Here is a 72,089-nt window from a genome sequence, read left to right on the forward strand (position 1 = left end):
CGGGAATCTACCCCCGAAGCCAAGAGCACCTTGTATACACTGTATATTAGCCAACTTGACAACAAATTATATAAACAAACAAACAAACAAGCATAAAAAAGTGAGATTATCCTAGGTGATCCCAATCTAATCAGAGGGGCCCTAAAAGTGACTGGACCTTTCCTGAAGGGAGACAACATGTAAATTCAATCAACACGAGAGAGATTGGAAATGTGAGAGAAACAATAGAGGTAGCCATGTCCCAAGGACCTGTAATTAGCCTCTAGAAGCTGAGAGCTGTGCCTGGCCAGCAGCCAACAAGAAAACAGGAAACTCTTACTTAAAAATAAAAATCTTAAAAAATGGGGCACCTGACTGCCTCAGTTGGTAGAGCATGTGACTCTTGATCTTGGGATTGTAAATTTGATCCCCACATTGGGTGTAGAGATTACTTAAACATAAAAATCTTAAAACAAAAACAAAAACAAAAACAGGGACCTCAAGCATGCAGTCATAAAGAGATATATTCTGCCAACAGGCGGAGAGAACTTGGAAATGGCCTTAGTTGAGTCTCCAGATGAGGATATATTCAGCTGACACCTTGATTTCAACCTACTGAGAACCCAACCATACTATGCTAGATTCCTGATTCACAGAAAATCGGTAATACATTTGTGTTTTTTAAAGCTACTCAATTGTGGTAGCTTCTCACACATCCATAGAAAACTAATACAATCTATTTAATCTGTTTCATGGAACCTACAGTTTCCTAGAAAATAGGAAGAGAAGAAGAGCAGATAAATAATATCTTTTTTTTTTTTAAGAAAGCTCTCTATCAGTATGAGATTGGGGTTGAACATGGCATGGAAATGGGATCTTTTATGTCAGAAGAGATTGGTAGTGGTTGGCTACTGAAGACCAAGTAACAGACCTGAGATTAGTGTGGTGGTAGCAGAGATTGAGCAAAGAGGACCTATTAAGAGACATTATGAGGCAATATTGAGGGACCAGAAAAATATGATATGACAGGAGATATTAAAAGAAAAGATGAGCATCCATATGAGGCCAGTCATAGTCTACAATGTTGGATATTCCCTTAAATCTAAGTCACACTGAGGCATCGGCTTCCAGCTTTAGCAAGAGGAAAATTGGGACACTGATCACTTAACATATTACCAACTTTTGTTACATTATTTGTGCCACACTCAAATTTAATATTATCACCATTATTCTACATTTTTATTCAATGTTAAGAATTAGCACATGTTAAGGCATAAATATGAGTTACAAAGCCTGAGAACTTCTCTAAGTAATTTAAATATACTGCTATATTATTGCTAGACTCTAATGATGCCCAACTAGCTAAATGACCCATTTGAATTGTAACACAACTTTTGGAATTAACTTTCTCTATACTCATATCACAGATTATCAGTTTTGAATTTGTGATTTATTTAATCTCTTGATCCACTAGATTATGCATTCAAGCAATTAAAAAAAATTTACATACACTGTGTATAATATTATTTGTCTTATAAGTGAGATTCTCTTTCCCAGATCCCGACATGTGAAAGTTAATTTAGCTACCTAAAAGTTGTGGCATAGAGTTTTTCTCTGAAATATTTATAAATGGTACTTTTTGTCTTCTGGCATTTAGTGTTGCAGAGATAGCTGAGGTCAGGTTGATTTTAGTTCTTACTACAAAAAGTATGACATTTCATTTTGCTTTGCCTTTACTGTTTTGACTTTTTTTTTACTAAATGAGAGAAAAATATTTTTATCATTTATATTCATTTGCCTGTTTTTAAATTTTTGTTGCTGTTGTTGAGTTTATGGTTTGTGTTGATGTTTCCCATAACATGGTACTTTCAATGGACATATTTGAGACTGTTTCAGCTCTGCAAAGTTGTCTTCATTTGTCTTTCTTATTCTCATTCCAATCATTATGTCAGCTAATTTTGATGTTTTCCTCTATTTCCTTTTTATTCTTTGAGAGATTTATTACAGGATTTTTCTCAAAATCTGACTTGATTTTCCTTGGTGCCAATTCTGTTTCTCATTGGATGGCACAAAATGTTTTATATTCCATTTTTTTTAGATGACTTAAATTTTGTTTCCTTTACATATTTACTTATTATTTCTGTTTCCACAGAAACTTGCTATATGTTCCAGTTTCTCAGTTGTAATGTTTTCTATTCTTTTGACACTTTTCTTCTGATTCCTGCAATAAATTGTTTATGAGATCTGTTCATTCTTTAAATACCAAAGCAATATTGCCTTCCACTTTATCTGTTGAATTTTTTTTAATTGGGTGCCTACAAATACGGAAAGTGGTTATAATAAAAAAGAAAAAAAAATGTTCCAGGAAAAGTGACATCAGTAAAAACTTAACATTAAAGAAACTCTTTGGAGATATTTCATGACACTGAAAATGCAAAGGATAAAAAGTTGGGAGCTGACCCAAACTTAGAAAGGAGTATGACAATTTGCCAAGATGTAGAAAAAATTCTCACTCTGTACTGTAAGTTATATGATGAAATGAAAAGGCCAGCATTATTAAAAAAAAAACTTTTGATTTTTTTCAAAGAAATAAAACATTTCAATTTTCAATATTTCTAATGTTTTACAGTATACCAAGTATTAGTTTCACTATTTTTTCACTTCCCTGTACATTTATAACTGCCAGGAATTTTTTTTAATTTTTGACAAGGTTTTAAAAGTCACAGAACAATTGTAACTTTTCCCATTGATTATTAAGATTGCTTTGTGCAATTTCAGTTTGTATGGTTATTATTGCTGTCCTATATTACCCCACAAAGTGAAGACTTTCTGTATTAGGTCTGTATAATCATATTTATACAAAGTCTATATGCTATCATCTATAGTCACTCATTCTATTGATTTTTGAGGATGGGGAAAAGATTGACAAGAAAAGAACAATAATTATTTTAAATAAGAAAGTAATTTCTCATTGAATTAGTGCTTTCCTATGATTTTTGAATTTCTAAAATAAATAAGTAAATATAAACATTATCCTATTTATACTTTAAATCATATGTGTTGTTGGAGAGGGGGTATTGTTCTTTAGCTGACATAGATGTTTATTGAGTTGATTTATCAATATTATGTTAGAAGAGATATGAAATAAATATTCATGCTACCTAGCATCATAGTCCTAAAAATGATGCTGTTATTTGCATATGCACAAGTGAGGCTCATAACCTGGGAAGCTTCCCTCAGAGCCTTTACGTGACAGTAGGATACAGTACTCTTCAGTCTCTGCCACCAATAATTCAATCTGATTTCTTTCCTTCAGGAGCAACTGTCATCTAGGAAATTTGCTTAAATAACAGCAACAGCATAGATTGTCATTTATTTTATTATTCTATTCCTGTTCTAGCTAGATAAGAGCAGAAAGATAATTAATTCAGTGATGAGTTACAGGTAAAATGCCATTTCAGCTATTATGAAATAAATGGAGGATTACAGTAGAGAGACATGGTGGCATACCTGTGAGGGACAATGCTTTCACTTCTTTTCAGGCTCTTTCTGTCCTCAATGATAAATATTCCTCATTTAGCACTGCAGTCTAGGCAATTGTATGTTAGATGGATAGATAGATAAATACATAGATAGATGTTGCACAGATGTATATTAGAACCAAAATATTTTAAAATTTTAAACTACTTTTTTATCACATTTTTAAATAACTCAGATGGACATAGTTATCTTTTAAGTATAAAAATATTCATCATTGGACGGTAAATGCTATTACATCATAATTTAAAAAAAAAATTTTTAAGTTTATTTACTTTTGAGAGAGAGAGAGAGAGTGAGTGGGGGAGAGAGAGAGAGAGAGAGGGAGACACAGAATCCAAAGCATGCTCCAGTCTCTGAGCCATCAATACACAGCCTGATGCAGGGCTTGAACCCACAAACTGCAAGATCATGACCTGATCCGAAGTCAGATGCTTAACCAACTGAGCCATGCAGGTGTCCCTAAAACACATTTTTTAAATGTTTATTTATTTATTTTTGAGAAAGAGAGAGAGATAGCACAAGTAGGGGAGGAACAGAGAGAAAGAGGGAGACACAGAATCTGAAGCAGTCAAGCTGTCAGCTCAGATCCCAATGCGGGGCTCGATCCCACAAACCATGAGATCATGACCTGAACTGAAGTTAAATACTTAACCGACTGAGCCACCCAGGTGCCCCTAAAACACATTTTTATAATCTAATCTATCCTACTGATACAAGAATTATGAGCATCTGGTAAATATTTTTAATATTATATAATGTTAAAACTTGAAAGTAGCATGCTTATGTTATAAACGACAGAAATGTAGCTAAATGCCAAAAGAAGGCAAACTAAATGACCCACAAGAGATAAAAAATTCATATTAGGATATTGTTTTGATATGTATGACAAAATATTCACATAAACAGGTGTGTTATCTTTAATTAAAGTCCATAATCCTGCTTTCCCCATCTTTATTAACATCACATATCTGAAGTCTATATTCTTAAAGTATTGTGAAGGTTGGAGAAGGTAATGGATCAGGTCCTGTTTACATTTTCCTTATATTTTCCTAACATTATACAAATAAGGAATGATTGTGATCATTTTCTTATTTTACATGAATATTTTTTAAAAATACACTTTTGTTTATAGCATAAAGAGTTCAGGAATTTCTCTTCATTACTTTCTCCCTTCTATAAATATAATTGAGTGTCTACTGTATGCCAGGGACTGTACTATGCAATTATATCAAATAAGATTTCACTCCTTCCCTAAAGGAGATTACAACCTAAAAAAAAAAAAAAAAGAAAAAAAATCATTCAGGGTTCTGATAGAGTCTGACAGAAGAAGGAGTAAAAATGAAACTACTGGATGTTCAGGAAAACTTCTGAAAAAAAAGAATATACTTGACCTGAGTATTGGAAGATAAATAATAATTAGCAAGTAAATAAGAAAAAGGGTATATACGTGTGTCAAGAGAACATGAACCTGAAAGTTCAGTATGTAAAATAAATAGAGATATAAAACATATACAGTACTTATTCAGTGGTCTATTCTTGTAAGGATGTTGGAAAGAAAAATAAGATACTGCTTCCTTTCTCATAAAGTTTATAAACTAATAAAGGAAAAAAAATCAGATATACGTGCAGTTGTAATGCAAGGTAGAATGTACCACAAACAAAATACCAAAAATATTCTGAAGTTCAGCAATGGGAGAAAACATGTCTGGTTCTAGGGATAATGAAATATGTGGCCTTGAAATAGTAGTTAAAGAATAGGTAGGACTTCTGTAGATCTATTTTGAGGGATAATTCAGTCATGAGTAACAAAAATAGTCATGGAAAACACTGAATATCCTGGGAAAACTGACCAATTTGATTGAAGAGACTCAGTTTGCTTTAAAGCCAAGTAGTAAGAATCAAAGAAAGAGAAAAAGTGACTTTGACTGGAATGCTAAGGAAAAAAAAAAAAACATATGTTTATACAGTTACTTTTATAGTAAGTAATAAGGAAGAATTTTAAATGCTTAAACATCTCACCTGATTATATTCTGTTATGACACTAAGGTAGAATATGTAAATGAGTTTTATGCATATAAATACACAAATACACACCAACACAAACATTTTAACAATAGATTATATTGTGTACCCTATTTTTAATCTATATTTTAATGTAATATAATTGTGGATGTTTTCCATACCACTAATGATTTTATACTAATGATTTAAAATAAAAATGACTGTTAAAGGAATAAGGGACATTTTATATATATATATACACACACACAGACATATATATGCAAATATAGATCTAGACTTACATTTAGGTTGTTTTGTATAATTATATTATTTTATGAGTTATTATTATTATTTTTTTTAATTAATTAATTTATTTTGAGTTTATTTATATTTGAGAGAGAGAGAGAGAGAAGAAGCAGGGGAAGGGCAGAGAGAGAGAGAGAGAGAGAGGGAAACATAGAATCCGAAGCAGGCTCCAGGCTCTGAGCTATCAGTGCACAGCCCAATACAGGGCTTGAACCTCCTAATCGTGAGATTGTGACCTGAGCTGAAGTCAGACACTTAACCAACTGAGCAACTAAGGCACCCAATTTTATGAAATTAAAAAAAATATATAATAATTCTTGTGAATAAACCTGAGCAGGTCTTGTCATGAAAATTTCCAGATATTCCCCACATATATTTCCTAGAAGATTACTGTATTGATAGGTGTAAACATTTTAAGAATGAATTTCTTTGTCCTTATTTGTAGTCAAGACAAAGTAATTTGTATCTGGCTATAAGAATAGACAAAATATATAAAGAATATATAGTATATATATAGTATAGTATATATATACTATATATATATATATAGTATATATATATATAGTATATATATATATATATAGTATATATATATATATATATATATATATATATATATATACACACACAGGCACTGAATAACAGAAATAGGTGGGATCCTGGAGAGAAGGGCAGTGGGTGAGGCCACAACTATCACAGGTTTTCATTTGCAAGCACTTTCCAGATCATCATGTATTGGGAAATGGTGCCTAAATGAAGAACAGTCTTTTCTGGGCTGAAGAGGAAGAGATAAGTTTCAGAAGACTGTAATGGATGGAATTTCCAGGGAAGGACATTAGACAGAAAGAAGATTTATTTATGTGGGTGGGTTGAAATAGGCCAGAAGCCTATGTGGAGAATCTCTAAGCCCTTAGCCTAAGGTGGGGTCCTGAGTTTGTACAGGAGAACTTTGTAAAGGCTCACAAGGAGGAATTACTGGGAACAAACAGATGAACAGATTCCAGAGGCTGTCTAGGATGCGAGTGGAGGCTCAGTGCACTCACTGAGCATCTCATTCAGCTGAGACCAGAGAGGAAAGCAAGATTTTAGGATTGATCAGGTTTTAGGGGCCATGACCTAAAACTCAAGACAAAACCAAAATGAAGTCATTACAAAAAGCCAATAAACACAACAAAAACAAAAAAAGCAAACCTGACCGGACCAAGAGAATTTTCTCTACTACAAACCCCTGCCAAAACAAAGCCCAAAACAAGGGATCATCCATAATGTTTAATATATAATTTAAAGTCCCAAGCAAAAACTGATAGAATCCAATTTCGTCAGAACTCTGAAAAACAGTCGAAGGTTTACAACACCAAGCAAATGTTGAATCAAGGAAAAGCAACTAAAAAATAGTGAGAAAGCCTTGTAATATTTTTATTTGCCCTTGCCTCACCCCCTCCCTAATGCTGCAGATATTGTGAAGAGGGTAGCAACCCCACCCCCTTCCAGTGTGGAACCCTGGTCCCAGGCTTTGGAGGAGGCAGAGCAAACCTTATTACAGATAATTGGGTTTGCCTCTTCTAACCTATTTGGGGCCTACCAGAAGGACTGACTGATGCCAGGTGCTCCTCTTTGTTTTGTCTAACTAGGAATGTACTCAAAGTAAGTAGATTTGCATTCCTCAAAAACATTTTAAAGTAAATGAGCAGCCTACAGCAGCCTGAGGCAAAAGATTACATCCTTGAGGCATTCTCAAGAGCACTAAAAGCCTGGGAGAAAAAGGTGGGGAAAGTTTCTGTGGGAGATTAGAACATTAAAAAGTATAGGGGCCACCTGAGTGGCTCAGTTGGTTAAGCATCTGGTTCTTGGTTTCGGCTCAGGTCATGATCTCACTGTTCTGACAGTGCGGAGCCTGCTTGAGATTCTCTCTCTGTTCTTCTTCTCTCTCTGCCCTTCCCCTGCTCTCTTTCAAAAATAAATAAATAAAAACTTAAAAAGTGTCATGTATTCATGCATGCACAAGACTCAGGACACCTCCTTAGAAAAGACCAGAGAAGATCCTGCACTTTCACTGAAAATTCCTGTAGGCTCTGTGCAGGCAAGAAGTGAAGCCAGTGGCAGGGGCATGAATGGCCTGGCAAAGTAATGAAAAGGAGCCTCGGCACAGAGCCAGTGTGCAAAGAAGTAGGGAAAGGGTGGCTTTTTTTTTTTTCTTGTCTTAGCCATTTCCCCTCATTGTCTTTCTAAATATTTGGCAATTTAATAGGAATAGGTATAATATCTCATTTTCTAAAGTGACTTCATTTTGTTTCTAGTATAGTTGAATCTCTTCCGTGAATTTTCACGGATATTTATATTTTTACCGTTTGAACTAGTATTTTTATCCCTATTGCACCATGAAGAGCAATGATTCAATACTGTTTGATGATATCGGTAAACTGCTAATGGATTTGATTTAATAAAAATTAAACTGTCTTCAGTAAGTCTTAGTTTTGAGAAATGTAGAGTTTAAAACAACTGCGAAAACTGAGTCAAATTTGGAAATAATCATGTGAAAGAATTTCTTAAAAAGAATAAATGGTATCGTGTCAGGAAAAAAAAACAATAAATTCCTTATTTTTTAAAAAACTGCCTCTTTATAACACCTATACTTTTGGCTTTCAGGGAAATTTTATGTCTGTAGGAGAACTTCAGGGACATCTGTTCTAGGCAGATGTTAATGGTCTCAACTTAGCATTTTGGTAATGAGAGGGGAAAAAAATGTTCGTGAGGGAAAAGTGTTGAACCTTGTGAGGTCAAAAGGGTTGTTACAAACAGTGCAGTCTAAAGAAAGAATGAGAATGATTGCAAAGCTCTTGTAACTGCATCCCTATTGCTACCATATTAACATATTTCTAAAACATGTCCCATCCTTTTAAATAGAAAATGTTAACGTTATATAGAATATTCAGTAAAAAATGAAATGCAAGACAGAGAACTGACTTAATAAGAAATTAGGTCAAACTAAGAAAATGGATGATTAAAATTTTCTTTTAATCGTCTCTAGATGTGATTAAACTTGCTGAATCTAAATCGTTGCATATAATTTGACAGCCTTCTGAGTTAGATGCAAATGCATGAGATCCAATTGGAAGCAACAGGAAAAAGGAGGCATGTTGTTTAGTATATTAAATTTCCATAGCAGGTGTATGCAATGAGGACAATGGCAAAATCAGACATGATTGGCCTACTAAGAGAAAGATTCTGATGCTGTAATTCACTCTCTGGCATTGATAGGAAATGTAAGACTCACTGCAGCTAAGGAAACATCGATGCCTCCGTCCACTGGGTCTGAAATAATTATGGGGTGAACTAGTCACATTTTCTGACTTATTCAAATTCACCATATTTCGTTTCATTTTTGAATTACTGATTGCATGCTAATTCTAAATAGTTTTGCAGCATACTTTCCCTGGTACTGTAATGCTTAAATAAGCATATGAATTGCCATTAAAAGGCCATTAATAAATAAACTATAGATGAATCTGAACAATCTGTTAACTACTCGGCTACAATAATACTGTTGTTAGGTCATTTGCAAATACATAGACACACAAATAGCTTCTACTTTATACTGTCCCTCTGTCCTCTACTCATCTTTCTTCCATTCAAATAAATGTGATCTTGTAGCTCTTGGGACAGATTTTGGAGAAAATCTGTGAATTCAAAATTAGAGGACAGAATAAACCCTAAAATTATGGAGCATTATGGAAGCAGATTCTCAGGTAGGATTCTTATGCTGTGCTAGATTCTCTACAGGTGGCCTCTCTTCCCAAAATATTATCTTCTTTCATTTTCTGGAAAATTGTTTTTTGTTCTGTAGTCCTCCTTTTATTTGACACAGGCAATTTTGAGTTAGAAAGTCACTTTTAAATAAGTGAGTCAATCCCCTAAAAACCCCAAGGGTCAAGGAACCATAATTGCATGTTTGCACACATTAGTTTGATAAAATTGCTAAATTCCTAATGCCTAAATAGCTCAGTTGAAATTACAGTTGACTGTAAATTTAATATAAAGCAATTAAACAAATAAGAAAAAAAGATAGAACAGAAACTAATTTAGTTAAATTTGAATAGTCAAATTTCTGAATGTATGAGTACTTTTTAACTTATTAGAGATTTTAGAAATATTAAATTTAAAAATTGATTGTGTGCATTAAATGTAAAATTATCTATATGCCAGCATACAATTAAATGCAAATCCTAAACTACAAAATTATAAAACAAATATGACAAATGTTATTCTATCCTTACATTTCTAAACATCATTTAAATTATTACAAAAAAGTTAAGAAATGGATGGATAAAATGACAATGAAAACAGACTACCCATGAACATATGGAAACTACCACAGTTTTAGAAGTGATTGCTTAAACATTGATTAAGATATTATGAGATGGTTATTTCACCAAATTAGTAATTACAAAAATGAGAATGCTCAAGGCTGTGAGATTTGTAGGTAAGACATTTTCATAGTTGGATCGGGAGAATAGAAAGTTGTAAATATTGTGTAAAGCATTGCAATAATATACTTCAAGATATTTTCATTGTTTTGTCTTTTTTACCAATAGTTCTACTTCTTGGTGTCTATGTTAATAAAATAACCAAAATGTTAAAAAAAATATATGTCCATGGTAATAAATAGTAAAAGAGTGGATGTAACTGAATATCTAGCAACAAGGAAATATTTGATGTACAGAACATCCATAAATGAATTATAATGTAATCATTAAAATTATGTTCAGCAAATATTTCTAGGAAAGAAGAAATATTTAGGCTATAATGTTAAGTGATAATAAAAGGTATTAAGATATATCCAGTAACTGCATAGAAAAATAATGGAATGAAATTTGGAATATTGAGAGTAATCTCCATGTTGCAAAATTCAGGTATTTAAAAAAAATTCTCCTTTGTACTTTTCAGTATTATCTTCATAAGCATGAATTATTTTATATCAAATGTTAATATTATTTAATGGAGATGTAAAAGAGAGAGACTATTTAATTTTGGTTAAAACAGCCTCAGTTCAGGGGCACCTGGGTGGCTCCATCGGTTAAGCATCTGAATCTAGATTTTGGCTCAGGTCATGAGATCTGACAGTTCATGAGATCAAGCCCTGTGTGTGGCTCTGCACTGACAGCGTGGAACAATAAACTTAAAAACAAAAACCGGTCTTAGTGCGTGCACTTATTCATGCATTCAACTGACAAATAACAAACAACAAAGGGAAGTGATATATGAAGCAGCACATTACATGTGGACACTCCTAGTATTTCTGTAGAGCTACTCTGAGTAGTCTGTATAGGAGAAAAATTAGGCCTGATATTGAAAATTTTGGGAAGGTCTACGAAGCTACTGACTGAAATGAAATGCAAAAATAAATCCATCTTTGTACTTTAGAGAGACAACTCTGAAAGAACTATAGAGGATGATGGAATGAAAGAAGGCTGGAGGCAGAGTTGGGGTTGGTGAGTACCACAAGAGTCCTATGGAATACTATGAACACCTGAACTAGAGCACTGGCAGTAAGTGTGGAGAAGAATGTAAGGCATCCTCAGGATGGAGAGCCAATAGGACCTGATAAGCAATTGTATATGGTGGTGAAGGAAGGGAGGTATCAAGATGTCCATTTGTTGTCTCAGGCAACTGAGTGGGCAGTGACATCATGCACTGAGATACACAAAAGCGATAGATTTTGGCTTAAAAAAAATACTAGGAATTTTAGAAGAGGAACCACATTAACTCTTATTTTGTATCTTGCATGTAATCAGTTCCACAGATACTATGAGCAAGACCCTGCACAGGACCCAGAACAAGCACCAACTTCAAGATTTTGCCTGGGGCCAGCCCAGGGTACAAATAACTTGTGTAATTTCCATAATGGGATTTTAATGGATAAAACCCTCTGGATTATTTTTTTTTTCTTTCTTTCAGAAGAGTGCCAATATCTTATGTAATACCAATATACAAGTGTGAACAGGATATATTAGGAGAATAGCCTAAGGCTGTTTTTATACATGTGGTATCAGGGGTGATTACAGTTTCATTTTCTCACATAACTGAGTCAGACACAGCTCCTCTGTGTAGGGATGCATAGCTATCATGTAGCAAGTCACAGCTGACCTATTTGAACAAATTAGTGAGCAAACATCCTGTGACTATTTCTAACAGAGACAATACTCACAGCAGTGTGTTTTCTTACTCACGAAATAAAAGTTTTTAAAGCAATTCTGCTTACTAAAAACAACAAAATAAAATAAAACAATTCATTTTAGATATTGTTTGCAAAGCAAACTGAAACACCTGTAAGTCATGTTTCCTAAACAGAATTGTCTTGACAAAATTTACAAATTATATTTATAGAAATAATGTAAAAAAAGAGAGAAATGCTCATTCATGGATATATGGGTATATATATCTTAGATATACAGATATCTAAAGCTAAAAATACTGATATATAATGGCTTTAACCCAAATTTGATATATAATTGTAGACAAGTATGAAAAAAACTTCTAAAGGTCAACTTGTGGGTCTCTGCTGAATGATCAATTTATTTCTTGCTTCTAATGGCACATTTCATTAATTCAATTATTACATTTGAGTTTCCATAGTTTGAATAGAATCCTACTAGTTATGTTTCTGTTTGCTTTTGTGCATGATTGCATAATTAACAATAATGATTGCCTCCTTCATGCATGAAATAACATTTGATTTTAATAAATAATGCTAAGTTTAAATTTACACATGGTGATATAGGAACATTCTTCAAACTATAGATACAGTATGATTCAGTCACGTCCCATAGGTGAGCTAAGAGGAAGAAAAAAAAGTCATGCTCACTTATAGTAGAGAATGCAAACTTTCATTGCAAAGTTATTTGACTTAAAATTCCATTTTACTTTGAAAAGTTTCAATCAGCAACTACACAGTTTTATGTATTATTGCTCTAAATACTAAATGACACAAACATCAGCTTGTAATAAGTATATCCTTAGTTCTTACAGTAAACAAAAACAGAGAGGAAAACACACGAAACATAAAATACAGTAAAAAAGAAAACATAAGTAGATACTGAACTTGTATAATGAATAAATATTTTTTACCCAGGTTCAGCATTCCATTTACATTTTCAAAAAATATTTTACCAGTGGATATTCCTGATAGAAACTTACAGCTTTGGGTCACTCATTGCTCATGTAGCTGCATAGTACAAACAGTAAGAGACACTCCATTCTAACTAGAAATAGCACCTACTAGAGTATACTTTTGAAGTTTCTGAAACCAAATATATTTAAAAGGTTTTCTCTATTTCCTTTGATATTCAACCTTGATCAATTTTCATTTGAAGAGGTAATTGTAAAATCCCCAGAGTCCCCAAAACAACATAATTAGACATTCAAGCACAAATTCAAACAAAATGAGTTACCATTTACCAAAGCAAATGATGTGAACATCTTACCTTTTGTCTAAATACATTGATCATTTTAATTACAAATCATGGGAAAAGTAAAGGGAATCACAACATCCAATATATAGAATGTATGTGTATGCATGTGTGTATATATATTTTTAGGCCTTCAAATAATGTAGGCAACAGGTAACAATATTAGAATAAAATATGACTTTAAAATACTGAGTGTACATTGGTAATGCATTACTTTTCATTTTATATACATTTAAAAATTGTTTTCTGTGTAGGGGTGCCTGGGTGGCTCAGCCAGTTAAGTGTCTGACTTCAGCTCAGGTCATGACCCTATAGTTCATGAGTTCAAGCCCCACATTGGGCTCTGTGCTGACAGCTCAGAGGCTGGAGTCAGCTTCAGATTCTGTGTCTCCCTCTCTCTCTGCCTCTCCCCCTTTCACACTGTCTCTCTCTCTCTCTCACTCTCTCTCTCTCAAAAATAAATGAACATTAAAAAAACTTGGTTAATTATTTTCTGTGTGTAGGAGGGAAGTTTATTGAAGGGAAAGAATTGTTATATTCTTCCTATTATGAGAGTAGGATCTAAATTAGTTGAAGAATTGCCATGTGGAGGTCTGTGTAAAAGTCTCTGTAAACTCGGACAGAATTTGTACTTGGAAATGTGCCCTTTGTCCTAGATTTGAGAGGACAGGTGTGTATGTGTGGGTGGGGGTGAGGAGATGTAAAATGTAATGCAACTGCACAAGTCTCAGAAACTTTACCAGTGAGTCAACCCAATGCAAGTACTTTAATCTAAAAATTAAATCTTTGTCTGCATTGGAGATACAGTTTGATCTTTTTAAAGGTTAATCCAAGTAATTTTTTTTTAGTACTTTTCTGGCTATAATGATGGAACTTTAATAAGAATAAAGTGGGCCTGAAAATAAGCCCTTGTGTACAGGACACTGTATAGAGAAGATATTTTTCTTTTCTTTTCTTTTCTTTCTTTTTTTTTTTTTAATTTGAGAGAGAAAGAGAGAGAGAGACAGAGGGGGTGGGGGGGAAGAGGGGCAGAGGGTGAGAGAGAGAATCTGAAGCAGGATCCACACTCAGCAGATGCCAACACAGGGCTCAATTCCATGACCTTGGGATCATGACTTGAACCTAAATCAAGAGTCAGATGTTCAACTCACTGAGCCACCCAGGCATCCCAAGATCTTTGACAATTGTAACAGGCCGATAGGTCAGAGTGACATGGCAAATACGGGTCTTAGTGATGAACTTTCAGAGATGTATTGTGTTTTATTCTTTTATTTTTCCCATCTCTTCACTACACTATAAAGTTTTCATTCTCATTAAGATTTCAGGGAAGGTTTATTAGTTCTACTTTGTTCTGTTTAGAGAAAAGTAAACCAGTGAGGCCATCGGTAGTCAGGAAAGCAGATATGCAATTGTTAACTGGTGACCCAAAATGACGCCTGGGTAGCAATCCACAAGAGGTGATAGCAATCCATTTGGGTTAACAAGGATTCTCAGGGATCTTTAGCAATATTAAATGAGATATGTTGAAAGGACAAAGAAAGGAGAGAAAGAAGGAAGGAGGAAAGCATGGGATTCTTGCAGACAGGTAGGAAGGAGGCTTTGTGTAAGGACCTATATTGGCTAGGTAGTCAAAGGAGAGATGATATCCTGAAGTCTAGGGAACTTGAGGTTTTGTAATATAACTTGAAGTTATATGCATATTGCAACATTTACTTTTTGCCACAATTAAGGAAACTCCCCTTCATGGAGGGAAAAAAAAAAAGGAAAAGAAAACAATACAACTATGCTGACAAAATCATATTAGGTATCTAATTTTTAATTTGATTAATCTTATTCATATTGGGTTAAATATTGTGCAGGAGCACTGACCACAACAATGAGGAGTGATCTGCAGAATCACAGTATAACAAAGATGCCTAAGTGGGACAGGAGGACAGAAGAGAGCAGTGGGTGCACAAAAGCAGACTGACAAAAATATCTTTGCATGTTTCTCAAACAACACCCGGTCCTTAACCTTGCTGATGAGAGATGCATTTCTTGTGGCTGATGAATTGATCTATGGGTATGTTGACAGCATTCACATATGTCTGATGTTTCTTTCCTTCACAGTGACACATCAATGCCCAGCCTGCTGTTGGGTGATTTGAAGTAATGATCTATCTACATTCGTGACTTTGTGAAATTTGCTATATTTTATAATGAGCTTCACATTTCAAAATAAAGAACTTCAGCAAATTAGTGATGATTTAAAGTGAAACTTTTTAGAGTCAATGACATATTTCATATAGAAGCTGATAATTTATTTTCCTATAGATGAAATGAGAAGAAACTATAGACCTCACTTCTCCTAATCCCTTAACTACTCTGCTGTTCATTTGACACAAACCCTGATCATAATATTCCAGAAAAGACTGATTTGGAGATATATTTTTCTATGAAGAGGGAATGTTACACTTACCTCAAGGTAATTACAAATCTGAAAACTTAGTCAGAAGTCAGATGCCCAAGTAACCACAACTAAGATGCCATTGGCCTGTCTTGGCAGGCCACAGCCATCCCGCTCTCAGTCATCATATGCTTTGGAGGAATACTGTTCACACATCTAAAATGCACAAAGGAAGTCTTTATAACCATCTTGTCTGTGATGCATAATTGGGTGTGGGGTTGAGACATTTATTCTTTGTCTCTTTCTCTCTTTTTTTAAATAACATCAATGTACATATTCTGAACTATAAGCAGATTTACTTTATTTTTCTGTTATACTTTAATTGCTATTTTAGTGACTCTACTTATATTTATTTTATAATAACAGATGAGGCATGTAGTATTTATTTACTACATTTTAGGGATTTTCAATTCACCCTATGTTGACAGAGAGAATTTTTAGACATTGAATAATTTATCTTTTAAAAAATTTCCCTCTTAGCACCTGGGTGGCTCAGTCAGTTAGGCTTCCGACTTCGACTCAGGTCATGATCTCACTGCTCATGGGTTCAAGCCCCATGTCGGGCTCTGTGCAGATAGCTCAGAGCGTGGAGCCTGCTTTGGATTCTGTCTCCCTCTCTCTCTCTGTTCCTTCCCCACTCGTACTCTGTCTCTGTCTCTCTCAAAAATAAGTAAACATTAAAATTTTTTTTTTAATTTCCCTCTTAGTATCAACCTAGAAATCCTCTGCATGATGTTGGGGATTATATATATATATATATATATATATATATATATATATATATGCATACACACACATATATATAATATCAAATTGAATAGTGTCTATTTCTACTATATATCTCTCTCCTGGCACTTCATTTAATAATCAAGTATTTCTTACTATTTTTTTCATGGTTTTATTTCAGGGTATGTTGCTATGTAAAATTGAGGACACATATTGTTTGAAGAAACTGCATTTATTAATATGTAGTTGTAAAGAACTTCATTAATTAATGAAAAATGTAGCTATGTTAGGTATGAGAGGTTAAGTTTTCTACAAATTTGTGTTCATTTATTGCAAACTCTGGCCTTACTGTCCTATTCATAATGAATTAACTAACTGGTATATGAAAATGTTCATCCCATTATTAATTTAGTAACAAAACTGAAAACCTTATTCTTTGCAAAAGTTATTTTCAAAAGCAAATCATATGTGATTCTAATATAGTTTACTTAAATTACTAATTTAAAAATACAGTACAATATCTCATTCTTTCATCGATCCACAACGTTTAGTGATCCATCTAAAAAAATGTTTATTTTATGTACCCTAAACTTCCCTTGCTATTCAAAGTTCTAGTCAATTTTCCTTCATTTTTCCTCAAAGAAAAAGATTTTGATTAGTCACCAATTTAATAAAATAATTTTAGAACTGCTTGTAGAGTGTAATTAAGCTTTTCCCTTTTCACATTAAGTAATACAATCAGCACTGTGAGTTCAAACCCTGAGCCGCAAGCATAAGTTTTAGAAAGGACTTCTTTTCCTTTATTAACTAAAAAATAATTAGAGGTTGAGGAAAATGGCAATCGGGGGTTATGAGGGTGAATGGTGAAAAGAGTTTTTTCTTTTCATTTCATTATTATAAGAATGATCTTTGAACCGAGGATACTATTAAGGATCAATATATCATTAAATCATAAAATATTATTAAAATCTTGCGAAACATTTATTTTAGCTAACAAGGTCTGCTCTGCTCTTTCAGCACACCCTGTTGGTTCCTTGGTACTGTGGATGATGAGTGACTCTAGAACAAATCTGCATAAAGGGTAGGAATGACATGTCAATATACTCTAGGTTGTATTGCAAACACCATCTTCAACTCTTCGGTCTTTCTCTTGATTTTGAAAAATGTGAAGAATGGACAGAGAGGAAAAACAAAAATCATTTGCTGCCTTGTTCTACCAATCCTAAGAAGCCTTTCCTGATTTACACTATCCAGCCTACATTTCATTCTTAACTAACTATCCTCTTCAGTGGTCAGCTGGTTTTTTTGAGATGTCCAATTATTCAATATGTCCTAGCAGGCTGCTTCTTATATTAAGTTCTCTGTAACCTGGTGCCTACAGTTATGGACAAAGTAGAACAATAAGGTGTTATAGGAACTTTTAAACAAGGACACTAACCCTTTCAGTCAATGCATGATAATTCCAGGAACAATATATCTTTTACTGTTTGGTCATTTCATTAAAAACAAAAACAACCAAAGAGACATACTTACTTAGAAAATCAGTCTTTAGCAAAAAAAAATAGTACTTTCTCCCAAATGATCCATATACTTTAAGGCCAAATTTAGTTTCCTAATACCACAATTTATAATGTATTAATCATTCAAACATTCCAACATCAAAGTGTTTAAGTAATGATGGCTTTTTTTTTTTAGTGCTTCACCCTATTTTAATATACAACAATGATAAAATCAACTGGAAAAATGTCTTTTTTTCTTTGTTTCTTATTTCTGTACATTAATATTCTTGATGACTCTGGATAGTAATTTTGAATTTCAGTGATCATATCCTATCATAATAGCCTATCACTTGCTTTTTATTCAATTTTTGCTTTTGAAATTCTTCTCACAGTCATGACTATTGATCATCATCACCACCACCACCACCACCACCACCATCACTGTGTCCTTGGTTAATAATTCCCCAATCCCTGGTTCTTCCCCAATGCCTCACATATTGTTCCTCTGGTCTGTTATAGAATCCAACCTAGTACAAATGAAAGGAGGGTCAATGACCTCATTTTTAAATTCATTTTTTACACTAACTAGTTATTATTGAGTTATTACCATGCAGATGATTTTTTTGGCAAATATAGAGGTATATTTTTGCCTTGGTCCCTTAATACTTATACTTTTGTATAATTAAAAAAGTACATAATGAAGATAAGAGGTATAACAGAAATGAAATGGCAAAACAGAAGGAGGAACAACTAATTTTGCCTCTGTGAGTCAGAGGGGCATTCAAGTTGAGTTTGGAAAGGAGAAAAATGTATCTCTAAGGCAGAGAGAGTTTTGGGGAAGAGGTGAAGGTAAAAGTAATTGCTAAGGAGTACACACACATTAGTGTATGGATTTTATAATGATTTTGTTATTGCTTAGAGACCAGTGATTCTTCTTTCCTTGTGAAATATGTTCTAAAATGCTGAAATTGGCAAATGAATGTACTTTAAATGAAGATGAGAGGCAGAATTGAGATGTGCTTTATACCACTGACCACTGGATTGAAGAGATTAAAAAAAGAAATAATTTTCAGTACCATAAGAATATAATAAGAAGCTAGTTTACTCTCACATGGATTGTAGCCGAGACTCAGACAACAATTTGTACACACAAAAGCACTGGTCTCTTATGTGTACAAAGAAGATGCCTTTAAATATGCTTTTAATATCTAAATATAGTATGGCCATACTATATTTAAATAATGTTACTGAAAAACTATATATACCAAACAACAAACTTTAGTCACTTTTAATAAGTATTAATGTATAAATATACTCATAAAAGAAAAAATATTTCTACACAATGGATTTTATGCTTATATTTGCAAGTTGAATACTTTTTACACTATTGATGAAAAACTTCCTGAATTTCAATGCTAATCACCTCTTCCAGTTTCTGCCCATTGTGCTTGTGTTGACAAGAAAAAAGTATGGACACTGGGATATATCAGCTCTGCATTGTTGAATCTCTTTTACAGCTTACCTTCTCCTAGATTTCACTATTTGTCAGTATATTGTGACCATTATTTATCCATTGCTGTGACTGAAAGAAACATACAGCTAGGTTCAAAGATTCCCACTAATACCCATTCTATGCTTCAGTTATTCTCAATATTAAAGTGATAGCAGTGTATACTTTTTCCCCCTCACATAATTTCCTAGTCTCTGAGCCTTAAACAATTTAAGTATGTGCCAAACATTTGAATTTTAAAAGAATAAAAGATGGCATTGAATACGATGCAGTGGGCAACACTGCCACAAAATAAAGCATTTAAATTTAAAAATAAAGCCCATCTGGCAACTGCCAGTACCAACAGAAAGGAATCACAATAAGGAGAACAGGACAAACTCCTCAAAAGAAGGGGAAAAAACAAGGTGACTGAATTTGGGGGCTTGTGCTCTCATTCTCATTATATTTCTCTTTGGAGTGGGGGTAGCTCCAGGCAAAGATTTAAATGTTGGCTTGTGCAATATTTTTTGCACGTGGAATGTCTCCAGGGAGTCTCTGACTGAGATCCAAATTCAAGCCCATTGTAATCTCCTTGCACGGTGTGACATATGGAGCAGCAGATTTGTGCAGGATGGTGTTGTGCAGATGTAGGATGGTGATGATGTTACACCGTGAAGCTGAAGATAGCATCTAGGGGTTGTTCAAAACTATCAGTTTCACTCCCCGGTTTGAAAAAAAGTAGAAAGAAATTCAATTTGAGAATATGATTGTGCCCGGAGGAAAATAACAGAACATAATATTGAAACACTTAATGGTCAAATGGAAACTGAAACCAAGCTAGGCTAAAAGGAACCGGATTGATAACAAAAATCAGACTTGGTACGTGTCAGAAATGAGACCTAGCATTTGAAAACATGATACTTTGTAATATTTGATCTCATTGATAACTTATTCAGATTGAGAACCTAAGTGGAGGAAAATGTTAATGAATTAGAGGTCAGTAAGGGAGAAATAAAAATAAAAACTTAATTTGAAAGAAGAAACAATATTTTAAAAAATTACCTTCTCAATATTTTAATGAGAAGACATTATTGAAATACTGGAAGTATGATAGTAATTTATATAATTATAAATTTATATAATTTATATAAAACTATCTAAATCTATAGAATTAAGAATAAAGAGAAGACTATGTGTAAATATACAGGTAAAAATAGGCCTTTAGGTCAATACGATAATTGGGAGACTGCACTTGATGATTTTATGAAATTCTTAAGGGAAGGTATGAAATTTGCCTTTTGAAACAATTTTTAGAATAATTGCCTAGTTCCTCAAGTTACTTCACCAAAAGTCAAGTTGTATCAGACATGGTATTTAGACTACTCACAAAGGAAAAGACTGAAGACCTTTTCTTTTCAGCTAATTTATCCATTTATTAAGTAATATTAATTAAAAACCATGAGCAAATCATCAACATAATAACTATTTTAATACCTTAAATGTTAATGTCAAAGTTAAATATGCAGCCATTCACTTTTTTTCTTTTGTTCTACAAATAAACATTCAAAATGCTATTGTTTTCTTCTTGAGAATGTCAAATTATAAGCCATAAATTCAAACAGTAATTATGAGTTATTTTCAGGATACTTTAATATAGTAAGTTTCATATAGAATCAGTGTCCGATGTTAGTGTTAGCTATTTTCATTTAATTACACATATTAAGCACATATTTATTGAAGCAGAATTGCATGGAGTCTAAGATGTCAAATTCTTGGATACAAATAAGTCATATGGAGAAGGAAAAGAAATTCTGAGAAAAATATTAAAACAATAAAGAGTAATTGTGTACTTTTTTATCTTAAAATGAGGAAAAACTTATATGCCAAGAAGTCTGGTAACTGTATTTTTATTTATGTATTTATGTATGTATTTATGTATGTATGTATGTATGTATGTTTTTATTTATTTATTTATTTATTTATTTATTTATTTATTTATTTATTTATTTTAAAGCTTATTGATTTATTTTGAGAGAGACAGTGAACATGAGTGGGGAAGGGGGAGAGAGAGAGGCAGAGAGAGAATCCTAAGCAGGCTCCACACTGTCAGTGCTCAAACCCATGAATCGTGAGATCATGATCTGAGCCAAAATCAAGAGTCGGATGCTCAACCAACTGAGCTACCCACCTCTTGTAACTGTATTTTTAAAATTATTATTATATAAAATTATAATATTTTAAAATTTATAAATTTATAAAATTACATGTCTGGATAACATTGTGGCCCTTTATTGTTATGGAATTGTTTAAACCATCAGGTGCTAAAAGTTAAGTGAAAAAAAAAAAAAACCCTTAGCATTGTATATATTTCTTGGTAAGTAACTTATTCACTATTCCAATTAGTTTACTTGGTTTTTTTTTTGCAAAAATACCCAAGAGGTTTTCTGAATTAATCCCTTTTTATTAAAATTGTGTCAAACACGAACAGGTTGTGATATTTAAAATTTCCTCTTAACTACTATCACAAGTAAATTCAATAGCACTTGGCACTTTCACTTGGCAACTATTTATTTAGTGCAATTGTTTACTAGTCTCATTTTTAGGCACAGAAAATAAGGACTGAAATAAGGCAAAACTTTGCTCTCAAAAAACTTACATTATAATGAGGGAAGGAAAACAAACAAATGTTTAACATAATGCCAAGTATTGCTTATTCCATGAAACCAACAAAAGGGTGTGATGGTTAAGAGGCAGAGAAGGGGTGGACAACTTTAGATAATGGATTCTTGGGGAGGCTTGCTGAGAAGGTGACATTTGAGCAGATACGGGAATGAAATATGACTGGAGTACAATAAATAAGGGAATAGGAAAAGATAAGAGAGGCCGTCAAGGGTCAGGAAAGAGTCAGATTATGTATAGAATTTGGGTTTTATTATGACTCTGATGGAAGACATTGGCTACTTTTGAACAAGAGCAGCAAGATCTTCTATATACTCTTAAATGTCCGTTTTGCAGCCTATCTTGGTTTGTTCAGCAAGAACTGTTAATGACTTGGAATAGGATGGCAGCGGTGGAAGTAGAGAAAGCATAGCCAAGAAAATATACTGGAATAAGGCAAAAAGTAGAATTGAGATGATTCCCATTTTTATAGGTTGTGCAAATTGATGAGCATTGATGCCATTCACTAATAAGGAAAATTCTGAAAGATCAGCTGGTGGGAAAAATAAAGAATGTGTTGCTAAGCAGGTTATGCTATATCTGCCGTGATTATTAAATTGTTAAAGTTAGAGATGCAGAGGTAGAGTTGGCAGGGCTAGATATATAGATTTGGGAACTCTCAGACTCATCTTCTCTGCCTACCCCCTAATTTCAGCTGCAGCTACTATGGTTGTTCCCTACAAGTTCAGATTTAACTTAATTAGTTAAATAAATTTTGTGTAGGAGCATCTTCAGTGCCACAGGAATTCATTTAGCCCAGCTAGGAAGAATAGGTAGTCTAGCACCATTCTGAGTATGTTTTACTGAAGGTCCAGAGCAACTGAGCTTTGCTGCCTTGTGATGATTAATGTGTCAATTTAACTATGCCACAGTACTCAGATATTTGGTTAAATACTAGTTTAAATGTCACTGTGAAGGTATTTGTTAGGTAAGAGTAACGTTTAAATCAACAGACTTTGATAAAAGAAAATAATACTCCATAATTTAGTAGACTTTATCCATTGGCTGAAGCCAGTAAAAGGAAAATAACAAATCCCCAGAGGAAGAGGGAATTCTGCCTCCAGATTGCCTTGGGGGTCTAGGTGCAATATTGATTCTTCTCTTGGTCTCCAGCTTGCCAGCCTACCCTGCAGAATTTGGATTTACCAACCTCTACAATAACATAAGCCAATTCCCAAACTCTTCCCCTTTTCACCAAAGAAAAGACTCATCTGTATGTATGACTCATACAAATTCTGGGGCCAAGAGTGATTCTAGAGGAACAGATTTTTAAGGATGAGTTTTCTGAACTGGTTCTGAGTTTCCTGCAATTGGTTTTATCTGATTAGATGTAAAAGCACTATGACTCTTATTTCCTGTAGTAAAAAGAACTCTAATAATACATGGAATGAAGTGTCGACAGAGATATGCAGAATATCACAATTAGATTTTTTTTTTCACCATTAGATATTCTTAATCAAGAGTATAAAAGGCAGGAAGCCTGGGTGGCTCAGTCAGTTAAGCATCTGATTTCATCTCAGGTCATGATCTCACTGTTCATGGGATCAAGCCCCACCTCATGCTCTGTGCTGACAGCAAGGAGTCTGCTTGGGATTCTCTCTCTCCCTGTATCTCTGCCCCTCCCCACCCCCCCATCAAGATAAATAAATAAACTTTAAAAAAAAAAGTATAAAAGGCAAGGCTCTAGGTGACCATGTATATGATACCTTCGAACATTACTGTCAAATTAATTAGAGTTTTAGTTTCACATGTGAAATGGGAATAGTGGTTTCTAGCTAAATCATTGTGAAAATTAAAGAATAAATGAGGAAACTGACACACAGTATACATTCAGTAAATCGCTGTTATCAAGGCTATCATTATGGCTTTTTTGATTGATTATAATCTTTCATTTATTGCTACCAAGTAACCAACATTTATTAACCATCTATTTATTCCAAGCACTATTCTGGTCATTAGAGTTCAATAGTGAGGAGCACTGACAATACCTTTTTCTCTTAGAGTGTAAATTCTTCATTGGAAGAAAAACTAGTCTTGGATGAAACTTGAAAACACTGTATATATATATATATATATATATATATATATTTTAAATCAAGATCAAAGACCTTTCTGGTGAGGAAAAATAATAGTCTTGATTTGACTGGAGTGGAGGACTCTATCTGGAAGTAGCAGAAAGGAAACAGTGGGGTTGTGGATGACTATTCACCAAAGCCAAAGGAATAAAATCATAAGAGTTTAAAAGAATAACTTAGAGTTCTTTTGAGAAATTTAGGAAAGTGATTAACTTGTCACATCCTACTGTAATTTATGGGATGCCTGGGTTGTGTGGCCATTTTGTAGCATCTTGAAATCTGGAAATATTTTCACTGAGCTTCTTCCCAGTTCTCAGAATGCAACATCGTGTTTCTTTGCTTCTTAAAATAGAAACTTGTACAGACAGAAACAATGCTTAGCGTAGCAACCTTTTTAAGGTTCCAGGTTTAAAATACTAGATGCCCCCTGCATTTTTAAATAAGCAGTGACATTCATCCACGGTCACCTATAATTTGTCCTCCAAATAGCATGTAACTATCCAAAACCAATTTTTCCTTATTCATATATATTACTTTAAATGTTTCAAGTATTTAACTAGGTTTTAAAAAGTATGAAGTAACATGATTTCAATTATTTTGCAAGCTATTCATTACAGCATATATAATTTATTATGTTTAAATATAAACATTACAGAAATATCTGATAATTTAATAGGGCACCATGTCTGAATGCTGAGTTTTTATGTTAACTCATTAAAATCCCAAATTTTGATTCATAATCTCACAACAAAAAATTAAATAAAAGGAAGGAAAGCATTATCAAAAATTATTATAATTAAGGCAACATAAACTAAATCTAAACTTAAAATATACAATTTAACCAAGTGGTGTTGTAAGGGGTGAGTGTTGGATAATGAAACAGATTGTATGCTGGACCTGAACAAAAAGTATAACTAATTACTGCATCAAAAAATTCTGATCTTTGTCACAAACTGTAACATTAGAAACCAAAGCAATCCCTAGAGTCAGCCTTAATATGCACTTGACTTTCCAATCACTTTATTAGCATATTTTACATTTATTTGATACAAACTTCCACATTTCTTTTCTCAAGAGACCTCTGCGTTTTTTCAGTAAGGCAGACATTATTATAAAATTGAATTCCACTAGTCACTTGTGAACTGAACTTTTTATTTGCATTGGGGTAAAATTTTTGAAAACTAGGGAATTTTGAGGGTCCTTATTCATATCTGTATTTTGTCTTAAGAAGTGCACCAGCCTACTTTTTTATTGTATCTTCATTTGAAATTTGAAATATCCGAGCAACAAATGTTCTCTTCCAGTATAGTTCCTTTATAATCCACCAACTCTCAGGGGCGCCTGGGTGGCTCAGTCAGTTAAGCATCTGACTTTGGCTCAAGTCATGATCTCACGGTTTGTGAGTTTGAGCCCCACATCGGGCTCTGTGCTGACAGCTCAGAGCCTGGAGCCTGCTTCAGACTCTGCCCTCTCTCTCTGCCCTTCCCCCACTCACACTCTGTCTCTCTCTCTCTCTCTCTCTCACTCTCTCAAGAATAAATCAACATATATATATATATATATATATATATATATATATATATACACACACACACACACACACACACACACATATATAAAATCCACCAACTCTTGGAACATTTAGAGGTCACAGAACAAAAGGCATCAGGAGCTGCAGTGTAGAGCTGTTAAATACACTGTCATGTCTTCACATTGGAGTCCAAATAAGCAACCCCATTTGTGGACCTCTTGATACTTATAAATAATAAAGGGAAAGACTGCTAGTTTCATTCTTAAATATTCAACAAATTACTAAGCACTGCTTAACTGTTAAGTCCAGTGACTGACATTACTTTGCCATAAGAAATTACATTTATTTCACATGTACCGAATATATGGATTGCAAGATAAAACATTTAAAAATAAGTGCAATACATAATATATAGTCAGAGTATTTCAAACAATAAAAATCAATTTTGTGGTAGAGAGTAGTAATGAAGCAGGTTTCTTTTCAACGGTGATCTAGATACTAGTTTTGTTGGAATTGATCTTTGTTAATCCTTAAAGTGTCAAAAATTAATTACAAGTAATGATTATTTATTTTCAAAATTAATAAAAAAAGACTGATTCCATTAGAAATGTTCTTTTGTTTATAACAAGGAGAGAAAGCACCAAAAGAAACCTGTCAATCGACTTTTAGTAAGAATTATATTGGAAAAAAATGGTGGATAATTGGGGGAGGGGGGGCTGGGCTTTCCTCGCCCCTCAAACCCAGTTGTATTTTGGTCATGTCACTTGGAACACCCAGGAAACCAATCTGAGGACTGGCAGAAGGATCTCCATGGTTGGAAGGAGACAGCGCGGCAGGTATGACACTTATTTTCAGAAGCAAATCAAAGCACACCTAGCTAAAGGTCCAAATACTCCCCAGTGCAAGCAAGGAGGAGCTCTGCAGAGGACCGACCAGAGGGAAAAAGCAGCCAAAGTGAACAGTAGAGAACACATAACATACACCAGAAACACTTGCCAAAGTGCCAGGCCCTGAACAGTATATGGCCCCTTTTTAATATAGCATTACTCTCAGGTACAGGAAGCATAACCAGCTTTTAAAACATGCAAAAGACAGAAACTTAGCCAAAATGACAACACAGAGGGATTCTCCCCAAAAGAAAAGAAGAAATCATAGCCAGATATAAGTAATATATCTGAATAAGAATTTAGAATAACAGCCACAAGACTACTAGCTGGCTTGAAAAAAAAAGCATAGAAGACACCAAAGAAACCTTTGCTGCAGAGACCAAAGACCTAAGAAGTAGTCAGGATGAATTAAAAACTGGTATAACTGATCTCCAAAACCAGCTGTATACAGTCACAACAAGGATTGAAGAAGAATTATATTGGAAAATAAATACCAAGTACTTCTTTGGATGAACATCTTTGTAACTCCTTAATGTACAACTAATAAAATCTACCATTTAATTGTCACAGTATGTATTTACAAATATATATAGCTTAAATATTAATCTGATTTATTACAAGAAAATGTATGTCTTAAATATACCACAATTATGAAGTAGAAAATCTGTAACTTATATTAACTATAATTAAAAAAACTTACTTAGTTGAGGAATATCATCCATAGCTATGAAAACTACATTTTACTTCATATGGACAATGGTTAAATATGTATTTAGAATTTAAAATACTCACAAGAACAAATATTAAATTGTTAGGTAGAAAAATAATTTGCCATCAAAATCAAGGAATATTAAGAATCTATATAGTTGAACTGAGTATACTATTAAATAGTTTAAAGAAGTATTCTAATTATCTGTAGTAAACTCTCCAGTATTCTTTTTGAAAACTAACATATTTTAACAGAAATTCAAATTATAATTGAAGGTACTGTAAAAAGACTCAGAAATGGCCCTTTCTTAAGATTTATGAAAAACATGAGGAATATTTTGCACAACAAATAATATAAAAATTGACAAAATTTATAACTCCTAATATTCCTATCATTGATTATAACACAGTACTCTGGCCAAGCTAGGAAATATGTGTTTAATGTCAAGTCTGTGAGTAGTTATTTTTTTAATACAGATTAATTACTCAAAAGTAATGATTGGAAATTTGTTTTCTGTAGAAGTTAAATTCCCTTGAGTTGATATTTGATCTCCATGATGTGTATGTACACACACAAATGCACACACATGCAATCACACACCCATAAATACACATATACATTAAATTAATGAACGATAATATATGTGTATACGTATGTGTGTGTGTAAATATATTGCATTTACATCATTTTGTTAATTTTGGTACATAAAAGTAGCTGAGGCTCAAGAAAGATTTATAACTAAAATAAAGAAATTAAGAATGATTTTCCACAAATCTCATGTATATTGGATGTCATGAAAACTACAAGAGAAGAGGATATTAACACATTTTGCCCATATCCAAATGTCAATGTGTAAATACTGCTTTTATTCAGTTGTAAAACTCTCTACCCTTCTTTTGCAACTCTCTCAGGAAATTTATTATTTTCTATACCACTTTCTTTAAACATAACTTCAACTGTGAGGGCTGTCCCTTATGATTACATTCTTTATTCCTAAAAAGATCTCAATACAAGTTAAACTTAACTCAATATTAGACATATATACAGACATACACATGTAATGAGAAAGCTTCTATTCATCGTCCTTCCAAATGTAACATTTAACAAATTTTTTTAATGTTTATTTATATTTGGGTGGGGGAAGGAACAGAGAGAGATGGAGACAGAATCTGAAGCAGGATCCCAGCTCTGAGCTGTCAGCACAGAACCTGTCAGGGGGCTTGAACCCACAAAAAGCAAGATCATGACCTGAGCTAAAGTCCATCACTTAAGTGACTGAGCCACCCAGACGCCCCCAAATGTAACATTTTTTTAAGTTTACTTATTTATTTTGAGAACAACAGAGACAGGGACAGAGACAGAGAGAGAGTGAGCAGGGGAGGAGCAGAGAAAGGGGAGGAGAGAGAATCCCAAGCAGACCCTGTACTGTCAGCACAGAACCCAGTGCAGGGCTCAATCTCAGGAACCGTGAGATCATGACCTGAGCTGAAATTAAGAGGCAATCCTTAACCGACTGAACCACTCATGCATCCCCAAATCTAACTTTGAATAGTTTTGAGCAGACAAATGAATGTTTTATTACACCAAGGCACTAAAAATAGGAAAGAAATCCAGGTAAGGTCCAGGTTGATGGATTCTTATATAATCAGGGAAGCCCTCATTAAAAAAGAAACAATTCAAAATTGCTAATTCAAAAATATATACAAGGTCTTGGAAAGAGCTCATATAATCAGAAACTGCAATGCTTAAGCTTCAATAGATTCACAACATTATCTGTGACAGTGTGTTATATTTTCCTCTAACTGGTAAGAGTATTATTTACCATTGGTCATATCTTTCTGTCTACTCTCTGTAGTTAATATCTCTATAATGTATCAAAATAACACTAATAATCAGGGGTTATTCCTTATGTTCCCGCATCACCTACCTGAACTGAACACATAGGTACAATGATGGAGGCAGATGTGCTTTTGGTTGTATGAACTAGCTAGCAACACTTAGAAGTTTTTAGACATAACTTGAGAGCATCAAGAGATTTGGGATATTTGTACCACTCTAAGATACTTCTGAACTGTGTTCCAAAGAACATTTTGCAAACATTAATTAAGTTAGGAAACTAGAGTTTTTTCTTTTTAGTCGCTAAGAATATTATAATCTCTTCTCAGGCAAACAGTGCTCTTTAAGCTGCTCTTCATTTTACACCGTGTTTGTATTTATTGGTCTTAAAATTTTTACTGAAAGCATAATCTTTTACTGTTTTTCTCTCATTGATTTTTCAGGCCAAAAATAGAAATGATGATTTTGTTTTTTAAGGGAGTGAAATCTTCACATAGTCCTTCACCAAATAAAACTCTAAATTTGAAATATATTATTTGAAACGAGTCTCTTCTAATATGTAAGGATACATCTATGAAACATATTTATTAAAGTTCGAATACAGATTAAACTCTGCAAGGTTAAATGACAAGGTTAAGTGTCTAATTTTGCAGCCTTTTTATACCTGGTGAGTGCTAAGGCTTTCCTAATGATAGGATTAAATATGGTTTCTAGCTACAAACACTTGCTTGTCGTTCCCTGTAGGTTAGCCTCTATATTCTGTGCTTATCACAAACAGAGAGGAAATAACTTTCTAGGCCTTTTGTGAGTCATTTAAAATGCACAGACGTTAGGGAAATCATATTTTCTTGAAGGAAATGAGGCATGACCAATCACACAAAACGTGAGAAAATCCCTTGATAGATGACCTTTGCCACATGTAAAAGAAACTGTTCAGTGGCTGAGGTTTCATGGATTTCATGCATGGAAATCAGATTTTCTGGCCACCAGTGCTGTTCAGTAAATAAATAATCCATCATTGTGTCAAACAGTTGAAACATGGAGATACTGCCCTTGCTATACGAATGGACATTTCGAGTTAGTAACTTATATAAACTGTTTGCATGTCAGCAATTGTATGAGCAGTGTTCTAGTTTTCACTACGTAAAATAAAACCACTTAGCCTTGGTGATGCTAACCTAATGGTGAGAGTGTTCATTTGATTCTGCCTACACCTATGAATTTACTGGTACGTGGTGAAGGCATTAGGATGAGAGTTCCACGTGGATTCTGTTGTGTGTCACAGCATAGTTCTAAATTGTTAGTAGACACTTCCAATGACAATATTAAATAAGCTTACATATTATTTCATTAAAACAAATTACAACGCCTTTCTTAAAATATGTTGGTATGATTCTCCCTGAATTCTGTTTTAAAGTTTACATTTTGAGTACATTGTGCTGCTATAATAAAGTTTGTTAAAATGATGATCCTTGACATCTAAAGATTATTTTTATTTTCGTTGGACAGGTCACATGTGTTTTACGTTTGTTTTCACTAATTTGACTAGCTTTAGTACTTATATTTTAATTCTATGTTAATTTTTGTTTAGTATTTATTCAACTGTATCAGCAAAATACCAACACACACACACAAATGCACTTCATTTAGCTCCTAGATCTGTTTCTATTAATGTATCACTTCAGATTTCCACTTTGTCTCTGTTCCTCCTAAATAGGAAGAAATATTCAAGTATTTCAACCATGTTTGTGGCATTAAAAACATTTATGTTGCTTTTCAGCTATCTCCTACACTCACCTTTGATATTTAAAGTACTTTCTTGTTAAAATGTCAGGCCCCTTCTGCCACAACAAAGAGTTTCCCTTTCCTGTCTTATCTTCTAGGTATTTAAATAGCACCTCACTTACAATAGCTCTTTTTACTCTTCCAGAAAACAGTGGGCATTCTTTTGCTTTAGGGCACAAGAAGTGCTCATTTCTTTCTATTGCCTGTCTAGCATTTTGAGAAAACTCTTATGAAATTAGGCTACCAAATGGGTATAAAGTAAGATCTATGGAAAAGCTCCCTGAAAATGGGAAAAAATTTGTAAGCATTAAATGTAAAATATTTTCATTTCAAACGATTCAGTCAAAAATTTTTATGATGTTACCAAAGAAGATATATACTATAGTTGTGCACTAATTTAATTCTGGAAGAAATCCACTTTTAGAAGTATTTTCAGAGATATCTACCAGAATAGATTTTAGTCAAAATAAAAGTTTAATTTAATTTTTAACTGTTATAATAAAGATTGTTTTGCTTTTCATTTTGCCACTGTTTAAACTCTAAAGTCCTTACACATTTTTGGTTTAGGGTCTTATATAAAAAAAAAAAGGACCAAAAGACTGTAAGAATATTATTTAATCTAACAAGTAAATTAATTTAACTTTTTTTTTTTTTTTTTTTTTTTAATTTTTGAGACAGAGAGAGACAGAGCATGAACGGGGGAGGGGCAGAGAGAGAGAGGGAGACACAGAATCGGAAGCAGGCTCCAGGCTCTGAGCCATCAGCCCAGAGCCTGACGCGGGGCTCGAACTCACGGACCGCGAGTTGGTGACCTGGCTGAAGTCGGTCGCTTAACTGACTGAGCCACCCAGGCGCCCCAGAAGTAAATTAATTTAAAAAAAACAACTTTAATTTATAGGCAAGGGCAAAAAACAAAGAAACTTACAAAAAGGCATTATGCATGTTCTTGCTGATATTCTTTTTTTTTTTTAATGTTTCTTTATTTCTGAGAGAGAGAGAGAGAGAGAGAGAGAGAGAGAGAGAGAGAGAGAAAGAGCGAACATGAGCGGGGGAGAGGCAGACACAGAATCCAAGGCAGGCTCAAGGCTCCAAGCTGTCAGCACAGAGCCTGACACGGGACTCAAACTCACGAACCGCCAGATCATGACCTGAGCCGAAGTCGGACCCACAACCAACTGAGCCACCCAGACTCCCCTCTCGTTTATATTCTAAAACAAATTAATCCTAGGACACTTGTTTTCAACTTTATAAGGTAAAACTACAACCAAGGAAAACTCAAAATATTTTGAGTATTTTTAAGAAGATCTATAGTTCAGGAGAGTCATTCATCAATAATATTTGTTCTGTATGAGCATTATAAAAAATCCATATGTTTGTGGATCACCTCACTTGAATTATGATGTATTTTTAAAATCTATCATTCATTTGTCACAAAAGGGATTTATGTCCAGGACACACAAAGTAAATTGATACTATTACAAGGGTTTGCTTCAGTGGACATTTAAGTGCTGTTCAACAGGGTAGGGGAATGAAAACTAGGAAGCCACATTCCCTCAATATGGAAGTGAAAGGATTATAGAGAACATTCCACCAATGATTTCAGCCATGTTTCAAATCAAAGACAGGGATTCTGAAGAACATGTCTATAAGTACCTGAATGCTTCCCAAGACCTCAGGTGCTTCAGGACTCAAGTAGGTGATCCTTAGTTGAGGCTTCCAAAATCACAGTTTGCTTGTGTACAACTGCCTCTAGAAAACAAGGGGTCTCCTTTTTTGTCTTCAGAATCTAACAAGAAACAGTTCCAGAAAGGAATCATGAGAAATGAACTTCAAGTTCCTCCTTTGAGATGGTGGAAGGGACAGAGATGAAGCCAAGGGGACGATGAACATTAAAAATCGTCATCAGTGTTTCAATGGCTGTCTTCTATGTTATGAATTTATATTATTTTCTTAGTTAATGTAATTTTTTGGAAATATTGTTTCCAATTTTGCTAATTTAACTATTGAATATATCTATATATATTAAACATTCAATAGTTTAATAGTTCTAGTTTTATATATTGTTATAAATATAAATAGTTATAAATATATATAATTTAAATATTTTACTTAAAATCTAGAAAAATAATAGCATAAAAGAAAACATAAGTTATTTCAGGAAATAAACCTGGTTTTTAAATGAAATGCATGATGACCTTAATTTTCAATTTGGGTTTGGGGTCAAGATGTGAATCTCCAAATAATTATCAAAATTTAATGATTCATTATTTCATATATCCATTTATCCAAAACTGGTTTTAAATTAATGTATTCTGTGGAGAATACTGTGAAAAGTACCCAGAGAGATGACAATGTGTTTTAAGGTGAAGTTGCTGTGACCCAGACACTTACAAATCAAGTTGGTGAAAAAATGACATATAGTTTGTAATTAAAAACCAACAACCTCAATGCAGGCTATATGGCTAAATATATCCCCTTTTGAAATTTCCAAAATTGGTATTTCCAAGACAAAAATATTCCCAAATGCAGGGACCAGAGCTGAGGACAATATCAGGCCAATATACAGATTTGAGTTAAGTATTGTTAAACACGATACAACAGGCCTAAAACTGAACTGTATATGTTAAGCCCTGCATCACCAAACCAAGACTTAACTTACAGATTTGGCTCTCCCAGAAATGGAACCTTAAACCAGTCAATCGGAAATTGGCAGATTAGCACTAGTTGGGCAATTGGATTGACCCCTGCCGTCCTCTCAAGTAAAGTAACTTTATAATAACCAACTCACTTTTTTGGCAATATACCTTCTTTTTCCCATTCCCTTCTGCCTATACAAGTCTTTAATTTTGTAAGCTCCTCGGAGCTCCTTTCTATCTGCTAGATTGGATGTCGCCTGATTCCAAAAGTTTTGTGCTCAAATTGAATCTTAAAATTTTTATTACTCTTCAGTTTATCTTTTAACAGTATTAATTATACATTTTGATGGGAAATTCTCCCTATCTCATGAAGAAACATACTATATTCAAAGGGAATTTTTCTTTTCATGTAAGGAAAATAAAATAGAAATAAACATTCTTTCTAAGACATTTATTTACCACCTTTTGGCTACTCAGGGTCTTATTGGAGGTTTTGTGAAGATTTCTTAAATTGTCTAACATTTATAAGTGCATTTTGAAAGAATTAAATAGAAAGAAGCTGAGACGGTCAATAATATAAAAATATGCATCTCATACATTCTACTAACTTAGTGAACTAGATGTTTTCTAAAGATACTAGGGAGAAAGACAGAGTATTTAGAATGTTAAATTTCAAATGTCATGTTGATATAGACCTTAGGGCCACAAATGTCAGTTTCACTCCAAAGTTCACCTATATTTTTAAGCATTTTTCTGCCTAAAAAATTCTGTTTTATTCTTGTTTCAGGCATACTTTTTTTTTTTAGAAAACCACATTTTTGCTATTTTGATGTAACAAAAAACCAAATATCTTTAGACTCTGACTATATAATCCTCAGCATGAGAAGCAATCCCTTCATTAAAAATAAATAAATAAGGAAGAGACTGTATCTTACACCCTGGAGAAATCCTGAGTATGGTTAGATACCCAAGAAAAAAAGCCTTTGAAATGAATCTAATGTCACGTTATTGAAAACGTAGCTGCACAGATTAACTTTTTTCATTCTGCAATGGCTTACAAAGCTTCAAATGCCCAGAAATCTCCTAAACCAGACCATTTAAGGAATCTAAATAAGCTTGCATGGTTTTAAGCTTTCCGACTTTGAATGCTAGCTTTGAAGTTTTGCCAGAACCTGACTGCAGAAGAGTTGCTTTTAAACTGAATTCATGACACTGGAATTAGTGTTGTAGGTTCAATATGCCTTATAACGATTTTGACCACGCTAACCATAGACAGACATCGCATATGGTAACTCTGAATTAATAACTCTCCAAAGATAAGATGTGTAAAATTCTGGCTCCAATATTTATTTATTTTTCATCTTTACACACTGGGCTTTGGATAGTGTCCAGTTTAAAGAGCCAATTGCTTTCATGGCACATGGCATTTGCCCATGGATAAGAGAACATAGAAAGAAGGAGAAAAGAAAGAAGGTTATGAGGCTTATAAATGTCCCAATATCATATTCCTTTTCCTTCCCTTCATTTTCTCTTTTATATTAGCTGAAAAAACCTGCAGCAAAATTCTGGGCAAAACTCACTGCCAAGTATCCTTTTGCCAATTTCCAGCCACGACCAATTGTAACTCCTCACTTCTCCGGACCTTTACATAAGCAAATTTTTTCTCATAACATGAGGTTAATTACAAAGTCTTTTTAGTAACAACATAAACACTTAATTTAATTTGAACACCTGCATTTTGCCACTCAGGGCAAAAACAAAACAAAACAAAAGCAAAAACAAAAGGCTATCATGTGTGTCTCCCCTCCCATCCTACAGTTGATGTAAATTTCCCACCCAAATTAAAAAAAAAAATCCCAAGTCTATATCACTGGAAGGCAAAGTATCCATCTCACATATGGAGAGATTTATTATTGTCTTCAGTTCCCCAGATTTTCCAAGAAAACATCAATGCTGTTATTAGTATGTAAGCCTGTTATCTGTCACAAAATTTAGAGTTAGAATGTTGCCCCGTAAGGTTTATTATTCTGCCAACTAAAACATTTGATCTGTAATTCTAATAAAAAGAAGCAGGTAGATATATTCAATAAGTACAAATAACTTTCATTAAACAAATGTATGTGTGCATAAACAGATTAAATACATATCTGAACTAGCTATTTCAAATGTTCATCCAAAAGAAAATTTAAAAATTCTTGTTGATGTGATTGATGACTTTTTGCATATTATTGTGAGATTTTTCTACTGAAATGTGGCCTCAGGTAACTAAATATGTTTAGAATTTCAAATAATAATTTTAACCAATTATGAGTGCCTACAGTGTTTTAAAAATGTTTTCTATATTTGATCTGAAAATATAGGTAACAAAATGTAAGAAAGAAACCATGCATTAATTTTCTATGTAGTTAGTCCCATTTATATAATGTGTCAAAAATAGTAATATGTAAGGGGAACCCCTCTTACACTTTGGTAGGAATGAAAACTAGTGCAGCCACTCTGGAAAACAGTATGGAGGTTCCTCAAACAGTTAAAAATAGAACTACCTTACCATCTAGCAATTGCACTAGTAGGTATTTACCCAAAGGATATGAAAATACTAATTCAAAGAGATACATGCACCCTGATGTTTATATCAGCATTATCAACAACAACCAAATTATGGAAAAGAGCCCAAATGGCTATCAACTGATGAATTGGATAAAAGTTATATAAAGCTATATAATGGAATATTATATATATATATATATATATATAGAGAGAGAGAGAGAGAGAGAGAGAGAGAGAGAGAGAGAGAATGTTACTCAGCCATAGAAAAGAATGAAATCTTGCCATTTGCAACAATGTGGATGGAGCTAGAATTTATTGTGCTAAACAAAATAAGTCAGAGAAAGACAAATACCATATGATTTCACTCATATAAAATTTAAAAAATAAAACAAATGAATATAGGGGAAAAAGAAAAGAGAAGAAAGCCAAGAAATAGACTCTTAAATATAAGAGCAGACTGATGGCTACCAAAAGGGAGGTGGGTGGGGGGATAGGTTAAATAGGTAAATAGGTGATGGGGATAAAGGAGGGCACTTGTGATAAGCAAGTGGGGGGGCATTGTATTTAAGTTAGTGTCAGATCACTAAATTCTACACCTGAAACTGTTACACTCCATGTTAACTAATTGGAATTTAAATACAAACTTGAAAAAACAGTAAAATTTATCATTATATATTTTTTTACTTTCAGTATATAAACGTAAAAAGTAAAACTTAAGGAGAATACATTATTTTTACAATTCTTTCCAATCCCACTTCTACATCCTCAATTGCTTAGGCATTTTTAATAAAGATTAGAGGATAATTCTAGAAGTTATACTGATTTTCTAAAATGCTCATTTTCAAGTGAATTTTTAAAAACCAGAATTTTTAAATAATAAATGAGTGAGCTGTAATAGTTTGTATCATAACTTCTTTAAAAGTATTTTTAATGTATAAAATCAAATGGGATAGTTTATAGTGCTTGAGATGAATGAAACTATACTGTTGATTGACAAACATAAAAATTATATTAAAAGGAAATGAACTAAAATAATTACCAATTGACTTTAATCAATCATCAGCCAATATAAATATTTTCTGTTTGCCAATGTGGAACCCACACAGAGACATAAAAAAAAATGTTCTATGTGTTCTTGGACTGTAAGTTTCCTTCCTACTTTTCTTCCTTCTCTTACTTCTTCTAACTTAATTTTATAGAGAAGATAGGTTAATTTAAAAAATATATATATTGCTTAGTGGGTCTGCTTATTGTTGTCTTTTAACTCCTTCAACAATCACTGAACACTTAACACCATCACAGCTTTGGGTTAGGCTTTGGTGATATTTAGATGAAAACATTGCCCTGTATTTGCGGATTGCATAAGTCTATTGGTTAGACGGATGCAATACAATAAGACAAGTGCCATAACAATACTGCACTGTGTTTGAATTCTATGCAAATTTGAATTATGCAAATTTGAAAGAACATCATATAAAAAATTAATAAAGTCTTACTCTGTGCAAAAACTTTAAAATAGGGTGAATCAACCCAAAATTAAAAATTCATCAAATATGCATGATTTTAAAATTTATAGGCAGGATGAACTATGAACTTGTCTGTCTATTGAACACAGCTATCTATTGACACATGGTTGTGACAACTTAATTGTTAAAAATTATCCACCACTTTTCAGAACTAGGTTTGAACTATTTGACTTTTTTTAAATGAAAATTTCCAGTATTTTCTCTCAAACAAAACACAAATAGGATCAGACAATTCATAAAATATGTTGTTAGGAAAGTAAGACTCTAAGCCTAGATAAGGCTGCTATAGAAAGCTTTAGAGATATGATACTTTAACTAAACTTTGAAGTTTGTGTAGAAGTTTTCCAGTTAAATGAAGCAAAAAAGACTTCACCATACTGAGAAATAAGTATATACAAATATAGCATGTTGGAAGAGTAAGTAGTCCAATGACTTCTACTCAAGAACAAAGAGAGTGATGAACAATTAGGCTGGTGAGATAAGCAAAAGACACATGCACACACTAATTTGGATATATTATACTGGTGATGATAAGTTATTGAAAGACTAGGTTTTTACCATAATTTCTCAACATAAAACCTGTAACTCAGTTTTAAAAATACATTTAACATCAAAAGACTCTCCCAGATCTCTCTCTCTATAATTGAATTTTTCAGGAAAAAGGTAAAATGTATTCCTGTGACATACAAGACTGAAAATGATTCAACCCAAATTAATAATAAATACTGGTGGAGACTATGTATCAATATTCCCTCTCATTGGTTGTTCCCAAAGTAACTTGCAAAAGTAAGCATTCAATAAATGTGTCTTAAATTGAATCACGTTTTATTTGATCAAATAAATCAGATGTAATTTATTTACTCCTCTGTTTCTAGTTTGTACATTTCCTTTCCTGCTTCTATATATAATTAAGAATTCTATAATTCTCAAATAGCTCAGTCTTGAATTTCAGATCTATAAAATTCTTGCTTTACCTATTTCAAACTCCCTTCTGGGATAAAAAAGACACTTTGTAAAGGTAAACTTAAAACACATAATGTAATATGACTTATAACCACTAATCCAGTTAGTAGTAAGCATTTAATGAATATTTTAATATATCCATGAAGAAAAATCCTGTATGATTTTGTTCCATTTTTTAACTCCTTGCTGACAGATGTCTGTTAGATTCTAAGATATCTTAGCCAAGAAGGCATTAAGTCAGTATCTCTATTTTCTCCTTTGTTTCTAGTTATTTTAAAATATATTACTGGGAACTTTTTGCTTCAAGCTTTGGCACACTACTTTGTTTCGGATCAACCTTTGTGCTAAAAACAGCTTGAAAACTTGATAGAAAACAAAAACAAAAACAAAAAAACAAAACTGTTTGAAGTCGTCTAAAAGCTACCAAGGCAGTGAGAACTTAATCCCAGAGAGAAGGAAAATCCAGAGAGGAGTGCCCAATACTTAGTGTTGCTAAGACTTACCTGGTTGATGAAAAGGAAAAAAAAAAAAAAAAAAAAGAAAAGGAATTTAACATATGTCTTAGAGGAGGGACCCTGGTTGGGGCTTCAAAGGGTTATACCTAGGAATAAAAGATTGACACCCACCTTACTACCAGTTCAATTTTTGATTGGCTTAAAGAGATTTTATCCTAGTCCACTGTCTAAAAGCAAAATTAATTGTCTCTGGAGGAACATAACATCAATAAGATTATATCTTCAATTTTTCATGTACAATACGCACCATTAATTAAAACTTAGTCCAATTATGAAAAAATACAAAGGGTAATTTAAAAGCAGAGGGGAAAACAAAATAGAAACAGACTCATAGGAGATCCATACTGAAGTTATTGGATACAAACTGATGTACAATCATGATTAATATATTGAATAAATTAGAGACAAGTTGAGAATTCCAGCAGAGTATGAAAAAAATCAAGTAAAAATGCCAGGAATATATATATATATATATATATATATATATATATATATACATACACACACACACACACACATATATTTAATTATATATATAATTAAAAATTAATTGATACAATCTTCCATTTCTAACCAAAATAGAATAATGAGATTCAAATTTTCCTTCCTTAGAATGTTCCCTGCTTGAAATAGCCAAAATATGGAAAATACACATAAAACAATAGTTCTCCAGAAACTAGACTTCAGGCAATGAAGCAAAATTATCCCTAAAGACATGAAACATTTTATTTATATTTGAGAACCAGATTTCCAGAAGGGGAGGAGCAGAGAAAAAAGGAGACACGATCTGAAGCAGGCTATGCCAATAGAGGAACCCAATAACTGTCCCAGGTTATAGCTTTGAGAGAGTGTCAGACTATTTTGTGAAAAGGAGGCTCCCTTGAGAAGATGGAGCTGAGAACTTGGGGAAACCAAGGAGAATGGAGTTTGTAGAACAGAATCCTGGAAAGAAGAGAGAAATATGGAGAAATATGGAGATCTGCAGAGAATCATCTCAGACTATTCAGCAGCGTACTGATCAGACATGCAGGCCTAACTACCCAAGGCAAACAAAAGAAAATACTCATAAGGATGTATATGTAACAATGGCTAGTTGGCACTCACATAGGGTCAGAAATACTGCTAGTTTTCACTAAACAGGGTAGAAACCTCACAATTCATTTAACATTAGCTATAATATCCAGATAAGTCTTATCTCATATGTGGAGAAAAAATTAGCTGTAAAATAAGCACTGCTTTGGTGCTGCCCAACTGATATTAAAAGCAAGAGCTAAAAGCATCAAACCATTTCCATGTTAACTGCATTCCAGAACAAAGCTCACAAGATTCATAGGGATACAATAATATCAGGTACATAACAAGGTAAACTTCACAATATCTGGCATCCAATGGAAAAATTACCAGGCATGAAAAAAGCAAGAAAATGCAACTCATGATAAAAAGAAAAGTAAGTTAATTAAAATTCATCCAGAACTGACACATGGCTATAACTGGACTATATTCAGAAAGAGAATTACCAACACGTAAGATATAAAAGTACACAAATCAAAATTCTAGCATGAAATCTAGAAACCGGCTGTGATTTTTAAAAAGTGGTGAATTAATGGCATTCAAAGAAAGAAATTATGTCATTACAAAGAAAATACTGTTGAATTTGAACTGAATTTGACAGGAATAGACAATCCAAAATGAAACACAGTGAGGAGGAAAAAAAAAACAGCTTTAAAATTTAGAGCATCAGTGACCTATAGAAAAACTTTAAGTGGCCTAATTAAAAAAAAAATTCTGGAAAATTATATAAGTTCCATAAAAATAACGAAACAAAGGTCTGAGAATGTCAAGGAACCCTAAGTACATCAGAAGCACAAATAAAACTGTGCTGAGGAAAATTGTAATCAAATTGTTCGAAACCAGGACTGCAGAAAAAAACCCTAAAGACACCAGAGAAAAAGACATCGTATGTATAGGAGAATACAGATGAGATTGACAGCAAGCTTTCCAACTGGAAAAGAAATGCAAAAAAAGAGATAATGGAGAACCACTAAAATTACTGAGGAAAAAAAAATCAACCCAGAATTCCATACACATTACACGATGTAAATTATCTTTTCAAAATGGAGGCAAAATGAGGAATTTTTGATATACAAAATCCAAAATATTTCATCTGTATCAGACCCACAGCCCAACAGCTAATAAAGAAAGTCCCTCAGGTAGAAAAAAGGTGATACCAGAAAGAGGTATGAATTTACACAAAGGAATAAAGGGCACTAGAAATGATAATTACAAATTATCATTTGTTTTTTTTTATTTTTTAAAGATTTTTTTTTCAACGTTTATTTATTTTTGGGACAGAGAGAGACAGAGCATGAATGGGGGAGGGGCAGAGAGAGAGGGAGACACAGAATCGGAAACAGGCTCCAGGCTCTGAGCCATCAGCCCAGAGGCTGACGCGGGGCTCGAACTCACGGACCGCGAGATCGTGACCTGGCTGAAGTCAGACGCTTAACCGACTGCACCACCCAGGCGCCCCACAAATTATCATTTGTAATGATACAAATATGTAAGAACTTTTTTCTCATAACTTACATCTCTTTGAAAATATAACTGTCTCTTTAGTTGAAAGTAGCTTGACAATTTAAACATAAATACTATAAACCTTTACTAAAATAACAAAATTTATAACTAATAAGTCATAAAGGGGATAAAAATTGTAGAAAATACAATTTTTCAACAGAAAACACAAAAAGTGGGGAAAAAACAAAGAACATGTGAGATAGAAAATAATAGCAACATGACAGATTTAAACCTAACTGTATCAATAATCACATAAAATAAATGATCTGAAGTAAAAGACAGAATAGAGAAACGTGCAAGACACAACCAATTGCTACCTATAAGAAACATACTTTAAGTATAAAAACACAAAAAAGCTATAAGTAAAAGGATGGAACAAGATATACCATGGTAACACTAACTGAAAGCAAACTTAATTTGCTATATTAATTTCTGATAAAGTAGATTTCAGACAAAAAATTTTACCAAGAATAAAAATGACTATTCGTGTGATAAAATAAAGGATTAGTTCATCTGAGGCACATAACAATCTAAAAGGTCTGTACTCATCCAGGGGCGTCTTGGTGGCTCAGTTGGTTGAGTGTCTGACTTTGGCTCAGGTCATGATCTCCTGGTTCCTCAGTTTGAGCCCTGTGTCCTGCTCTGTGCTAAAGGCTCAGAGCCTGGGGCCTACTTCGGAATCTGTGTCCCCTCCTCTTTCTCTGCCCCACCCCTGCTTTTGCTCTGTCTCTCTCTGTCTTTCAAAAAATGAATAAACATAAAAAAATTTTTTTGCATGTCTGTACTCCTCAAAATAAAGTTTCAAAATGCATAAAGCAATAATTGCTGGATTAAGAGAAAAGGGACAAATACACTGTCTGTAGTTAGAGAATATCCACCCATCATTACATAATAAAACAAGAGAGAAAGATCACTAAGGCTATAGAAGATTTGACTAAATTTGAACTGGTTGACATTTATAGAATACTCTAGCCAGAAATGTCAGAATTTATACTTATTTCAAGTACACATAGAACATGTACCGAAATAAGCTTTGTATTTGCCAAAGCTCTGAATATATCACAAATGTAATGAAATTAGAAACCAACAAAAGAAAAATCTCTGAAAAATCCTTAAATATTTGGAAATCAAATAGTATACTTCTAAATAATCCATAATACCAAAGAAAAAATTATTTGGTGGAACTAATTACCCTAAACACATGTATGGACATGCAACAAAAATCAAAAATAAATAAATAAATAAATAAATAAATAAATAAATAAATAAATAAAAAAAAAAGAAGACTGCAAAACAAATAATTATAGATTGTTGATTTAAAACATAAAAATTAAAACATAAGTAAATATCCTACAAAAGTGAAATATTTAAATAGCATTAATTTGTTCTAATGTCTTTGCTTTGTGACATTATACTCTCTAGGGTAACCATTAAAATAATAATAACATATCTAAATAATAATAATAATAATAATAATAATAGCATATCTAACCAGAAACCTAAAAGAGGGAAATGGAATAATTTTTAAAAAATTGAAGGAAGTTAAAAGAGATAAAAAGAGTAAATAAAAGAGAACATAAAACATGTAGGACAAATAAGAAGCAAATCATAAAATGGTAAATTTAATTCCAAATACATAAAAAATTACACTGATATAAATGGTCTGAATATTCCAACTGAAAGGTATGATTGTTAAACTATATGAAAACAAACAACTAAACTTTTCTTATGAGACACATCTTATGCATAAGGACAGAAAGAGATGAAAAATAAAAGATGTAAAATGATTTATCACATGAACACTAACAAAAATGAAGCTGTTGGAAATGTACTGTATCAGAAAGCAATCTTTTTTAAGGCCATGGTCATCATTAGAAAAAAAAAAAAGAAACATGTCTTAATGATAATATGATTGGTCATTCAGGAATTTATAAACATTCTAAATAAATTTAATATGATGGATTTAATAGAAATCCCTCAAAAGAGATAAACATAAACTTGACTGAAGTATAAGGAGCAATACACAAATTCAGAATCACATAATAACATTCATCTCTCAATGAATGACAGTAATAAGCTAACAACAATCAGTTAAATATATAAAAAAATGAATAAATATGACCAACAAATTCATGTAATTGACATACATGGAATATGGTATCTAAAACCTGGAACATGAATTATTTTCAAGCACATAGGAAACACTTACCAAAGTAGATCATATGTTGATCCATGATGTGAGTTTTAACAAATTTTTGAAGGATTGAAATCATAGAAAATAGGATTTTTGACCACAATGAAATTAAACTAGAAATAAAAAACAAAAAGTAATTTAAAATTCTAAAATCTTAAAAATTATATTCTTTTAAAAAATCCATGAGGCAAAGAGGTCTATCTAATAGAGATCAGGGAATATTTGCTAATGTTCTGAACTGAATATAATAGAAAAACTACTCAACAAAATTTGTGGGATTCAGCTAAATCCATGTTTTTAAGGAGATTCATATACCTCAAAATGTACATACATAAAACAATGAAAGGATAAAAATAAATTATCCATGTATTCATGTCAAAAGTTAGAAAAGGAACATTATATTAAAGAAAGCAGTAGGAATAACTAACAAAGGTAAGCACAGACATTAATGAAATAAAAACAATGATCGAGTATGAACATAAGAAACGTTCATTCTTTGAAATGACTAACATAATGATAATCTTTGGCAAGATTGATAAGAAAAAGAGAGAAACTAGAATAACCAATATCAGGAATTAAAAACAAATGAACATTAATGATTTTAGATTCACTAAAATCTATTTTCTATAAAATGCCTACACTAGACACTCATCTCCTTTCACAGTGAATTTTAATGAAGTACAGAACACATTTTAAAATATTATTTCAAGGCTCAAATTTCTACTTTGTACTTGACTAGGCAATTTTTAGTAAAGCTTAATGACCCTTAACTTTTCTGAACTTTTCTTAACTGTGTATGGACTGGCTTCTGAAACCAGTAAAAAATTCTCGTCTCTTTTTTCTCCATAAAATTATTATTCCCACATACTTTTAATTTTCAAAGAAAAATACTATAGTTCTAACAACCTTCAATGATGACCAATTAGGTCTTTTTTTTTTTTCATATCATTATGAGTTCATGAATTCTTTTTTGTTTTGTTTCAATAAATTATAGTCTTTTTTTTTAATGCTCAGATTATCTTCTCATTTGCCAATGACAGCTTCTTCAGGTTGACTCATATGTCCTTTTTACATCACCACATTAGTTTTTGATAAACTCCTTGGTTCCTGGGAAAAGATGCTCCAGATTCATCTTGTACATTCATATCCTGCATTAGACCTGAAATCAGCCATTTCTCCAAGGACCCCTGGTTCCTTTAGTGAGAAATTATGTGTAGAGACCAAAAGTGGATGTTCTTTGCCATTGGGTTGCTATTGAGTTTTGCTCTTTTTAATGTACACAGCTAGGAAATACATGTTTTTAGAAAGAAAATATAAATCTTAAGTTTATACTGGTATTACAAATTCAAATTTAAGATTATAGAGTTCTTTTTTTTTTAATCTTTATTTTTTTGAAAGAGAGACAGAGTGTAAGGAGGGGAGTAGCAGAGAGAGAGGGAGACCCATAATCCAAAGCAGGTTCCAGGCTCTGAGCTGTCAGCACAGAGCCCGACATGGAGCTGGAACTCACGAACCATGAGATCATGATCCGAGCCAAAGTCGGACACTCAACCGAGCCACCCAGGCACCCCAAGTTTATAGAGTTTTAAATGTTCTATCTGATTTTATGTTTGTATCTCTTTTTTCCTACGTTGATATCTTGGTTCTCATAAAATTAGACATGATGCCTACTTCCTTTATATATACATAAAATAGCTTCAAAATAATACTTATATTATTACTACTAATTGTATTGATTATGGTTTAAGATTTCTCTCTCTTTCGCATCCTTACCTTATATCTTACTAGAGATACACAGTCAAAATGCATTATTTTAAAATCATTTGAAAGAATTCACTTCTTTGTATGGTTATGCTACCATACAATTGTTCTTTTGAAAAATATTGTATCATTTAGACCTTTTTAATATCTTATAAATTGAAAGAGATATATTTGTTCATGAAATTAAAAAGAAAATAGAAGGGACAGACTGGGAGAGAATATCTGCAAAATATATATCTAATCAAGGATTGTTAGCCACAATATACAAAGAATTCTTTAAACTCAATAATAAGAAAATGAACGACCTAATTTAAAAATAGGCAAAAGACCTAAGTAGACATCTCATTAAAAAAGATACACATGGCAAGTAACCCTATGTAAAGATGTTCCACATCATATGTCATCAGAAAATTAAAACAATTAGATACTACTACGTAACTATTAGAATGGCCAAAATCCAGAACACTAACACCACCAAATGCTGGTGAGGTTGTTCATCACTGGTAGGAATATAAAGTGGTACACATAACTCTGGAAAACAGTTTGGCAGTTTTTTTGCAAAACTAAAAATGCTCTTACCATATGACCCAGTAATCAAGCTTCTTGATATTTATCCAAACAAGTTGAAAACTTTGTCTACACACAAACCTGCAGACAGATTTTTGAGTGGGTTTATTCATAATTTCCAAAATTTAAAAGCAACCATAATGTCCTTTAGTATGTGAATGAATAAATGGAAGGACATCCAAACAATGGAATATAATGAGATATCATGCCATGAAAAGACATGGGGAATACTTAAATGAATATCACTATGTGAATGAAGCCATATGAAAAGGATACATACTGTATGATTCCAACTATCTAACATTCTGGAAGAGGCAAAAACTACAGAGACATTAAAAAGATCAGTGATTGCCAGGCGTTGAGTATGGGGAGGAAAGACATCATCTATGAAAAATCACAGATGATTTTTAGGGCAGTAAAACTATCCTGCATGATGCTATAATGGTGGATACATGCCATTGGAACCCACAGAGTACAATACTAAGAGTGAAAATGTAAAGTTTGGGTGATAATGATGAGTCATTGTAGATTCATGAATTATAAAAAATGTATCATTCTGGTGTGGGATGTTGACAAAGGAAGAGACTGTGTTTGTGCAGGGGTTATAAGAGAATTCTCTTCACTTTCTGATCAGTTTTGCTGTGAACCTAAAACTACTCTAAAAATAAAGTATATTAAAAAATGTGAAAGTAAGTAATGCTTGATCTGGTGGTTAAAATGGTATCACCAAGGACTTGACTTTGCCCCACATCTCTTTTTTGCTTTCTGAGGTGTGTTATCTCTAATATTCTTTATGGTGGCTTCCTCTAAAATCTTCCATGCCTATAAATTATAGTGGCAGCTTAAGTCTTACATTCTCACAAAAATAGAGAACTAGATGACTTTTTAAAATCAGCATTTGAATACTGTACATTTTTCCAGTGCTTTCTGGAATTGTTCCTGATGAAATTTTAGTCATTAATCATACAGATACTCCTATACATGATGATTTTTTTTGTCTTCTCAAGATATTTTGTCTTTGGTTTTCAAGTCTGACTATAATGTTTCTAGAGATGATCTCTTTATGTTCATTCTCTTTGGGAATGGTTGAGATTCCTGGATCTGCAGACTAATGTTTTTCATCAAATTGTAGAAGTTTCCAGTTATTATTTTTTTGAATAGTATTTTCAGTCCCTTTCTTTCTCTCTCATCTCTGTTGGGAAATCCAATTATATTTACAATTGGTATACATGACCTTTTCCTATCGGTCTCTGTGGCTCTTTTCAATCTTTTATTTTTGTTGTTGCTGTTCTTCTTCCAATCCATGAGCATGGAATTTTTTTTTTCCAATTTAGCAGATGTATTCTTAATTTTCTTTCCTCTTGTGAGTCCTACATCATTTGAAAATGTTAGAGGAGAGTGGTACCCTGAACTGCAACACCTCTGTACCAACACCCCCATCATCCTGGTGGGGACTAAACTTGATCTCAGGGACAACAAAGATATGATTGAAAAACTGAAGGAAAAGAAGCTGACTCCCATCACCTACCCACAGGGTTTGGCCATGGCTAAGGAGACTGATGCTTTAAAACACCTGCAGTGCTTGGCTCTCACGCAGTGATGCTTCAAGACAGTGTTTGATGAAGCTTTTTGAGCAGTTCTCTGCCCACCCTTAGCCTCCACCACCAAGAAGAGAAAGAGAAAATACCTACTATTGTAAATATCTGTTCCCCTCTCCTGCCCTGACCTCTCAAAACCTTTGTATGCTTTGCTAAAAAATGGTGAAGCCTTTACGCTCAATGCCAAATTTCTGTAACAGATTAGTTTTTCCATAAAACCATATTGAACCAATTAAGAAAAATGCCTAGATCCAGGCATGTGTATGGGTGAGAAAGAACACTCAATGTTCAAGTCATTTATGTATCTCTCCTGGTTTTTACTTTCTACTGGACCTTTTTGAGTCTCCTCTTTCTACATGCACAAGCTAATGATATGCCAGGAGTGTTTAAATAGCTCAGGGCCTTTCCAGTTCACTTTCCAGCTAGGTCTTTTTGGTTCTTGTGAAAAACAGTGACTAGGAATATGCTTGCCCAAAACCAAATGCAACATCAGACTAGTGGAATAAGATAATAGCTATACCTCACATGCTACTTCCAAAAGGTAATTTTTCCAGGAAATAATGAGCCCCTGAGTCCATGGCGATAAAACCCTAGTGGTCCTCGTGGCCTACCTTACCTTGGCAGAACTTCTACATTGCCCAAGCTTGCAGTGAGGAGGTGGTGTCAACTGTAGGCCAAAAGGACAAGATTCTTGCTCTCCTTGCCTCAAGTTCAACAATTTTTAAATATAAATGCTTTTCAGATTGTTTGGTAAATTTCTAAAGTCTTATAGTGGTTGTTTCAATCATGCTCATTTTATAGTTAGTTTTCGGGTTATATCTCATTCATCCATAAGTCCTCTATAATCTCTTTCATGAGTATAAAAACAAGGAATGATCAGGAGCTCATGAGCAGGAAGAATAAAAAAAAAATACATGTGTTTATTTTTAAAGCAGTCCAAAATCCTCAGAATAAAATAATTAAATGTCTTTGCCATATTTTGGGTTTCTCTATGAAAATCTGCATACTCTAATTAACTTCCTATTATTACATTTTTATAAAATTCCAGGCCAGAATATTTTACTAAACCAACTCTTTATTAAGCAACTCATTATGTCTATTTTAGCTCTCCTTTGCTCGGTTCTTAAATAGCGAATCTTTTGATTTATTTATTTACTAAATTTTTACTACTTTTCTAATACATGCTAAATATTGTTCTATGAAGTTAGAAGGCAACAGTGATAAAGATGCAGATTTTATATTCAGGGAAATCATATTCTAAGGGAGAAGTTAAACAAACCAAGCCCATTAAAATATCAGCTGATAGTACAGAAGATATGTTATTTGACCTTCATAACACCTTCAGTAGAAAATTTTTACTTTACAGAAGGTGTTCTGTTGCCTCTGCCACCTTCTCTCCAACATACTTTCACATAAGCAGCATCTATTGGTCCCTTGTGTGTGCAGAGAGAAGTACAGAAACCTATACGGTTTTAGAAAGCTGCACCAATAAATTTTCTGGAAGCCACTATCTTTTCTCAAAGTCTTCCTTCTTTCTCAGAGCTTTCAGTAAACCCCCAGCCCCCACGGTTCTATTGAATCCCCTAAGCCTTTATATTTTCTAAAATCTTAATTGAGTACTTAAAAAAAATAAGAGTGAAACTACATGTTTTTAAGACAAAAACATTTCCAACTTTCTGTGATTAATACCAAGAAAACAGAAATTTTCATAATAATCAACTAAACAATTATTCTTTCACTGTCATTTTCAAGGAAATAAATGTCAAAGCATGGTTTTATAGTGAAACACTGCAATAACCTATAAATTTTCCAGTGAAAGCAGCTCTATAGGGTAGATTCATGATGAGATGAAATGAAAGAAGCAGGATTAAGCAACAGTCAACTGATATTAAAATGTCAAACACAAGGTGAAAATAATCCTTTGATTGAAGATAGTAGAGTTTGTGGAATTCACATGTTTTCACAAGGATGAACAACTATTTCAATAAAGATATTTTCTTTCATTTTTTGACAAGACACTGTTCTGTTGAATAAATTGAGGAAAAAAAAAAGGAAAGAAATACCAATGCTTAGCTCCTGTATAAGTCAAAATAGGTTAACTTATGCTATGATAATAAACTAACTCCAAATTCTCAGCAGCTTAAAGCAATAAAAAGTTACTTCTTGTTTTTGCTGCAGGTTCCATGCTTCCACGCAGTGCAACGACAAAGTCTCTGCTCATTATAGGCACTGAGGCTGATGGAGGCTCTGTTTCAATACTTGCTTCTAACAATCACCAAGCCACAAGGAGAGGACTCGGTAAATTGTGCATTGATTGTTAACGCTTTTATCGAAAAGTGACATACATATTTCCATTCTCATTTCCTTGACCAAAAAAGTCGCATGGCAATTCCTAACCACAAGAGCAAGAATGTTAAGTTCTTCCAGCCACCTGGAAGTATAACCAGAATATTTGTGAGCAGCTCTAAATACGACCTCTGCTCTTCACGCAATCTACAATCTAATGAGGGGAATTAGACATCGACTCCAGTGTCATTATAAGAAGAGATATGATAAGGGCTGACAGCATAATGATAAAAATATAATGGTAATGACAATAAAAATGTTAATAATGTCTAGGTTTTATCAATTTATTATTTTGCCAGTCATCATTCTAAGTGTTCTACATGGTACTACTAATGCATTTTATTTTCAAAAAAACTCTATGAGGTAGGTCGTATTGTTATTGTCTTGTTTAATAGATGAGAAAACTGAAGTACCAAGAGGTTAAGTGACTTATGCATAACATATATATTAGTGACCCAAGATTAGAACCTAAAGAATTTGGTTCCTGAGCTTGGACTTTACAGGCTATAGACATAATAACCTGCTTGCCATAGTACTTTGATTTTCAACCTTTGCTTTTAATTTACAAGACGTGTCTTCATCTAAAAGCTTACTTAAAAAGTTAAGAACTAATCCAAGTGACGCATCTTTAAAGTGGGGCAGCATGTACTGTCTTCCAGTTACAGATCTAGAAAGTTGGCAATAACATAAAAAAAAAACCTTGACACTTATTTGCTAAAAATATGACTAATTAATATAACCCTTCACATCCTCATACCTTAGCTAAATTATCTGTTTGTAACAGGTGCTTTGTGACATTAAAAAACAGAAAAAAAACAAGTGTCCTGAGACACAAAGTCATGAGTCTATTGTCAGGCTAAAATTTAATAGACTAAGTTTTTTATTTCTAGAGTTCAGTTTTTTAAAAACTTTCTCAACTACATGGACACAAACAAATCCAGGATTAAGAAAGCTGTAAAGGAAGAATGGACAATGCTCCATAAGAAGGCTGAAAAGCACTATCCTACCAGTTAATTATTAGCCAGCTGGGTAATCTTGTTTAATTCTATAAAGAGGCCAAAAAGCACAGCTATCTGGCAGCCACCAACAGAGAAGGAGAGTCTGAATACCCTCTATACTCCATGAAATCCATGCACCTGTCGAAAGTATTTGCTCTTCCAATCTTCAATGTGCTTCCCATTATTCATTCTTCATTAACATTGAAATGAGAAAAATACTGAGGTTTATATTTTTCTAACTTCTCTACCACTAACTGCTTTCTCTTAAATTGTCTGCATATAAGAAAGAAACACAAAGCCAATATCTATAATATTTCTTCTCAGAATACAGCATTTAACTTTAGTAGTCATTATTACATATAGTTTTAAGGAGATATATACTTGAAAACAGGCAAATACAAATATTTGGCATCTTAGCTACCTTTAAAGCAATTAGGTGAAATATGAGAAATAATTTAAATAACTACAAAAATAAATAGATATATAGATATTATACATACCCCTCTTTCCTACACACAAACACAAAGACATTCATTTACTGAATACTTCCACTTTCTATGGTTCTCTTTTAATTAACCTCATGAATATATTAATGTATTTCAGCCATGCTACATAAAACTGTTTTTTAACCTCCATAATTATAAGTGGGTGTCAGTATGTTTTTTAAAAAAAGGTTAAAATATTTCATTTCTTAGATTATTTTCAACTCTACTGTTATTAAGATTAATTCATAACTGTAAATTTGAAAAAGCATTTTGGGTTTAGACAGCAAAACTGATAATATTTCAAATGTAGTTGTTCTACATTTAAAATGGAATCAGGGCACCTGACTGGCTCAGTCAGTTGAGCATCCAACTTCGGCTCAGGTCATGATCTTGCTGTTCGTGAGTTCGAGCCCTGAGTCAGCTTCTGTGCTGACAGCTCAGCCTGGAGCCTGCTTAGTGTTCTGTGTCTCCCTCTCTCTCTGCCCCTCCCCAGCTTGCACTCTGTCTCTGCCTCTCAAAAATCAATAAACATTAAAAAAAAAATTAATGGAATCAAAAAATATGGTAATTTTACTGTTGAAACTAGTATAACATGAAGTGTTTTCTTGAAAGTGATTTTATATTTCTTAGAACCTTAAAATATAACTCTGGCATATCTCCTACATCTCTTCTTCATTCTCTGCGGTTTATATTACAGTGTGTGCTACTGAATGCAAAATTCAAAGTCTCTTTTAATTTTCAAAAAACCCGTAAGTGATTAAGAGGGTTTAACTGAAATTTCTTATGGTCCTTGGAGAAGTTGGACATAATACATAAAAAATCCTAAAAAAATAAAAACAAACAAAAACATCATACTCACTTGAGACATTCTTGGTTTTTCAAATCTTGTCTTGTACTTCCTGCCAATGGTACTTTTCTGTCTGAGCTGTTCCCTAGTAAATCATTCTGTCTCATTCTCTAAGACATTTAAAATTCTTCCTTTCTCTTTTGTTTACAGTAGTTTGTTCTTTCATGGAAATCTGGGTACTGGGTAGTAACTTTATATCACATTTGTGTTGAACAATGAATTTCCCCAACTAAATAGTTACATTTGTTTAATCAGGTTTTTTTTCTCCCAAGAACCCTGTTTATATTCTCAGTACTATAGCTATAAAATTTGATACTAGATTTATTTTTTTAGATTCCACAAGCATCTTCCATATATTTTCTCCTATATTGTAATGGGACATTTCTATAAAACACTATAGTCAAAGATATTATCATCATTGTCCCAGTAAACTACAAGGTTCCATTGCTGTCATTAAGGACTTATCTGCCAAGTTAGAAAACTTATGTTTTAACAAAAGTCTTTCCTGCCATCCAAATGGCCACAGCTGCCACAGTAATAAATGCCATCCTTCCTCAGTATCTATCTCTCTAAATCTCCAAAGAGTAATGTCTGAACAAAAAACAAAAGGGGTAAAATCACATAGAGCCTGATTATATTTTTGGAATGAGCTCTATTAGCTGTACCTGAAGAGTTTAAATGGAATGGGAAAAAAAATAGAAATTTTTCCCTAAAAGAATTTTTTTTCTGTACATATGAGTATTGGTTATGCTAAATTCTGAAGTTTCCTTCTCTGGGTTAGTAGGGCATTCTAAGCCAAATAATTTCATCTGGCTTTGAGAAGTGCCATTATTTCTGTTAAGCCAACTAGAAGTTTAGCAAATTTTCTAACTTCCCTTTGATTTACTATGTAACCTTAAAGTTCTTTAATATCACTCTTTTTTTTTTTTTGCTATCTGACCTCTCAGTTACATTGTCATACATGTTTCTTGCTCTCTCAAAGGGAGGTGATCTAGATTAATGAGTTTGAACTCCACAGATTAATACTCTATAAGTAGAAATCATTTTTCAATTGGTATTATTTCACTATTTCAATTTTCTCAAATCACTCGGGACCCATACTAACCTAGAGGGATGACAAACAATAAGATTAAGCTAGAACAGCCATGATGTAAATTCGCACACAACCTTCAGAAAAATATGAGTACCAACGTTGTTAGGATTAGACCAACGACAAGCTAACTGCTGCCAAAGCAGAAAGACAATTTGTTCTTAAAGGATCTTACCAAGCTCTTTCCCTAAGGCTTCCCCTTTAACTAAAATCATGCCCAGGAGATAAATGGAAGCCAGTGAGTTATAATGTACAGAAGCACAGATTGTTCACTGAAGTTTGATCAAAGAGAATCAGACTAACAGAGCACAGACACAGCATTGGTGGTGCAAATTAGTCTGGAAAGGTGATATTACGGTTGTAACAGCCTTCCATAGAATCAGGATTTGTTAACATTGAACACGTGTTCTACAAATGTAGGCAGAATACTGTTGGAAAAATTAACAGATGGATTAACATTAACATTACACATTATCAATTATGTATTAAATGTTATTTATAACAATACCGTATTTTAGAAGGAAAAAACCTCAACACTGAGTTTTTCATCATCTGTCTTTAAGAATTTCAGGTACCGTAACCCTGTTCTTCTAAGATAGTAGTATGGTGGTGGTAGGAGTAGTAATCGGAAGTCACTGGTAACTCCTAAATAACTGCAGTCGTTTGCACTATGTACCTTGTGAGTGACAAAAAAAGCATTCCTCTTTAAAGACAAACTGTTAAGGACACGTAACATTTATGATATTGCTTACTACATTATAAGCACATACCAAGTGATTTATATACATTGTCTATTAGTAGTGAGGTACAGAAAGATACATTTCTCAAAAGTGCTTCAGTATTTACTGAAATTTGATCAAAGAGAAATTTGACTTTTTAAAATCACATTATACAATAAAATAAACTATCTTCATTATGAATATATATTAGAAAGTTTCAATTAATTCATTGTTAAGGGATAATATGAATGGTGTTGCAAACATTTGATGGAGACCATATGACCACCAGAGAGTTTAGCTCTTTACCATCACATGATCATGTGAATATTCACTACAATAAAAATACTCTGAACAATTGTTTGACCAATATTTTCAAGATAAAAATAGAAGAAAGATGCTGCTAAAAGCTTTGAAAGTACAGCTTCGGAGTCACATGTGACCAATTACAGTGCTTTTGGGGTATAAATATTACTCCCATATTACAACTAGGAGGAAAAGCTAAGTATATCAAAAGTAAAAAGCAAAACAAAACAACAAACAAACAAAAAACCAAACCCCACACAAAAAAATTAATATTTAAGTAGTGGTTAAATGGCAATAAAAGCACTGTTAAGAGAAATTGTAGACTTAATTCTCCATTAATTGATACAACAAATTGAATATTATCCATAAGCCAAAGACAATCAAGTAAGTTTTATCAGAAAATAATTTAGCTAAGAGATAGATCTAGAAGAATTCAGAACATGTGAAAAGAGAGGAATATTATTAATGATAAAGAAGTTTTATGTGGTAATATGTAACCCACAATAAAAATGTAATAGAGTACCTTTATTTATGTATGTTTGATGGATGGTTTTTGAGCTGGTGACAAAAATAAATGGTTAATGTAACGTTACAAAGGTACTTTTGCCTTGGAAGATGTATGGAGAAAAATAAATGCTGGACAGTGTGTTGTAATCTTAGGTTTTACATAAACACCAGAGAGGAAAAAAATGCAATGAATTTGATTCCCAGTTGTCTCTTATAAAGATCTGATGTGTAAACATAAATTTAAAATGTGAATTTCTAGGCAATTCAGAATTTCTTTTTTTTTAATTTTTTTAATGTTTATTTATTTTTGAGAGGGTGAGAGACAGAGTGTGAGCTGGGGAGGGGCAGACAGAGAGGGAAACAGGAATTGAAGCAGGTTCCAGGCTCTGAGCTGTCAGCAGAGCCAGACACAGGGCTCGAACTCACGAACCATGAGATTTTGACCTGAGCTAAAGTCACACGCTTAACCGACTGAGCCACACAGGCACCCCTAGGCAAATCAGAATTTCAACAATTCTGTTCAGAATCTACTCACAAAAAACAAAACTTAAAATAAGTTTTGATGATTTCATGCAACTAACTATCAGATAATTGGAAGCATTTTCTAAACTACCAAAAGTAATACATGGTTGTGGGATATCATCATGGAGGAAAGGAGTATGAATTAAGTTTTAAAGGAAGGCATTTGTTGTAATGAATACTGGGTGTTATAGGTAAGTGATGAATCACTAACTTCTACTCCTGAAACCAATATTACACTATATGTTAACTAACTAGAATTTCAATAAAAACTTTTAAAAAAGGATGATGTTATTTTGAGTAATGAATAATATATTGGAAAATAGGTTTTGAGTGTGTATTGTGACCTGCTAAAGTTAATAATACTAATAGAACTCATTAAGCAAAGATTTATTGAATATCTTCTCTTGCACACAAACATGCTAGACCTCAGAAACATCTGAATGAATATTGAAAGATCGCCTTCCCTGAAGTAGTTTATAATTTAACGAGATAAACAGATATGCATCAAAGCAAACCAACAAAAAAAAAATCAAGTCAGATTTGACAATGTTCAAATATTTGTAATAAAAGATATTGATTGATTTGGAGAAGATGACCTTTGAATGTCATCTATAATTGATATACAGGTTTAATGCAATTCCTAACAACATTTCAGAAATAGTTGTGTAGATATAGACAATATTATTTTAAAGTTTCTATGAAAAGACAAGGAATCGGAATAACTCAAGCAGCTTTAAAAAAGAAAAAGGAAATAGGAGAAATAAGTCTACGTGATTTCAAACCAATATATATTTAAGTAATAAAGACTGTGGAATTAATTGGTGGAGGGACAGAGACACAGATGAATGAAACAAAATAAGGAACTCAGAAATCAACCCACACAAATGCCCACAACTCATTTTTTTGAATTAAGACTCTATTTTTTTAGAGAAGCCTAAGGTTCACTTCAAAGTTGACAGGAAAATATAGAGATTTCCCAAATAACCCTTGCTTCCACACATTCATTGCCTACCCCATTGTCAACATCCCCAGCAGAATGGCACATTTTTTGTAACTGATGTACCCACGTTGACACATTATAATCATGCAGAATTCATAATTTATATTACTATTTAATATTGGTGTTGGGCATTCTGAGTTTGGATATATATAATAACTTACTTATATCTGTCATTATAGTACCACACAGAGTATTTTTACTGTGCAAAAAATTCTGTGTTCTGCCTGCCTACTCATCACTTCCCACACCCCAAAACCCTGGCTACCATCGATCTTCTTACTGTCTTCACAGTTGTACCTTTCTATCACAAATATAGTTGGAATTATACATTAGGTAGGCTTTTAAAATTGGCTTCTTTTAATTATTAATATTCATTTAAGATTTCCCCATGTCTTTTCATGGCTTGATAGTTCATTTCTTTTTAACATCAAATACTCTCATATTCTGAATTTTCTACCATTTATTTATCCATTCCCTACTGAAAGACATCATGGTTGCTTCCAAGTTTTGGCATTAATAAATAAAACATAATGTGCAGGTTTTTGGGTGAATGTAAGTATTCAACTCCTTTGAGTAAATACCAAGGAACATGATTGCTGAATCATATGACATGAGTGTGTTTAGTTTTTTAAGAAACTATAAATCTCTTCCAAAGTGGCTATAACATTTTGCATTCCCACCAGCAATGAATGACAGTTCCTGTAGCTCCACAACTTCATAAGTATTTGATATTGTCAGTTTTCTCAACTTTGTCCATTCTAAAAGGTATGTAGTGGTACCATCTAATTTATTTGTCCTTCTTTTTCTTTTCTCTCTCTCTCTCTCTCTCTCTCTCTCTCTCTCTCTCTCTCTCTTTCTGATGACATATGATGTGAAGCACCTTTGTGCCTGTTTATTTGCCACATGTATCTTTGTTGAGGTGTTTAAGTCTTGGTTCCTTTTTAAATTAGATTGTTTATTTTATTATTGTTGTTTTAAGAGGTCTTTGCAGAGCAGACTTTAATAGATGTGTCATTTTTAAAAATTTTTCTCCTAGTCTGTGATTGTTCTAAACATTGTTTTGTGACTTTCATAGAAAGGAAGTTTTAAATTTTAATGATGTCCAGCTTATCAATTATTTCTCACATGGATCATACCTTTGGTATTGTATCTAAAAAGTCATCATACCTTTGGTCATCTAGGCTTTCTCCTATGTTATCTGAAAGGAGTTTTATACTTTGTGTTTTAAATTTAGGTCTGTGATCCATTTTTAGTTTTTGTGAAGGGTGTAAGGTCTGTATCTAGATTCACTTTTTTGCATGTGAATATACAGTTGTTTCAACACCATTTGTTGAAACACTGTATGTTTCATTGCATTGTTTTTGCTTCTTTGTCAAAGATGAGTTGATTATATTTATGGAGTTCTATATCTGAGCTCTCTATTCTGTTCTACTGATATGTTTCTTTTCTGCTACGACTACACTATCATAATTACTATACCTTTATAGTTACCCTAAGCCAGGTTGTGTCCTCCAACCTTGTTCTTCTTCAATATTGTGCTTGGTATTCTGGGTCTTCTTCCTCTCCACATAAATTTTAGAATCAGTTTGTCAATATCTCCAAAATAAGTTTGTTAGGTTTTTATTGGTATTGTATTGAATCTACTACACATCAATTTGGGAAGAACTGGTATCTTGACAATATTGAATCATCCTATCTATAAACATGGAATATCTCTCCATTCAGTTCTTCTTTGAAACAAGACATCAGAGGGGCACCTAGGTGGCTCAGTGGGTTGAGTGTCTGAACTTTGGCTCAGGTCATGATCTCACTGTTCTGGGATCAAACCCTAAGTTGGACTCTGTGTGGACAGCTTGAAGCCTGCAGCCTGCTTCAGATTCTATGTCTCCTCTCTCTCTCTGCCCCTCCTCATTTGCACTCTGTCTCTCTCTCTCTCTCTCCCTCAAAAATAAATTTAAAAAATTAAAAAAATTAAAAAAAATAAGACATCAGTGTTTTGAGAGGTTTTCTTCATGTAGATCTTATACGTATTTTGTTAGATTTATATCTATTTCATTTTGGGGGTTGCTACTCTATTATAAACGGTATTGTGTTTTTAATTTCAAATTCCCCTGTTCACTGCAGGTATATAAAAAGCTATTTACTTTTGTATATCAATCCTGTACCCAGCATCATTGCTATAATCACTTATTAATGCCAGGATTTAAAAAAATCCTTTTGAATTTTCTGCATAGACAATAACGCTATTATTTCTTTTTTCTTTTCTTTTCTTTTTTTTTTTTTTTTTTTTTTTTTTTTGTCTTATTGCATTAGCTAGAACTTCCAACACAATATTGAAAGGAAATGGTGAGAGGACACATATTTGCTTGTACCTGACTTTCTGATCTTGGTGGAAAGCTTTGAATTTTTTTTTTTTTTAGGATGAAGTACAGTGTTAGCTGTATTTTTTCTTTAGTAGATATTTGTTATCAAGTTGATAAAGTTCCCCTCTATTCTTAGTTTACTATGAGCTTTTATCATAAATAGGTAGTATATTTTAACATTCTGCATCTATTGATATGATCATTCAGGTTTTTTTAGGCTATTTATGTAATGGATTATATTAGTTGATTTTGAAGTGTTAAATTAGCTTTGCATACCTGGTATAATCCCCACTTGATTATGATGTATATTTTTAAACATTTCACATTTTATTTGTTAATATTTTACTGAGAATTTTTGCATCTGTGTACATGAGAGATATTGGTTTGTAGTTTTCTCTTCTTGCAATGTGTTTGTCTGATTTTGGTATTAAGGTAATGCTTGCTTCATAGAATGAGTTAGAAAGTAATCCCTTTTCTTTTATCCTCTGAAATAAATTGTAGAGAGTTATTGCAATTTCTCCCTTCAATCTTTTGTAGAATTTATCAATGAACCCATGTAGCCCTGGTGCTTTTTGTTTTGGAGGGTTATTAATTATTGTCTCAATTTATTTTATAGATATAACCTTATTTACATTGTCTATTTCTTCTTGTGTGAATTTGGAAAATGATGTCTTTCAATAAATTGTTTTTTTTTCATCTAGGTTATTAATTTTGTGGACATAGGGTTTTAATAGCCAAGCTGGTTTTGACAAAAACGCAAAACCAATTCAATGAGAAGACAGCCTCTTCAACAAATCATACTGGAACAATTCAATATCAATGGCAAAATAATTGCCTGACCAAGTTTCACACCTTATACAAAAATTAAATAAAACATGGACCATTAACATGAATATAAAGTGCAAAAATTTTATAAAAACACATAGGAAAAAGTTTTCAAGATCTAGGACTAGTAAAAGTATTATGAGACTTGACATACAAAGCATGACCTACAAAAGAAGAAAATGGGTAAGTATGATTTCGTTAAAATTAAAAAAATATACTTGCTCTATGATAGTTTTTGCCAAGAGAATGAATAAGCAAGTAAAAGACTGGGAGAAAAATATTTTCAAATTACACATCCAAAAGCCTAGTATCTAGAATATATCAAGAACTCTCAAACTTCAACTGTAGAAAAAAACAAATAATCCAATTAGAACATGGGCGAAAGACGTGAAGAAACATTTTACTGAAGAAGGTAAACAAATGGAAAAAAATAAATGAAAAAAGAAAATGAAAGATGTAAACATCGTTAGTCTTCATGTAAACGTAAGTTAGAACCTCAAGAGTTACTGCCATGTACCTCTCTGAATGGCTAAAAAAATAAAATAAAATTTAACCACCAAATGCTAGCAAGTATGTGAAAGTACTAGAACACTCATATATTGCTTTTGGGAATATAAAATGGGACAGCCACTATGGAAAATTGGGAGTTTAACATGCCAATACCAAGTGACCCAGCAACTGCACTCCTGAAAAATCTACCTGAAGAAAGGAAGATTTATGTTCATCAAAAAAACTATACACAAAATTGATATCAGCTTTATTTATAAGAGCTTCAAACTGGGAATAACCCAGATGAACCTCAGGGAGTGAATGGCAAAACAAAACATGAAGTACTACTCAGCAATAACCATAAATGCTCTGCTGATGTGAATTAATCTCCAGATTATTATACTTGTGAAAACATCCCATCCCCAAAGGTTACATATTGTGTGGTTCCATTTGTATAACATTCTTGAAATGACAAAATTATGAAACAGAGAACAGGCTAGTGATTGTCAGGGATTAAGGAGGGGTAGGGGCAGAGAAGAAGCAGGTGTGGCTACAAAAGGACAACATAAATCATCTAGTGGTGATGAGAATGTTTGTACATCAACTATATCAATGCCAATATCTGAATTATGATGATGAACTGTAGTTTTGCATAATGTTACAAGGAAAGTAGGTAAAAGGTAGGTAGGGTTTGGAATTATTTCTTACAAATGCATGTAAATCTATAATTTTCTCAAAACAAAAGCCTAATTAAAAAAAAACACGAAAATAAGGTCCTTATTTTTAGAGCAGGAGGTTATGTATAAGAAAACTCAGAAGTAGAAACAGTTTGTGGGCAACGTTCACGTTTTAAAAATACTGATTTTCACATGTCCATAAAATATTTTTACAGGTTGCATTCTTCTGGAAGCAGATTCCATGATGAATTAATGTACACAATATTTATTTTTGAGTGACCTTGGGATTAACAGATATTAAAGGGGGAAATAAAAAAGGAGCAAAAGTAAGTGGAAAGTCCATCTGTGAAGCAGAATGGACTACAGTATTATCTGACCCTTAAAGAGAGGCTCTGGAGCTAAACAAAGCCCATCGGAGTTATCTCATGTTGGGTGGTAATGACTAGGCTTATAAATACTGATTTAATCTGTTCTAGATTGAATGTTTGCATCCACCAAAATTCATAAAATGAAAATTTCCAATGTGATGGTATTGGGAGGTGGGGGCTTCGGAAGGTGATTAGGTTATGAAGATAGAACTCTCATGAATACGATTAGTGCCTTTACAAAAGAGCACCCAAAGAGCTCTCTCATTCCTTCTGCCACAGGGGGACAGAGCAAAAAGATGACCATCTATGAACCAGGAAGTGGGCCATTACCAGATACCTAATCTTCTGGCTTCCTGATCTTGGGCTTTCCAACTTCCATCACTGTTAGAAATAAATATTTGCTTAAAAAAAAAAAATTAAGGTTGATTCATTTTTCAGAGACAGAGAGAGACAGAGTATTAGGGAGAGAGGGGCAGAGAAAGAGGGACACAGAATCTGAAGCAGGCTCCTGGCTCTGAGCTGTCAGCACATGACATGTCAGACAGGTAAACGACTGAGCCACCCAGGCACTCCTAAATATTTATTTTTAAACCACCTAATAATATTTTTGTTATAGCAGCCAGAACAGACTAAGACAGAATTTTATACTGAGAAGTGGAGTGATGCTATAACAAACATCTAAAAATGTGGAATGGCTTTAGAATTGGGTAAGGCGTACAGGCTGGAACAATTTTGAGGCACATGCTAAAAAAAAAAAAAAAAAAAAAAAAAAAAAAAAGCTTCCATCATTGTGAAAGGATGATTTAGGGGAAGGCTCAGGAAAAAAAGAGGAGAGCTAGGGGAAGAAAACACAAACAAACAAAAAAAAAACACAAAAAACAAAAAACACAATCTTCTTACAGAATATTTAAGAAATCCTGAACAGAATGTCGGTAGAAATATAGATAATAAAGGCCATTCTGATGAGGTCTCAGATGAGGTCTCAGATGAAAATAAGAAACATGTTATTGAATCTGGAGGAAACGGCTGTTCTTGTTACAAAGTGGCAAAAAGCACAAAACTAAAACTAAAACAAAACAAAGCAAAACAGTTTGGCTGAATTTTGTTCATGCCCCAGTTTTTTGCAGAAGGTAGAACCTACAAGTTACCGATTTAGGTAGTTAGCTGAAGCTACTTCTAAACAAAATGTTGAAGGTGTGGCTTTTGTTCTCCTGATTGCTTATAACAAAATACTACAAGAGAGAAATGACTTAAAGATGAAATCTTAATCAAAAAAGAAGCAGAACTTAAAGATTTGTAAAATTGTCAGCGGACCCATATTGAAAAAAAGTGGGCCCAGAAGAGATCGCTAAGGGTGTGGTTAACCAACCTTTCATAAGATTAGTCAGCTACTTCCCCAGTAGCCAGGAGCTATTGTTCAAGACAAAGAAAGATGACCTCTTTCCCTAGCAAGGCATTTCAGAGATCCTCAGGGTTGCCACTCCCATTATGGGCCCCAGAGTGCAAGGGCGCCAGGGACAAAGTGGCTCAAAGGAGGAGCCACAGACTCTGGGACCTAGGGACACTAGGGCTCTGTTTCTCTTATTTAATTCCTTATTTTTGATTCCTTTTCCTGACTGTCTCATCAACTGTCATTGAGATCACCAAGGAAGAAAATGTGCAAGCAGGGTGGGAAGGGGCCAACTATACATAAAATGTAGTTTTTATATATATATACCCTCAGGGAGGGTAGTGACTTTCAGGAAAGTTAAATAAATCATAATCTAGGTCAATAGTAGCTAGAATAGTGTTTTTTGAACCAAATCTGCTAGATTCCAATTTCATGATTTTTAGACCTCACAATATAGGTTATCTTTTTTCAAGCTGACAACAAAATAATCATTTACTTACCTACTTTCCTATTGGAAGGAATAATATTCTCCTGTATTATTTAAAAGGTTAATCATCTCTCATTTTCTTACACAAAGCAACAGAGTGTGAAAAACCAGAGGGATTTTAATAGTAACATGCACAGTACATAAACAAGTCTATACTAAGTTCATCAGAGCTATCATTTCCAGTATTTTCAACCACCAAGATGGAGAGCTAATATTATTCCCATATTATAGATGGCATAATAAACTCAAAGAAGATAACCTGCTTTAAGTTACTATATTTTTAGATAAACAAAGACAGACTTAAAAAATAGAAAGTTAAAAAGATAAAATATGGAAAATAAATGTGACATTTCCTTTTTGTCACTAAAATCATATGTACATTTCTGTAAGTTTTAATAAGATCATTAGCTTAATTTTAGTGTGTCAATATATTTCTGAGATCCTGTGTAACAACTATTTCTTTTATTTTCAAATGTGGAATATTTTATTTAAATTTTTTAATGTTTTCATCTTTTGACAGAGAGAGAGAGAGAGAGCACAAGTCAGGGAGGGGCAGAGAGAGAGGGAGACAGAATCTGAAGCAGGCTCCAGGCTCTGAACTGTCAGCACAGAGCCTGATGTGGGGCTTGAACCCACAAACTGTGAGATCATGACCCGAGTGAATTTGGACGTTTACTGACTGAGCCACACAGGTACCCAGGAATATTTTCTTTACATTGCATAAGACCTAGTTAGGTAAAATCATATAAATATGGAAGTTTCATAATTATATGTGGGTATGTAAAAACTCTTGTTCAAAAATGGGATAATAGCATTCTAATGAATTCCAATTCATTAGAGTGAATTCATTAAATGAATTCTAATTCACTTTCAATGAATTTTTTCTTTTGTTCTTCCCCCTTCTTACCTGCTAACTTAGGCTATTGGCAAGTTACCCCATCCCCACCACTTATTAACTGGTGCCATTATTAAAGGTTGGAGAAAACTCTTCTAGGAGGTAGCTTTTCTGAAGAGGCAACATGTTAATTTTATCCTGCCTCAACACAAGAAAAATATGTTCCTCCATTCCGCAATAGGTCTGGAATCTCTCCCCACCACATAGTTGTTGCCCCCAACCTGGGCTGGTGTGCATAGGAGACTTCCTCCCATTGCATGTCAGTTCCTTCATCAGGGAGACAAGGGCAAAATGTTCAGAGTATATTTTTGTCACCGTTGATTAATCAAAACAGAACCATAATAAAGCCAAGTGAGTGTAAAATAACCAAAAAACAAAGACAAAAACAAAAACCTTGGAAATACTCTTCACAGAAATTTATTAGATGTTCAACTACACACTTGCATTCTATTTTCAGGAGATACATATTAACAGTTATACTAAAGTCAGTCAGGACACAATTTTTTCATTTATATTAATCATTCATAAGCTGTATCACTTTAATCTTCATTAATTGAGGGATACAATCTATTTAAGATTAACTTGTCCATATTCTAAATGCGCAATAATTATTTGAGTGAAGTTGGAGAATATGAATATTTATATCTCTAAGTTTAAATTTTATGTAACTTGATTATGTTAATTTACCATTAAAAGCCATAAAATCATCAGTAAAATTTCATAAGCCATTAACATTTCCAACAATGAACACAATTATAAGGGTAAAAAGATTGAAATTTTTAACACTGTTTTACCAACTAAATATTATAGATGTTAATATACAATTTCTGTTTTTCAAATATTATTTAGAGTATGGTAGTAAAATAAAACCTATTTTAACACAAAATAGGTTTGTCAGAGATTATTTTTCTAAACATAATATATAGTTGTTCTATATCTAATCTTTCTCTAGATTTTGGGCCATTCTACCAAAAACACTGGAAACTGATGATTAATATATAAATATATTCATATTGTTTATTTGTTGCCAAATAAAATATGTACATAGCTAAGAAACACAAAAATAAATTGCAGCTGTGCCATTTCGCGTTTGTTCAGTTTTTCAATAGAAAACATTGTTTCCGTAACTTTTAAATTAACATATGCTATTTGCTGAATTTTAGAAGCCAAGTATTTGTTATCAACTATCCTTTTAGTAGTCATTACCAGTGCTTTTCTTAAACATACAATAAACCCATATTTTACAAAAAACATGAAGATAAATGTGTCTAATTCCTCTACTTACAAGGATGAAATAAGAGGTCATAGGCAAAGTGTCTTGATAGACCCTTCAACTATAATAGAAATGGATTAACATTAAACATAATGGCAAAATACCACCTCTTTTGAGCTTACAATGGTTAAAAAAATAAAACAGGAAAAGGCTCTTTATAAAACCATGAACACAGTTTTAAAAAAACCTTCCCACTTTCTACTGCAGAAAACATAAATTATATACTTTGCAACCAGCTGTAATGGTAGGCATAGGCAGCTGGTCCAATTTACTGTATAGTACTATTGTACATATTGTTTGATGCACAAATTACTTATAATTTCTAGAAGTGCATCTTTGCAGTTTGATATTTTTAAGTAGCACTCCAACAACTTGAAAAGTTGTAGACTTTTGGAGAGGCTAATTCTGAAAAAGCTTTACCATTGCTGAGTATGTTTTTTCACATCATGGTTTACAATAGTCCATTTTGCATGTTCAAAAAAATAAACAGAATGCATGATGCTTTCCATAGACTTCAGGAAACAACTTAGCAAAATTTTGATGATTTTTATGTTCTGATTGTTGATTCTTAATGTTAAATCTTTTAGCTGTGTCCACTGCAAAAATAAAACCATACCTCAAAAATCTGCCATCATCATAATTAGAAAAAGGAATTCAAAACTTTAGAGAACACTGAATTTGGGTCAAGTATACTGGAAAAGAATTCAAGAATTTGAGCAAAGAGTTATTAAAAGAAAACTCCTGGTTTTCTAAAACCAAAGAGGAAAAGCAACCACCTAGATTAAAATCAAAGGTCACTTTACCCACTGTGAAAATGTAAGGAGACTGAAACAAGCGTTTTTTTCCAAGTATCTGAATTTTTCTTTTCATATGTTTCAGTGTGTTGAATCAAGAGAAGAGAAGGTTAAAAATCTCTTTTCTCTCTTTTATAGTACCATGTCACTGCAAGCCAAGTGCCCTAGGATGGCCTCTTCTATCAGCAGAAATCTTGTGTTTCTGGCTTCTACAGGCTCTTGGACAGTCTGCATAGAGTTACTGCCACAGAGCACACTACCCAGACCTATTTGTCCCTGAACATGCAGGTTCCATTTTTGCTCATATACTAGCTTCTCTACTATGTTCTCCTATTGTTGTATCCCTATTCTCTTGTGATGACAGTCACAGATGATGAGTCAATAAGGGAACAGTAAGTAAAAGTAGTGTAAACTGGTATTGAATGGACTTTAATTATAAGCCCATTGAATGATTATGTTTCCCTAAATGTTTCCTTTGGTATTTAAGGCTCACTGCATTTTCCTTTGAAAACCTTGGTAGGCTTAAATAAGGATTAACTCATTATAACACTTGTAGATCTCCTCTATTGACCTTGGCTTTATGTTCCAAGCATTTTATTTTTATTCCATTTTATATATTCTGCATTCATAAAATATTTCAAGTGCTGACATTTGCTTTACCTTTATTCCTTTGTAGAAAGTTCTTAATACTACTGTACAGGAATATAAACATAGGACAAGTCTACACAATTATATCCATATCCATATATATGTATATAATACTGACTGATCTCACCTTGTGTATAAGGTTCCAATGATATTTTATGTTTTTTATATATTTTTTATATAATTTATTGTCATTAGCTAACAGAGTAGATACAGTGTACTCTTGGCTTCCGGAGTACATTCCCATGAATCTTCACTTACACACAACACCCAGAGCACATCTCAACAAGTGCCCTCCTCAATGCCCATCACGCATGTTCCTTGAACTCCCAACCTCACCCTCATGAAGCCTCAGTTTATTCTCTTTATTTAAGAGTGTCTCATGGTTTGCCTCCCTCTCTGTAACTATTTTTTCTTCCTTCCCTACCCTCATGGTCTTCTGTTAAGCTTCTCAATTTACACATATGAGTGAAATTTCACATTTTCACATATGAGTGAAATCACAATTTCACATATGAGTGAAAACATATGATATTTGTACTTCTCTGACTGACTTATTTCCCTTAGCATAAGGCCCTCCAGTTCTATCCACATTGTTGCAAATGGAAAGATTTCATTCTTTTTCATCACTGAGTAGTATTCCATTGATATACCACATCTTTTTTATCCATTCATCAGTTGATGGACATTTGGGCTCTTTCTATGATTTGGCTATTGTTCAAAGTGCTGCTATAAAATTGGGGTACATGTGCCCCTACGAATCAGCACTCCTGTATCCTTTGGATAAATTCCTAGTGGTGCTATTGCTGGGTCATAGGATAATTCTACTTATAATTCTTTGAGGAACTTCCACACTGTTTTCCAGAGAGGCTGCAGCAGTTTTCATTCTCACCAACAATGCAAGAGGGTTCCCATTTCTCTACATCCTTGCCAACATCTGTTGTTTCCTGAGTTAATTTTAGCCACGCTGACTGGTGTGAGGTAGTATCTCACTGTGGTTTTTTTGTTTCCCTGATGGTGAGTAATGTTAAGCATTTTAATGTGTCTGTTTGCCATCTGGATTTTTTCTTTGGAAAAGTGTGTATTCATGTCTTCTGCCCATTTCTTCACCAGATTATTTGTTTTTCAGGTGTTGAGTTTTGTAAGTTCTTTATAGATTTTAGATACTAACCCTTTATCTGATATGTCATTTGCAAATATCTTCTCCCATTCCATCGGTTGCCTTTTACTTTTTTTGATTGTTTCCTTCAGTGTGCAGAAGGTTTTATCTTGATGAGGTCCCAATAGTTCATTTTTGCTTTAATTACCCTTGCCTTCAGAGACATATCAAGTAAGAAGCTGCTGCTGCCGAGGTCAAAGAGGTTGCTGCCTATTTTCTCCTGTAGGATTTAGATGGTTTCCTGTCCCATATTTTGGTCTTTCATCCATTTTGAATTTATTTTTGTGTATGGTGTAATCAAGTGGTCCAGTTTCATTCCTCTGTATGTTGCTGTCTAGTCCAGCACCATTAAAGAGACTGTCTTTTTTCCATTGCATACTCTTTCCTGGTTTGTCAAAGATTAGTTGGCCATACATTTGTGGGTTCAATTCTGGGTCCTATATTCTATTCTCTTGGTCTATGTCTGTTTTTGTGACTATGCCACACTGTCTTGATGATTACAGCTTTGTAGTACAGGCTAAAGGCTGGAATTGTGATGCCCCAGCTTTGGCTTTCCTTTTCAACATTACTTTGGCTATTCAGGGTCTATTGTAGCTCCATACAGATTTTAGGATTGTTTTTTCTAGCTCTGTGAGGAATGCTGTGCTATTTTGATTAGGATTGCATTGAATGTGTAGATCGCTATAGGTAGTATCAACATTTTAACAATATTTTTGCTTCCAATCCATGAGCATGTAATGTTTTTTCCATTTCTTTGTGTCTTCTTCAGTTTCTTTCATAAGCTTTCTATAGTTTTCAGCATACTGAGGTTTTCCCTCTTTGGTTAGGTTTATTTCTACGTATTTTATGGTTCTTGCTGCAACAGTAGATGGGATCGATTTCTTGATTTCTCTATTGCTTCATTATTGGTGTACAGAAAAATGCAACTGATTTATGTACACTGATTTTATATCATGTGACTTTCCTGAATTCATGTATCAGTTCTAACAGATTTTGGGTGGAGTCTTTTGGGTTTTCCATGCAGAGTATCACGTCATCTGTGAAAAGTGAAAGTTTGACGTCTTCTTTGCCAGTTTGGATGCCTTTTATTTCATTTTGTTGTCTGGCTGCTCAGGCTAGGACTTACAATACTAGTTAAACAATAGTGGTGAGAGTGGACATCCCTGTTGTGTTCCTGATCTCAGGGAGAAAGTTTTCAGTTTTTCCCCATTGAGGATGATATTAGCTGTGGGCCTTTCATACATGGTTTCTGCGATGTTAAGGTATTTTCTTTCTATCCCAACTTTCTTGAGGGTTTTTATTAAGAAAGCATGCTGTATTTTGTCAAATGCTTTTTCTGCATCTATTGGCAGGACCGTATGATTCTTATCTTTTCTTTTATTAATGTGACGTATCATGTTGATTGATTTGTGAATATTGAACCAGCCCTGCAGCCCAGGAATGAATCCCACTTGAACATGGTGAATAATTCTTTAAATATGCTGTTGAATTCCATTTGCTAGTATCTTGTTGAGAATTTTTGCATCCATGTTCATCAGGGATATTGGCCTATAATTCCCCTTTTTACTGAGGTCTCTGACTGGTTTGGGAATCACAGAAATGCTGGCTTCATGGAAAGAGTCCGAAATCTTTCCTTCCATTTCTTTTTTTTTTTTTTTTTTTCTTGGAACAGCTTGAGAAGAATATGTATTAACTCTGCTTTAAATGTCTGGTAGAATTCCCTTGGGAAGCCATCTGGCCCCGGACTCTTATTTGTTGGGAAATTTTTGACAACTGATTCCATTTCTTTGCTGGTTATGGGTCTATACAAATTTTGTTTCTTTCCATTTGAGTTTTGGTAGTGTGTGGGTGTCTAGGAATTTGTCCATTTTTCCACATTGTCCAATTTGTTGGCATATAATTTGTCATAGTATTCTCTAATAATTGTTTGTTTCTGTGGTGTTGGTTGTGATCTCTCCTCTTTCATTCATGATTTTATTTATTTGGGACCTCTCTATTTTCTTTTTGAGGAGTCTCACTTGAATTTTGTCAATTTTGTTTCTTTCAAAAACCAGGTCTTAGATTCACTGATCTGTTCTACTGTTTTGTGTTTGTTTGTTTGGATTCTATACTGTTTATTTCTGCTCTAATCATTATTATTTCTCTTCTTCTACTGACTTTGGGCTTTCTTTGCTGCTGCCTTTCTAGCTCTTTTAGGTATGAGGTTAGGTTTTGTATTTGAGACCTTTCTTGCTTCTTGAGATAGGCCTGGATTGCAATGTATTTTCCTCTTAAGACTGCTTTTGCTATATCCCAAAGGGTTTGGACTGTTGTATTTTCATTTTCATTTGCTTTCATATATATTTTTAATTTCCTCTATAATTCCCTGGTTGACCCTTCATTCTTTAGTAGGATGTTCTTTAACCTCCATGTGTTTGAGGGATTTCCAAATATTTTCTTGTCGTTGATTTCAAATTACATAGTGTTGTGATCTGAAAATATGCATGGTATGATCTCAATCCTTTTATACTTATTGAGGGCTATTTTGTGACCCAACATGTGATCTATTTTGGAGAATGTTCTATGTGCACTTGAGAAGAATGTGTATTCTGCTGTTTTTGGATGAAGAGATCTGAATATATCTGTTAAGTCCATCTAGTCTAATGTGTCATTCAGAGCCATTGTTTCCTTACTGATTTTCTGCCCTAGACAATCTATTTGTCCATTGTTGTAAGTAGCATATTAAAGTCCCCTACAATCATGGTATTGTTATCTTTTCATTTATTTATGTTTGTGATTAATTGATCCATATACTTGGGGGCTTCACATTGGGGGCATAAACATTTAACAATTGTTAGCTCTTCTTGATAGACCCCTTAATTATGATATAATGCCCTTCTTCATCTGTTAGTCTTTATTTTAAAAACTAATTTGTCTGATATATGTATGGCTACTCTGGCTTTCTTCTGACATCTGGTAGCATGATAGGTGGTTCTTCATCTCTTCAGTTTTAATCTGCAGGTGTCCTCAGGTCTACAATGAGTCTTTTGTAGGCAGCATATAGATGGATCTTGGTTTTTTATCCATTCTGATACCCTATGTCTTTTTATTGGGGACATTTAGTCCATTTGCATTCAGTGATTATTGAAAGATACGGATTTAGTGTCATTGTGTTATCTGTAGGTGTCCTATTTGTGGTGATGTCTCTGGTCCTTTGTAGTCTTTGCTGCTTTCCACTCACACAGTCCCTCTTAGGATATCCTGCAGGGCTGGTTTAGTGGTCATGAACTCCTTTAGTTGGTTTCAATGATATTTTACACATTACTTCATGGTTAATAGACTGTTACTTCTAGTATAGACATCTCTTTGACCTTCAGAACCATTAACTGAGTTGTATGCATGGTTTCTCAATTTGATTGGTCAATGACCTCTCAAACTCAATTGAACCTATAAGCTCTGATTCCCATTCCCCAGATCACTCTTTCTCATAACTTTCATATTTCAGGGAACACAACTACAAAACATCCAGTTTCAAAAAAATGGATATCATCCTGTATTGGTTAGCTAGAGTTACCAAAATAGAGTACCACAGATTAGGTTGCCTATACCGCAGATCTATTTTCTTATAATTCTGGGAGATGGAAGTCAAAGGTCAGGTGTTGGTAGGGTTGGATTCATCTGAGGTCTCTTTCCTTGGCTTATAAATGACTATAGTAATCTCTCTTTATCTAAGGTTTTTCACTTTCTGAGGTTTTAGTTACCTCAACTGCAGTCTAGAAGCAGATGATCCTGCTGACATATCATCAGAAAGTAGCCTAAGTCTACGTCACAATGCCCACCTCATTCACTTCACCTCATCTTATACATAGGCATTTTATTATCTCACACCACAAAAAGAAGAGTACAAAACCAGTATACATTTGAGACAGAGGCCACATTCACATAACTTTTATTACAGTATATTGTTATATTTGTTCTAGTTTTTGTTATTTTTAATCCCTTACTGTGCCTAATTTATAAATTAAACTTTATCAGAGGGAGGAATAGGAAGAAA

The 72,089-nt window shown here is 33.3% G+C and overlaps 1 long non-coding RNA gene across 1 annotated transcript; it reads right to left on the minus strand.

Moving 5' to 3' along the window:
* Positions 1–14,352: 14,352 nt before the first annotated feature.
* On the minus strand, positions 14,353–45,317 carry LOC123385473. Its single transcript, XR_006598050.1, has 3 exons — positions 43,964–45,317; positions 32,647–32,779; positions 14,353–15,894 (listed from the first exon to the last, which is right to left on the minus strand). It is a non-coding gene; the product is annotated as an uncharacterized LOC123385473 (long non-coding RNA).
* Between the last annotated feature and the right edge of the window lie 26,772 nt (positions 45,318–72,089).

Source organism: Felis catus, chromosome B2 (assembly GCF_018350175.1).
Source record: "Felis catus isolate Fca126 chromosome B2, F.catus_Fca126_mat1.0, whole genome shotgun sequence".
NCBI lineage: Eukaryota > Metazoa > Chordata > Mammalia > Carnivora > Felidae > Felis > Felis catus.